We start from the raw sequence: 72089 nt of genomic DNA, 5'->3' as shown, positions 1-72089 counted from the left end.
TTTTTATAAGGGGATAGGCGGGTCACCTTTTATTTTACATGTTGATCTCATTTTAAAGATCTTTTACTTAGCTAACAGTGGAATTTACTGTTTTATAGAATTCCAATTAGTTATGAGGGTACAACGTCGTTAAGCTCAATAGGTTCAATATGGAAGGACAAAAGTAAAAAGGCAAAAAAAAAATACTATTTCATTAAAAATCTATGTACTCATACAACAGTTATTAAACAATCTTTCTGAAACTTCTTTTGTTTGATCTCAACTTAATAATAAACACTTCTATTGTAGGATTTTTTTCAATTTTTGAACATGATTACTTTTTTGTTTTTGTCATTAAACTCTTAAACTTTAATTTTTCAACAATTCTTACAATATTTTTTTTTAATACAAGAAAATTTTCCTGAAAATTTCAGGTTAATTAATTAAAAAATGAAGAAGATACATTTTTAGTGAATTTTTCAAAATTTAAAAAAAATTGGCAACAATAAATTTTTTCTCCATACCTTTGTATTGGAAACTTTTTACACAACTGAGATATCTCAAAAGTAAACAAACAATTTTTATATAGTAAAAAGTGTCTTATCCTATATAATTAGAGCTTTTATATAAGTTTCAATGTTAACTTTTGTAAAAAAAAATGTTGGGCCCCTGTATGCCCTAATTATCTATAGTGGACATATACATTTAAGAGTTGGAAAACCACTGACTTAAGCCACTGTTCATACTCATCTTTCATTTACTTTTAAAATAAGCTTATTTGTTGATGTTATTGTACCTTTTGTCCTATATTTTGTGTTAAAGATTTTTTTTTATTAAGTACTTAATTTAAGATTGAATAGCAATAATATTATGTTTAGTTGTTTTGAAATCTTTCATTATTGTTTTTTTCAAAACAACAAAACATATAATATATTTTAAGTTTACAGGGTTTTACACAATGAAATTTTCCTAACCCTTGTTGATAGGTGCCCAAGTAAATTGATAAATGAAGTATTTTTGTTGTAACAACATAGCCTAACATTAATAGAACTTTTTTTGACTATTTTAATTTAAAAATATTTTATAAGATATCACCTTTTGCAAATGGAAATTGAGATGTCAAAACTTAAAATTTCATGTAACCGCTACAGACTTATCTAACAGTAAACTTCTAGAATGGTAGCTCACAAAAATCATGAACTTTTGAAATACATTAAACAACAGAAACTCTCAAAGTTTAAAATAAACAGGGTTGCCATAGGATTTTTGAGAATTCTTTTTAGATTTCTTAATTTATTTCAGGTTTTTAAAAGCAAAGGTTTAAAACTTTTGTTTATTTTAGGCTAAAGTTAAATCTAAGGTAAAAATATTGAAAAGATAGTGTAATGCTAATTTAAATTTGTTTTAAAATAAAACAACAAACGATACAAGAAAATTGTAGTATGAAATTATTTTTTAAATCTAAATTTCAATAAATTACATGTTAAATTTTATGATCATTTACATTCATATTTTCCTTTGTTATTTCTAAAAGAGCTTATATAAAAACTCAAGTCAGAATTAAGTAGTAAATAAGTAGAAGAATCCTTATACCTGTATTAACAAGATATTTATTGTAAAGAGAAAACTGAAAAGGCAAAGACAATGTATTCTTGAATAAAGTCTATAATTTTTTTATCGATCATTGTTGTCTTTAACTTATAATTCATTTCAATAAATAATACCTTATACTATTAATTAGATGAAGGTATTAACAATGATAATGTTGCACCAATATCGAACTGAAATTTTAGTGATATTCATTTAATTTAGGCTCTAAAGTCTAAACCATAATTTGAGAATGTGCTTTTAACATATTAAGAAGAAACAAAGAAAAAATGTGAACGCTCACAACTATGGTCAATGGATTGGTGTGGAAAAAGACCTTTTGGTCATCTAGCCTCACACCGTATACGTGTAAATAATTTTGATGAGTTTTATTTAAAACTTTGATAAATTTTAATTTTAAGTTAAATGTATGATTTTTTTTTTTAATTTTCAACTAGTTTAGGAAATTAATTTATAAAGGAAAAAATAGTATGCACTCTTTTTTAAACCCATTACTGCCAATATTAACCATGAAAATCAAAGTTTACCATGGGCACCACACCATCTCCTCCCAAAGATTTCAATTTTTATGATCATGTACGTTCACATTTTTCTTGTTGCCCTCTCTACAAGAGCAACCCTGAAAAATGCAATAAAAAGGTTAATAATAAAACAAAAAGGGAGAAGTGGTGAAAATGCTATTACTAACATATTTTCCTTTTATAAAACTAAATGTTTAAAAAAAATAAAACAAATTAAGAAAAAAACTTGACAATTACTTAAGTAAATAAAAAATTAGTTAATAAATATCACTTAAAAATAAACAAAATAAGTTTCAACTATACTTTTTCAAAAACTTTGTTACTTTAAAACAAACTCAACAACTATTAAAAAAATAAAAATAATAATAATCATACTTATTTACAAACAAATTTGACAAAAAAAAGAAAAAAAAAAGTTAAGTTAGTAAATAAAAACTGCATGTTCAAAAACTATAACCAACACCAAATCAACTTTGCTCACACCCAGCCAACACAACTGCCATTGATTATTTTTTAAAAGAAAAAAATAGAGAGTAAAACCTAATAACTAAGAAATCATTTTATGTGATACTATTTAAAACAGAAAATTAAGATTGACTTTCGTCTGATTGATTTTTGATCCATAAATACATCGATAACGTATGCACTAAATTTATAATAACACATTATCTGTTATACTTTAATAAGGTTCTATTTAAGAAGTACACACCTGCGGAAGGTACTCAATAAAATTTTATTTATTACAAGGTTTAAATTAATGCACACACACTTTTTTTTAATATTCAGTGGTAATTTAATTTAAAATGGTAACTCATATTTTTATAATGAGGGATTTTATGTTCAATTAATGATAATTTTAGTTAAGGGTACATTGGTCATGTTTTACATAAAGACAGTTAAGATAAAACAAAAAGCATAAACCATTTAAAATAGTAATAACCAAGTGTATTAAAGTAAGTTTTAATTTTTTTTTATTGCTACAGTGACCTTTAGAAAATTGAAGGTTTTTGAAATTTTGGGCATATTTGTATACAATATTAAAATATTAGAAATTAGGAAAAAACAACAACCCTTGAGAACACAGCAAAATAAGAATGTTAAAATAAGATGAAAAAAAATTATATTTTTGGCTAAAAAATCCATTAGAGTAAAAATTACATTTTTTTTTTTTTTCTAAGGGGCCCACTCAAAAATTTAAACCCCAATCCAATAGATTTTTTTTAATTAAAGGCAAAGGACCGTTCTTTAGAATAAGAAAAAAAAATCTTAGTTAGCTTTAAAGATAAGGAAATAATTAGATCTAAAATTTGGACATTTTTTTTAAATTGCAAAAATGCTGATCTAGCTAAGTTAGTGTTGTTTAAAATTTCTACTGATTTAAGTTTAGCTAATCAAAACAATAATAAATAATTCCCTATGAATAACAGTAAAAAAAATCAAACTCGTAAACCAAGGCAAAAAACAGTATAATATTAAGCAAAACTATTTAATCAAATATTTTAAAATACAAGCGAAAATGCAAAATTTAAAAATATAAAAAATATTTAAAGTTTTACCAACATAAACAACATACCATAAATGCCATATTTAGATTTTGTTTTTTTTTTCTCAGTATTATTAACTTTTACATTAAATTTCTCTCAAGTTCTTCTTGCTATAACTTTTTTGTTTAAAAACAACGTACTTTCGTCTTATAAAAAATAAGATAGTATAAATAAGGATTTACTTTAGAAGCAGGGTTTCTTTTAAACCAACAAAACATTATTCTAAAGCTTTGATGTCAAACACTGTTGATTTTTTAAGTTGCAGAGAAATATTAATAACTTTTTTATTCTTTTAGGTAATTAGTTTTTACTTCTCTGAACTAATTTTTTTTCATTACTAATTGTTGTTTTAGAACATGGCTAAAAAATATTTCTTTGTTTTGCACAACATAACAGTTACTGGTGCCAATAAATTCAATGATTTAACAACTAAACATTTGTTTTATATTTGTCTCTAACATAAGTAAAATAAATTTTAACATAACTTTTTAAAACTATTAGATATTTGTATAAACCTAAGTCACTCATTTTCAAAAAAAAGTTTATTAATTAATTTCGTTTATCGCATCCTCATGACGTGGAAACGTTGGCGAGAGCAGCATGTCACGAAAAAGCTAAAAAGATTTATTTTTAATGACGACGTAAAGGCTAAAATGAACAGTCATCTATTAATCAGCACCTCTCAACAACCCTGTTTGTGCCGGGAACTACCTGGATAGTTTGTTCGAAATTCTATTCCGAGCTATAAACACCTACCATCTCTCAGTTCTAGAATCTTTGTTTATTAGAACTTGCGAGCCAAAAATTTAAAAACAAAAAGATTTTTACAATTTAAAACTTTATAAATAGCGTGTTTTTAGTAGTAATATTGTTGTCGTTTTTGTCGTATTTTGTAATGTGCTTTTTATTTAATTTAGTTTCATGTAAAAAAAATTCTACTATTTTAAATATTTTTGTTTTAGAATTTTTTTTGTATAATTTACTTCAAATTAGATTAGTACAAATCGATTCTAATTTAAACTTTTTAAACAGACTTTTAAACTTTATGACGTAACTATTTTCAGCTAGACTTTTCAAATTCATTGTATGTAACTAAGATTACACTATAATATTAATAGTTTTAAGCAATATTATTCTGAGGATTCGCTTAACGAAATTAATAAACTTTTTTTGAAAATGAGTGACTTACGTTTATATTTTTTAGTTAAAACTAGTACCAAAACCAAACAATTCAAAATATTTTTAAGTTAAAAAAATTAATTAAATAGTAGTTTAAAACTAATAAGGGAAGTTTTATTTAAAGTATTTAGTTTTTGGTCACAATAAACTTTTGTAATCAATTTAATTTTTTATAAGCTTCAATACAAATGTTTTACTTCGAAACATTTTCCTGAAAAACTGTACTGTTTTTGACTTAAACCTACAACTAAAAATTTTGATAACAGCAAACTGAGGAAAATAACTATAATTCATTGAAATCTACTCAAAAATTGTATCTTTAAAAAGGGATGAAAATTGCAAATTACGTAATTCAAATAAAAAGAACAGCAACAGTTTTAAATGATATCTTTTTCATCATTTGTTACACATACTTAGAAGAGAAATTGTTTTATCGATAGTGAATAAACTTAAAAACTTCTAAAAAAAGGTAATTAAAAAGCACATTTAAATTTAGAGTTTGTTGGAATTTTTAAGAATGTTAGTTAATTAACAAGTAAAAAGTAAAATTAAAACAAGAAACACAAAGACATTTAAAAAAACTGGAAAGTTATGTAAGCAACTAGTTTTTTTTAAATATAATATTCAACACACATGACTAAGTAAAAACCATATTGATTTAAGACTCGGTACGGTACGTTGTTTTTTTAAATTTTAATCGTCATTATCTCTATATATGTAAAAAGCAAGCTAGATAATTACAAATAAATAAAAAGTTCGACTCCGAGATCTTTTATTTTTCAGCGTTTACATAAAGTCCAAAACTACTGAATACTGTTATTTACCTATCAAAAAACTTATTTCTTAAGTACAAAAAAAATCTCGCTAGGCTTTAATTAAAAAATGTGTTTATGATAGTTATAAAAATAATATTTGTGCATTGTTTAAAACCTCATAAATACGTTAGTAATGCAATGTTTCAGAATTATTTAGTACGTTTGCAACTATCAAGTCTTCTTTTTATTTGTTACTAAAGATAATAACTTTTTTAAACTAATACTATTGTTTACTTGAAGGTCTAATTAATAAGTTGAGTATTGTGAAATAAAAAACTTTAGAAAGAAACTATTATTGAATGAGACAATTCACAACAACTTTAAAATACCAGAGTTTGAAACTTTAGAGTTTGAATCGTCGTAAACCCAATAATCTCAACTAAAGTAAGAATTTATTCCAAAAAAATTTTTTGTAGAAATTATGGAATATACGCTGCAACCTGTACAAATGTTAAAAGATACATTTCTAATAGATTATATCTTTAAAAGCTTTATAACTCTTATTAAAAATATTTGTAAAATAACTGAATTAAACAAACTATGAGCTAGAAGACTAATCCTATATGCGTTAATCAAAAAATATAAATAAGTAAGATTAAGTAGTTATCTTAAAAAATATAAAATGCAAACGAAGTTGGGTTTTAAACAACACTATTTTAAAATTCGTAGAATATATACATCAACAAAAGATTTATAAGCACAATATAAAAATGTATTCTGAATCTTTTAGAAGGTTAAAAAACAAAGTTTGAAGATAAATTAGGTAAAATCCTTTCAACAGAAGGTTTTAGATATTGAAATGCAAAATTTGTATCATCAAGCTGTTATTTAAAATTTTTTACGTAATAAAAAGTTGTTGTTTTAATTAATTTTTAGTTGTAGTATACAACGGTCAGTTTGGTTTTTTGAAACAAGATTTTTGGTTAAAATTTAAACTAATTTACTTTTTTGAACGGTCTGTTATTTTTTTTAAACATTATATAAAATTTCATAATAAACTAAAAATGTAAGTTTTAGTTATAAATAAGCCTTTGATTGCCATATTTAATCTGAGAAAATGTTATAAATGTAGTTTTAATTGTAAGCCTTTTATTAAGCATAAATGATAATGTTTATTTAAATAAACAAAAGATCTTAAAAAAAAAATATATATAGATCTGAGACTGTTTTTAAATGGCTATTGCCATTTGTACTATTAATAGGTTTAAACTCTACTCGATAGTTTCATGAAAAATTTAAACATATAGTCTTTTTATGTTAGAAAATCTTCATTTTCACATAAGTTAATAACAGCTTGATAAATTATCATTAACTAATTAATTAAAAAATGTAAACCTAATAAAGTAAAACTGTTGTTTATGTAAAAAAATATTTGCCTAACTCTAAAAATTTTATTTTCTAATATTTTTAGTGAATTATAGTCTTATTCAAAGTTAATTAACAGAATAAGAGTTTTTTACAATTAAATAGTTAAATAAAGTTTTTTAAATCAAATTGATAATAACTGGCAGTGATTTTTTGAACAATGATTGTTTAAAACGATTTTTGCAAAAAGTTTGTTAGATAATTTAGATAAGGAATTTCGTTTTGTTTGATGCTTTTAGTTTGTCTCTATCAAAAAAGATATTTTAATTATTGCAAAACTAAACGTAAAGTAGTAAAAATATTAATCGACTTATTTACGTAACAAGTCTTAAACAAATACTTTTTGAAGTTGTACTCCTTTTTAATAGTTAAGTTTGGGTGATAGTTTAATTTCTGAATACAGAAATTACACAAATGATAATCCGACAAGTAAAGTTTTATAAAATTATATTTAGATATATAAAACTACGACATTTTAAATTCCGACAACTCAAATTCTATCATTTTGAATTTGAATAAGAAAATTTTGAAGATTGATATGCGACAACTCTAGTTTCGACAATTTAGAATAAGATGTTTATAATTCTGACAAATCATACTCCGTCAATTGAGACAACAATATTTAAAGTTTTAACTTAAAAGTTTTTATGATGATTAGTTATATTTAGTATGTATGATAGCATTAGTATAAAGCTCTATTTTTAATAATTACAAATTATACTGTATCCTTTCTTTATTACACTAACACGTGTTTCTGTGTGTTAATGAATTAACACACTTCAACGGAGCTCGGTATAAAAATAGATACTGTAAGGAAAGAATAGAAGCTAAAGTAGGTGTATCCACATGCCCATCAAAAATAAAAAAATAGGCTGGCTATTAGGATGTTATTAAGCGAGCCTTCGAATTTAATAGGTTCTAGAATGTTGCTTCTACTCTTCTTTTGTTAACAAACGCTTAAATTTATATTTTTGAATAGTAAAGCTCTATTTTTTATCTATTAGTATATATATATATATTGTTTATTGGACGACAAAAAACGCTCAAAAAGTTTGGTCCAAGGACCCGGTGCACGAAAAACCTTTCGGTTATCGAGTCATACACAACATGCTTAAACAATTTATTACGAGCTAAAAAATAAAAAAAATTTAATCTAAAATTTTAAACCTAAAAGAAATAAAGCAATAAATAAAATAAACGAACATAAATAAAGATTAAAAGAAATTAACTAAGTATTGTGTTTACTTAATAACGTTTTATTCATAATGTACTAAAAAACTCGTCTAATAAGATAAAAATGAAAGTAAAGTCTAAGCCTAAAACTCAAAAGAATACATCAAAGAAGTAAATAAAGTGTCTAGACTTAAAAAAAATTAATTAAGACTTAATTCATAAAACGAGTTAAAAAATACTGATAGCAGACATGAAAATACTTGAAAAATAGGTCACAACTTTCTAATAAGGTAAAACTGTAAAAAGCTGAACTATTTTTAAGTTGAACTTTATCAGTGCTTTATGCTAAAATGTTTAAGTTTTTTTTAGTTGGTTGAAATTCTTAAAGAAGTTAATATTTGAATAAAAAAAAGATTAAGATATACATCACAACATTTTATAATTTCATAAAGAAGTTAGTTTGACCATAAACACAATCTAACTTTTGTAAATAATAATATAAACATAAGTACTGTAACAATTATACTTTATGCACTTAATAAAAAAAAATAAAATAACAACAAAAAAAAGCAATAACAATGAATAATTAAAACAACAAAATTTTTTATTTCATTAATTGTTTTATTTTTTTTTTCTTCTGAATACTTTTCTAAGCCCAAAAATGTAACTATAAAGAAGCAAATAATATTATTTAAGATAAAAAAAAAAGGTTAATTCAGAAAAATATATTATAAGTTAACTTGAGATAGTAATCTCAGCTTACCATTTATTTATATAGTTAGCTCTCTCTTAACAAGTACATCTATCACATAATTTTTATATGGGCATACTAGAAAAACAAATATATTTACCTTAAAAATAAAAAATTTTTAAAAATTCTGAAGATAGTTAAAAAAAGTAATTATAAAAAATAACCAAACAAATCAACTTTTGAACTAATTTTTTCGTAATAGATGAAAATTATTATTAGCTCCCTAAAGTTTAGGGCCTAAACAAAAGTGAATAAACACGTAGCAATGATCACTTACGACCTTAATAATCACTATTGAAAAGATAAACTTAAGTTAATCCTGAAACCTCAAAATTACTTTGATTTTTAAATCATAATGGTACCTCAGTCCCTAGTTTACTACCTTGGTAAGCTAGCAATTTGCGATCACTGTTGTTGTTAAATCTAAGTAGGAACTAACTTGTTTGTGAAGACTTCTTAAGATAATTATGGGTACCTTTAACACTCTTAAAGTAATCATTAAAGCTAGCTGGTAACAAATTTCTGTTAAATTTAAACATAAAGAGACCTAACTCGTATAAATACAGGCTATCAAAATTTAGTTTTTATTTTTCGGTTTTTAATTTTCTAACACTACCATCACATTTCTTACAATGTATGCATCTAAGCGCTCTGTTTATGAGAACATTGATATCATTTATACACTTTTTTATTTGCTCTTCCCCAGCAAAACAAATCATATCTAACATTGCTCGTAAACAATGAATTATAGTTTAAATATAATGTTATTTCATTTAAGAAATGTCTTGTTTTATATAACACACCCAATGTTTTTTTGTAATTTTGTTTTTATACATTCTATGTGTTCTGACCAACTAAATTTCTGTTTATAAATATTCCCAAACATTTATAACTATTTGTTTTTTTTATAGTTGTTTTACTTATTTTTACATTAAAACAGGGGTCGGAAAATCCAATTGCGGCCCGCGAAGGGTAAATCTGCGGCCCGCGAGCACGTTATTTTTTTAAATGGAATGCGGCCCGCGAGAGAATTTTTTTTGGCCCGCAAGCATGTAAATGTGGCCCGCTGAGCAAAAATATATTTCAAGTTAATTTTTTTTCGGTAATTCGATTTAATTTGATTAGTTTGGTTATAAGTCTCTGTATAACATTTAAAAATAATTAGAAGAAGATACTGCTTTAGTTAAGTAACTATCTGAAAAAAGAGTGTAAAGAGTGCTTGAATTTAATAAGTTAGTTATATAATACCTACTTATTTAATAAAATAAATGCAAATGTTTTCCATTTTGTACATAAGTAATGCACAGTAATTAACTAAAGTGTCATTTCTTTATAGCTTAGATATTCTTTTTCAACATTTTTCAAACCAAAGTTTCTTTTATAGATTTTTTATTTTTAAATGTTATATTTTAGTGTAAAAGCATTTAAAATAACAAAGTAATAAGAAATAAGGTTTGTTTAATTTTTGTTTTTACAAATTTTAATTATTTAGAAGTTTTCTTTGCACTTAAATTAATTTATATGCACACCAACTTAAAAAGATGCTTATACTTTAAACCACTTTTTATTTAATACTTTAGTTAATTTAAGTTTAGTTTATGCATAATTTTCTGACATTGTTGTTTCTACATGTAATATCTAAATTTGTACAGACACATTTAAAACAGTATATATGACATAAATAAATAAATTTTTTTTAGGTATACATTTTCATTTTTCAAACATTATTTATGTCAAACTAAGTTTACTTTTATGCCTTGCATATCAATATACACATTTGCTGTTTTTTGGAGCTACCTATTTAATATAAACTAGGTTTAGAGATGGTAAATTTATCAAGTTTGTACATTGTTAATCCAAATAGTTCAAATTCAAGCAAATAAACAACTAAAAATTGACACAAACTCAGACTATCACTATTTGAAGACTTCAAATCTCAGGCTAATTAAGTCTTTTTATAATTTTTGGCTAGAATTGTTTTTTGTATACAAAAATATCAGGAATGTTTTTGTTGACTCAGGCTGGCTTTTTTGCTTGAAAGAGTGGCAAATTAAACTTATGATGTAAGTTTTGCTCAATCAACAGTGTTAGTTTGAGTTATAATATATGTTAAATATTAAGTCTTGCAGCTGATATGATTCAAAATATTATTTATATTGTTGTGTACATTTAAGTGTGAACAATCAGTGTTGCCAAAAAAATTGAATCCCGGAAAAGCTTTGAACTTGAAAATTTATGCTTAAAAATTCAGGAAAAAAACTTGAATTTGAGAATTTTTGAAAAAACCTGGAATTTCAAACAACTTTTACATGTAAAGTAATGAAATTTCTATTTGACACAAAAAATTTAGCAAATAAACATTTCTTTATTAAAAATATATTAAAGTAGCTTAGCAGTGTTTTTTAATATTGATATATTTTTTAAGACACTTTTTAAATTTTAATTAAACTTTGTACTATAAATAAAAGAAGGAATTGTACTTCTAAAAACTTTGTATTTGTGCATTGCACCTTTACTTGTGAAATTTCACCGATTGGTGTGCTTCGTGTTGGAACTAAACCAAGAAATTCTACTAAAATGTAAAGTTAGTAAAAACATTTCTAATAAAAATTCTCAGATGAGCAATAGTTTTTCTATCAGTTCTCTCATGTTAACATATTGATTAAAGTCCTAATTTGATTTATGCGACTTTATAACCTTAATGAATTTCCTAAATATAACTTTTTGATGTCGTTGAAAAAATAGACAAAAGTTGTTCACTACTGCCAACTACTGCCAACATAAAATATTTAAAAAAGTTTTCAATTATAAACGGTATGTCATTTTAAATAATAAATTTTGCTACTTTATAACTTGCCTTAACAATTTTTTCTGATAATTCTGTAGTTACTAAAGATAATCATATGCTTTGTTGGAACTGACTTTGGTGATTTGTTTTTTTATCGTTTCTCGCAATAAGTCCTAACTAACATTTTTTTTATTTTTGTAGCTCGTCTTATATTTTACAACTAATATTTTTACATGCAATATTCATATTGCAGATAAAGAATTGCTATAATGCTAAATAAAAAACAAGTTTTTATATTTCGCTAATGACTCAATAAAGTTTTATACTTTTGTTAAAATTGTTTAACAAACTTAATTGTCCATTCAAGCTGACTTTTACTTTTTTTGGCATGTAATTTATTTACTGTTAATACTTTCGTTATTTCTTTATGTTGCGAACTTTGTTTTAACTGGGTTGCTACACAAACAGGCTATTTTAAAAGTTGGAAAACTCAGGTGTGTGTGAAAATTTTATTTCAAACACTTTAAAGAAATCTTTTAATTCCCAGAATAGTTTTTATGACTGTAGTGTAGTTTACTAATTGTAGTTTTTTCATGTTTTCTTACACTTAGTGTACTTTTTTTTGATGACGATATTTTTACTAGGTATTTAAGCTCGATTAAAACGATTTATTACCTTTTTTAAATTTTAATAAACTTAGACTGGTTTGATACAACTCAGACATTTTTGCTTTTTAAGTGGCAACCATGTAAAAGACTAGTTACTAATAAGATATTTTATTTAAGTATTCGAGAATTAATTATGTTAAAGAATTTGTTCTAGCTTTCTGGAATACAAGCAGGTATTAATCTTATTAAGTTAACTAAATTTTTAAAGGAATGTAAACTATTTAACATGCAAAAACTTTTTTTTGAAGTAAGTACTCTTAGAAATATGAAAAAAGGCATGATAATATAACAAATATATAAAATTAACCAATAAATTGTCTTTAAAGTTTGATTTTTATAGAGAGTTAGGTTGTAAGTAAAATTACAAAAGTATTAAGTTTAACTTATTAAGTGCTTATGAAAATACATAGTTTATTAACACTTAAGTATATTAGTCAAAGAAAATTTTATTCTAATAAATATTAATTTAAATAGGCATTCTATGTATAGCTAAAACTTTATTCTAATATATATTAATTTAAATAGGCATTCTATGTATAGCTAAAAGTCATTTAAAATGATAAGGTGAATAAAAGTAAAACTTTTTTCTAGTGTGACTAAAACTAAAAGTTTATTCAAATTTCACTAAAACTAAAACTGCGGCCCGCGAAGACTTTGTACACTTGAAATTTGGCCCGCGACCACCAACTGCCTGCCGACCCCTGCATTAAAATCTATATATTTCCAAAAACTGTTTTTGATTGATGTAGAAGCATACTTCTGGTTTTATCAAGGTTTAGATTAAGTTTGTTGACCATAAGCCAATCTGATACCTTACTAAGTTCTGTAAAAAAAATTATTGTCATTTAGGTATGTGTCTTTTGTGTATGTTTTGTATAAAATTGTATCATCTGCAAAGTTGAGGACGTTAAGACTAGTATTATTCTGTAAATAATTTATATATTTTAGGAATAACAACGGTCCTAATACTGAGCTTTTTGGTACCCCAACTTCAATTGTTTCACAGGTTGACTCATGTCCTCCAAATATAACTGTTTCCTTCCATCTAGATATGAACTAATTAGTAGATGCATATTGCATCTTACACTATAATTAAGATAAGATGAAAGTAGTCTTCCTCTTTTGATTTTAAAGACCGGACAGGATTGAATTTTAGATAAACAAAAATAAAAAATAGTTAGAACCATCAAAAAAAATTAGTCTCAGTCTTATACACCACTTTGAAGAGATCTTTCGTTTATTAAAAAACAAACATTTTTAAATCTGTAGAAAACGAAAAAAATATACTAGCAACTAGAGAAAATTAAATACCGTAAATTAAATATATTAAGTAAAGAAAAACAATTTCTATTCAAGAAGAAATCACCAAAAATTTCAATCTCATGATTTAAGTCTACAATTTAAAAAAGTTTCAACTACAGAAGGAGGAAAACAACTAGAACTTTTAGATATCTTACATATAACAAATAACTCTGAAATAAACGGATTTAAAACAGTAAACCACACTAAACCCACAGCAAAACTTTAAATGGCAATTTTTACCATCCAACACATGTTTTTAGAGGGATATTTTTATCAGAAGCTAATAGACTTAAAAAACTAAATGAAAAAACAGAAGATTATGAAAAGGCACTAAGAAGCTTAAAAATTAAATGAGTAGATCAAGTTTTAGTAAAAAATTAATAAATAATACCTTTAATGAATTAGAGGAAGTATGTAACAAAGATCCTAATACAAATAACATAAAAAAATCAGAACAAAGTGAAAAAGTGACTTGGGCAACCAGCTTTAAACAATTTATAAACTTTAGCAAAAATGAACAATGTAATAGTACAGAATTAAAAAATGGAACGTTAAAAGGCGTTAAATCCTGGAGATCCTGATAAGCTAAGCTTATCGGAATATATACCACAGATGTTTTTGTGTCAAAACTTTATCCCGACTAACGGCGTTTCACTGCTCTCAATTAAATTTAAGAACAGATCTATAGAGTCTATAAAATATTAACACATACTAGAAAAAAAACATGTATAATTATGTATAATGTTTATTTGAGTAGTAAATATAAACGAACTTTATGGTTTAAAAACGAAGATTGGAATAGAAAAATAACAATAAAAAAGACAATTTCATATCTTTATGTTTTTATTCAAAACTTAGTTTTGCATTTTCAATCTGTTCTGGTATATTTGTTTGTGAAATTTATTATGATGTAAAAATTTAATCACTATTGATAATTTTTTATTATTTTACCCAAAAGTATGTTTCTTTTAACTGTTTATTTTAAAATTTACGTAAATTTGGTTTTTTATAGGTAATTATTAAAAAATTTAAATAATACTTAGTGATTTATAAAAACACTAATTTAATTATTAAAAACTCACTGTTTAATGTTATATTACATAGATTAGTTATTTTCAAGTTAACTTAATACATCTAAGTTAAATTTAAAATATTAGAGTTTTTTTAGATTGTTTATTAATAATATGTTTGCTTTTCAATGTTATCGCATCATTTTGTTCCTGGTTTCGTAATAATTTTGAAAAACTTAATAATTATTTATGCTCTTTAGCGCCACAAATTTTAAACAAATCAGCGACGCATTGGTGGAATATTCAGCAGTCTTTATCAAGTACAATATTATGGGATTTTTTAATTGTTTGTTGTTAATAGAAATAGTTTTTCTTAGTTACAGTAAACAAAAATAATTTTCTAAAGTGTCGTTTTCTCAATTTCTCATATTGAAAAAAATTATATCAAACCTTACTGACTAATCTCAAATATAAGTATTCTATTAATTTTGAAGTAAAAGTATAAAATTCAGTATTTTAGTAAAATAGTAGTTTTTAGTTTTATTTTAAATTTTACTAAATATATCTAATTTACGGTATTTAATTTTCTCTAGTTGCTAGAATATATTTTTTAATTTCTACAGAATTGAAAATGTATATTTTTTAATAAACGAAAGATCTCTTCAAAGTGTTTGTATAAGGCTGATATTTTTGATGGTTTTAACCATTTTTTATTTTTGTCCTACACCATAACATTCCAATTTCCTTAGTAATACATTTATACCTACACTATCGAATGCTTTACTTAAATCCAAAAAGACTGTAAAAACTGTGTCTTCAATATCAAAATTAAGAATACCCATTCAACAAATTTACTGTTATTATTGTTTATTTCTACAGATATTTCTAGCCATAATGATTCATACTTACTGCAAGTAAATTTGAGGTCTTGTCTTAGTGAATATATAATTTGAGTTTTTTAACGTAGATGAATACCCCACCAGATCTGGTTTTAGAGTTTAAAAAAATTAAACTGTTATTTTTCAATGATATTAGATCTATATTGCTGTTTTGATCAAGTTTTGTATCACATATACCTGTAATGTCTGGGAAAATATTACATGAGGACATTAGCTTCTCAAGAAGTGATTTATTTTTACTGAGACTTCTTATATTTATATGGAGAAAAGTTAAGCTTTTATCATTATAGTTTCTATTCTCTGGAGATTCAAATTTCTCAGTAGAGAAATAATTGGAACTAAAAATAGTTGGTTCAATATTTAAATTGAATTCTTTATTCAGATTGTTATTGTTAGTTTAAAAATGTTCAGTGCTATTAATTTACTAAATGGAACAATATAATTATTTAAAAAATTAGGAAGGAAAAAAAGTGTTACTAAATCAAAATTATTTATAAAACTAAATTAAATTTCTTTAAAAAACTATAATTAACAGACATAAAAATATGAATGATTTTTATATGTTATTTTAGTTAAAATGTTATTAAATTTTTATATGTACAATATCTTCTTCCTTTCTATTGGAAATATTTTAGACTCTTCGTTTTTTCTGACGTAAATAATTCCATTTTTGGTTCAAACAAACTTCCAGCTTTCTTTCTTTTTTGAATTGGTTTGCTAGACTAATGATTTTCAGGTTTCTTTGTAAGATTTTCATTAGCATAAACCTATTTTGGTTTCCAATTTCTAGATTTAAATATACACTTGCCAACTGTTTTTTATTTTTATACATTTTGTTTCTTTTTTTATCGGATACGAACTTCACTACTATTGGGACATTAGTACTTTGCTTCTTGTCATTTTTTATTATTTTACAATCTATAAACAGACAAAATTTCATCTTTTTCAATATCTGGATCTACTTTTTTGAGTACTTCCAAAGCTAACGCAGTAGTTTTTTCACTATCTTTCTCTTCAACCCCACTTAAAATTATACTGTTGGCTTTCTGGTCTCTTTCAATAGAATCAAGGTGTAGGGTATTATTCATTTATTCCTCATCTTTTAAAACTTTGTTCAACTGTTGGTTTACTTTTACAAATAAATAAATTTTCTTTTTATTTTAGAATTTTCCATCAAATTTTTTTTTAAATTTATTTTCATGAAGCCAAGTGACTCATCCATTGAGCTCTTTAGATTCTTTATGGTGTCATGAAGCGTTTTTCCCATATTTCTGGTTTCTTCCCTTGACAAGGATAACATTATTTTATCTCCGTTATCTCATCCCTCATATCATTTTCTTTACCCTGCGTGTTGCATTCTAATTTAGATTGCTTTTTATATTTAAATAGCTCCTGTATTTACCAGTATTATTGAGTTATTTGAGAAATATATTGAGAAAATTTATTAAATTCTTTGTTTTTTACTTTGCAAGGGCTCTCAATTTTTGTGATGTACTAAACTCGCACATATCATTCCTTACCCCTTCTTCAATTTTTAAACTGTTTTGAAAACAATAGGAATTGAACAGTTGTATTTACTCTGAAGACCACCGCTTAAACTTTCAAGAGTGTTGCTATGTAGATGATCTTTAATCAGTTTTCTCAAATGCTTAATCCAAAAAGTTGTTTAAAACAGGGACTACAGGGGACTCCAAGCCAATAACTTTCAAAAAATAAACTATGAGACACAGCTTTTTCATCAACTTGAAAGGATTGTCCTATAAAAGGTATAGGTTGCATGTAGGCATAAAATTAAAGAGTTTGTATAATAAACACCGATTAAGGGGTCTCTTGCCAAACATGAACTTTTTTTCTTTAAATATGCACCAGTTGTTATATGATTTTTTTTTTTCTTAAAATATGCACCAGTTTTTATGGCTGGTTTAATGGTACAAATAATAATGCTTCGGAATTACACTAATAACGACCAAAACAAAATAAGTTCAAAGGCAACTTTGAATAAGAAAATATCCTAAACTATTGAATAGGTATTGTATAAGAAATTAATTTATATTTACGTTATAGTTGTTGGGAACTAAGTTTATGTCACTGAATTTATGAAATATTCAGCATGAGAAATCACAAAGCTAGATAATTTAGTTTGATAAATTTTTTCAACAACAATTTTTTCAACAACTTTTTTAATTAGTTTAAAAGCCAAAGTTTAAGAGCATTCAATATTAAATTAACTTTTGAGGTATAAACAACTTTGTAAAAAGTTTCTGTCAGTAAAAATGCATCACCTAAAAAACTCTGTAAAATTTGTTTACTGTTCTGTTTTTAGATAAACACATAAGTTTTCAGAAAAAAAATTTGAAATCAGGTTAAGTGACAAAAGCTTTATTATTTAAATTAATTACAGGTAGCTGGGTAAAACCTAAAAAGAATAGAATCAACTCGTAAAAACAGCCCCTTTAACCGTAAAGCATGTGTGTTAATAGTTTCCATTTAACAAAACACAGGGTAGTCACATAATCAGGGTATTTTTAAATTTTAGAAAATCTCAGGGAGTCTTTCTTTTTAGAAGTCTTTTTTAGTGTCCATCTGTGGTTGAAGCTAATTGATTTGTTGTAAAAAGTTTTTAACTAATTAAAAAAAAACTACTTTCAAGCAGTCATAAAGTTACAAACACACAATAAAAAATATTTTGTAGCTAAAAATAGAAATAAGTGGTTAGTTTCTTTTAAGAAAAATATGGTAAAAAATATTATAATGAATGGTATTGAACACAATAACCACTGCTTTTGAAGTTAATAATCTGACGCACTAGACTAGACCGCTCAGCCGTTGTGACATTTGTGATAAGAAATGTTTTGCGTTTATATATTTAAAAATTTTTGCTTTTAACAACAAACTATTTTTTGCGGTTACACTCAATGTGTAGTCCTCCAGGGCCTGTGATAGGAACTACCTTTAATTGGGGGAAGTCCCATTTTTTGTGTTAAACGCTTAGCGCGTTTAGCTCTTAAGGTTTTTACTGAATTTATCTTACTCATTAGGTTTAACTTAGTAATTAATAAGTATGTAATAAACTTAATATATATAATTTCTTTATAGAAGTGAGTTTATTGAAAACGTGATGTTAATGTGAAAATTAGGAAGTAGAAATAATAAAGTAGCCAATTTATTAGTAGTTTAAAACTGCGAATATAAACACAACAAGTAAACACCAAATTCTACAAATTAAAATGTCTTAATAATGTTCTTAAAGTGTCTGAATGACACAATTTTAAACACAAAATAGTTATAACTACAATATAATGCTTCATGCACAACAATGGCTAAACTAAGCACAATATAATACGATAATGCAAATAAGCATCAGGATCTTATAAAACGAAAATAATAAAAAAGTTCTAATAATGAGTTCGTGTGCCTCTCGCACGGTCTTATGGCTTAACTGAGTACATTACAATACAGTTATACAAATAAACATAAAGTTCTTATAAGATGACAATCATAACAAAGTTCTTAAATTCAACCAGTGTCTTAAGTTCTTAAAATTAGTGTGCTTTTTGCACGATCTTATGGCTAACTGAGCCAAAAACAAAAATAACGAACAACATATCGAACTGCGCAAGCTAAAGGCTAATGAGCATTATAACAAACATTGTTGTAGTTTTATAGTGTTTTTTGATAAAAAATCGTCTAACGCCCCCTGGCGGTCATTTAAAATACAACAAAAATGCATATTTTGTTACAAATGCACAACTATTATCTCAAGAAATATGTGATAAAGCAATTACTGTTGTTTGTAAATAAAAAGTAATAAACTGAAATAAGATATACTATTATTATATATTTTGATTTTTAGAAAATAAATAAAGAGATCTCAATTACTAGAGGAGAAATAATGAATATATTCTTTAAAGACTTTATTTTACAAACAAAGTTTTGGTCAAAGACCTCGTCAGTGCTTAAAAAAACCTTATTCAAGTAGAATTAGCTACACTGACCGAATCATCGGGTGTTCCCTAGGCCGAAAGGTCCGTTGAACCCCGGTCGTGCTAGGGATAAGGACTTGCAGTTGTTTTCTTTGAACGAGGAATTCCCAGTAAGCGCGAGTCATTAACTTGCGTTGATTACATCCCCGCCCTTTTTACACACAGCCCGTCGCTACTGCCGATTGAATGGTTTAGAGAGGTCCTCCGATTGAGCCTGGTACGTGCGGCAACGCACTCGCCGGTGTTCGAAAAAACGATCGAACTTGATCATTTAGAGTAAGTAAAAAAGATTCTATTTAATATAAGATTTATTTTAGCAGTGACTAGGTCTTTGACCGAAACTTAGTTTGTAAAATAAAGTCATGAAAAATAAATTCATAAGATATACTATTGAAACTAGTTTAAAATTTTCAAATAATATCTGTTTTTATCTTACTTTTTATTTTATACTATTATCTTTCACATTTAAGTCATAATCAAATTAATTATTTCACTAGAAGTTGCTCACCAATAAAAACTGGTTGCTGAGATTTGTATAATCAGTCAGGGAAGTTAATTGTAAGGGGTAGATACAGCAGAGCGGACGTTTTTGCTCGTGACTTACTGCTAATACTTAATTAAATACAAGTGTGAAGACATTGAGTGTCTTTTGTTTACGTCTTTATATTTTATTGTTACCAAATCTAAACATCCGCAAGTTAAGAAGCTGTTTAGTAAACCAAAAACTTAAAAAAAAAACAATGTTTGATAAACCAAAAAAAAATGTACAAGAAACAAACAAGATAACTACCAGTAATTGTTCCGACTTCCGAACCTATGTTATCTAGGTGTGCGCAATAACTTCTTTTTAAATAATAATAAAAGTATAACTATTCAAAATATAAATTTAAGCGTTTGTTGACATAAGATCCTAGTGAAACAAGTTCACTGGAATATATAATAATAACAAAATGTACAGTATCCTTTATTTATTACACTATTACATGTTTCTGTGTGTTAACGGATTAACCCACTTTAACGGAGCTCTGTAAAAAAATAAATACTGTAAGGAAAGAATGAAAGCTAAAGTAAGTGTATACATGTGTCCATTAAAAATAATTGCTAAAGGTTTTTATAGATTAATAATAGATAAAATACATAATGTTAAATCCGACTGTTATAAAGCAATATAACATTTGTAATTATTAAGTAAATTAAAGTAGAAGACAAAACTAAATAACAAATCATGATATAAACTACTTAATTATACGTATATTGTTATAATTTAGATGTAACCACTATAAATATTCAATAAAAATACATATTATACTAAGTTTCTGTAGCTTTTATTACCTTTACTACTATTTGATTTATTAATTCAATAATTAAGGTTTGTTTTACTGTTTAATTCACAATAGATTACATATTACCTTTTTAAATTAAAGCAGACTTTATAAAAACAAAATAGACAGTAATCTTACTTTATTGTACTAACATATATTTCTGTGTGTTAACGAATTAACACGCTTCAACTGGGTTCTGTAAAAAAATAAATACTGTAATGAAAGAATAGAAGCTAAAGTAGGTGTATATTTGTGTTCATTAAAATTAAATAATTTTTACAGATTTTATAGGTTATTAGTAAATAATAGGTAAAATACTTAATGCTAAATCCGACTGTTATAAAACTGTTAAATCCGACAGTTTTTTTATTTATATTCTAGTGAACTTGTTTCACTAGGATCTTTTGTTAACAAACACTTAAATTTATATTTTGAATAGTCATATATGCTTTATGTTTTTTTAAAAACGTAATTTGAAACTTTTTGTATTAATTTTTGAAGCCCCGTGAAAGAATTTTTTTGTTGATTTGTAACTTTTCGAGATAAAACAGACTTAGTCACTTTAATCTAGGCTGAGTTTATGAATATACTTAAAAAATAAAAACGCAGTATTGCCAAATACATAAAAACAAATGACAGTAAAAAAGAATTGAACTAAACGATAGAAAAAAAAAACATTTTAAAAAAATTAAGAATAATTTCCTTTACTATAATTTATTCTGAGTTGAACAAGTTTTTACATAGATTAAACTAACATGAGTTTAAAAAAGCTATCTTAAGTTTGTGTGGGCCACGTTGTTAAATTAAATAAATATGAGGGATTTAATGTTCAATTAATGATAATTGTAGTAAAACCTACATTGGTCATGTCTTACATAAAAACAGTTTAGAAAAAAAAAATCTGCTACAGTGACCGTTAGAAAATTGAAGGTTTTTGAAATTTACAATCGGCATATTAGTATATATTATTTAAATATAAGAAATTAAAAAAAAAACGACCCTTGAGAACACAGCAAAATAAGAATATTAAATAAAAACTTTTTTTTTTGGCTAAAGAGTAAAAATTCCAAAAAAAAATTTTTTCTGAGGCCTACTCAAAAATTTTAACCCCAATCCAATAGATTTTTTTTAAATTAAAGGCAAAGGACCGTTCTTAAGAATTAGTAAGAGAAATCTTAGTTAGCTTCAAAGATAAGGAAATAGTTGGATCTAAAGTTTTGAATTTTTTTAAAAATTGCAAAAAATGCTAATCGAGCTAAGTTAACGCTCGTGCTTTGCAGAACCATAAAATAACTAAACTTGCAATTAGTGCAGCTTCAAAAACATTAAAAAAAATCTCAAAACTTAGGAAAGACAACAACCCTTTCTAAATAAGCAAATTAAAAGAAAAACTACAACGTAGAATCTTGTACATTTGCACTTATAAAAATTGACTAGCTGAAATAGTTAATTTAATACGTCATGAGGTGTATACTTTTAATATTTTACTCAGTAAACTTTATTTTATTTCGTTTTGACAATTGGTACAAGTAGCATTAAAACAATTGTAGGCAACTGCTAAAAAAAAAATTATAAAATAATTATAGACCAACAACTTATTTTGATTTATCAAAATCTACAAATTTTAGTTATTAAAAAAGAACTGTTAGGCTATGTTAAAGACTAAGCTAGATACAAGTATGAGCTGTTATCATTAGTTAAATTCCATATTGATTTTAAAAGACATGGAGTATTGCATTGAATCAAAAAGTTTAAGTTAAAATCACTCTTAATTCAACATGCATAGTCCAATATTTAGAGCAAGATGTCAACAGAACAAAAAAAGATAAAAACTAGGTTTTTGAACGAAAACTTTTAGTTAACTTAACAAGCATACAAATGCTTATTTAGTTATTAGTTTCACCATCCAGTGGATTTTTAAACTTAAAGCTGTAAATATAGCAAAAAAAGATACATGTATAGAAAAACTAAATACAATAAATTCAAACACTTACAAAACTAAATAATCCCAATAACTATTTGGCTTAAAAGTTATTATGATGCTTCCCTGATTCTATATATTACATTTTTTTTTTTAAAGTAATATTAATAGTTACAATTCATAAATAATTCTTATTAATAAAAAGTAAAAAAATAAAACAAAAAGATCAAGTTTGCATAGTTGTTATTAAAAGATATATATTGCTGCATTCTTTTTTTATTTGGTAACATACTGCTTTAAAATATCGCAGAACAAAACAACTTGTATAATTTGAACTAGTAAAGATAGATAATGTATTCTAAAAAATAGTAGAAGGTGCACTAATTTTCACCATGTTAAACAAGTTGTACTCTCAATTTTAATCTAATACTTAAGTTAATATCAAAACACTAATCAAAATTGGTTTGAAAAAAAAAGAGCTTTAAATATATTCAAAGTATCTAATAAAGGTTACAAACTTACAACTTGAAAAATTTTATAAATTAGTAGTTTAGTTGTGGTAAAAGTCAAAGAAAAATGTTTAACTTTGATCTCTGTATAAACATTTAGAACAAAAAAGTTTTATCTTGGTAGATAATTTAAGTGCCAGTAAATTTGATGACTTATACATCACTGTTTACAATAAATGTTAACATGTCTTCATTATTATAAAAGTTATTAGTGTTGTCAGAAGTTAGCATTTCGGGACAAGTAGCGCGAATGGCATTGTACAATGAAACGTCCATTGAATTTACATTAACTTCTTCATATTGATTATGACTTATATTCGGCTGTTGTTGAGAATAAAGAATAATATCATCTTGTTGCTCGCTGTTTTGTTGATCGTACTGTAAACCTGTTTTTTAATTTTTCCATAAATTAAAAGTAATTAAATCACTTTTTTACTGTACATACAATTTACTTTTAGCACAATTCATACAGTAAACATTTCAAATACTTTGCTTTATCACAACTAAGCTCTAAAAAAGAGAAAAATATACGTAAGTAACACAAACGAAATATGTAAATCAGCAGATAACTTAATTTATTTTTCACATTGATGAAGATGCTACATTATATAAAAAAATGTTTTGTTAAACAAATCTATCTAATGATTATAAACTTAACTAAGGCTATAAAGGCTTAAATATAATGTATATATTGCAATAAATTTATTCTTTCAAGATTTTATTTTACAAACTAAGTTTTGGTCAAAGACCTCGTCAGTGCTTAAATAAATCTAAAAAGTAATGTGACAGTCATGGAAGATAGCATTTAAACAATTAATTTTAATTAAAACCAAATTTTTACTCAAAATTTTTTACTTAAAAAACTAAACAAATCATAAGTACTATTATAGGAAAGTTTTTAAACGTATTTATATACCATTTGCAACTTAATATCAATAGGTTCATTTTGTTTTTTATATTTTATTACACAAAGCTTTTCAAAATCATACAAGATTTCTTTGTCAAGTGATAAATTTTAAATGAAATTTTAAAAAATTTTCGTTGAGTGAATAGCTTAAAAAATAACTTTAAATTATGACGTATGAATAAATTAAAATAAATACAAAAATTAGAGATTCAGTAATTAAAACTTAAGGCATGTTTATTAATAGATTGTTAATAATTTTGTTTTACCATTTAATGCTACTTGAGTATTTAAGTTAGGTCGCTCTTCTTCAATCAATATTGATTCCAGGCTGTAAAGTTCGCTTTTCTTACATCGTTTCAAAACTTTAAAAATTTGAACAATGTCAGAGTTTTGACAGGATGTGCAATTAAAAAGATGTTCAAATATTGCGCTGTTTTTATCTGTTTATTAACATCACGGCAAATATTCCGACGAATTACAGACCACTGCGGAACAGATAAAAACAGCGCAATATTTGAACATCTTTTTAATTGCACATCCTGTCAAAACTCTGACATTGTTCAAATTTTTAAAGTTTTGAAACGATGTAAGAAAAGCGAACTTTACAGCCTGGAATCAATATTGATTGAAGAAGAGCGACCTAACTTAAATACGCAAGTAGCATTAAATGGTAAAACAAAATTATTAACAATCTATTAATAAACATGCCTTTAGTTTTAATTACTGAATCTCTAATTTTTGTACTTATTTTAATTTATTCATACGTCATAATTTAAAGTTATTTTAAAGCTATTCACTCAACGAAAATTTTTTTAAATTTCATTTAAAATTTATCACTTGACAAAGCTATCTTGTATGATTTTGAAAAGCTTTGTGTAATAAAATATAAAAAACAAAATGAACCTATTGATATTAAGTTGCAAATGGTATATAAATAAACAAATCATGATTTTAAAACATAACTAAAATTTAAACTTTACCTTAAACTTAACCTTAATATTGATATTTGATTTGTTTATTTTTTATCGTTTATTATAACGATATGTTAAGTGTGACAGAAAATAGCAAATAAGTAAAAAAAAATTGAGTAACAATTTGGTTTTAATTTAATTCTTTAAATGCTATTTTCCATGACTGCCACATATCTTTTTAGATTTATTAAGCCTGGACGAGGTCTTTGACCGAAACTTAGTTTGTAAAGTAAATTCTTGAAAGAATAAATTCATTAATTCTCCTCTAGTAGTTGAGATCTCTCTATTTGTTTTCTTAAAACCAAAACATATAGTATATATTGCAATAATTACCGTAAATTTCATTTGTAGAAATAGGTACTTCTGACTTATTAGTACCTCCGGATGCAAGTTGGTTTTCATTGAACGGGTTTATTTTAGAGGGAATATTTCTGTTGGTGATTCCAATATCGCACTGTTAGGTAACAGTAATTAAACAACTTATAAAAATTAAATTTAAGAAAGTACTTTTATTGAAATAAAATAAGTTTAAAATTTTATTCTTAAACATTATTACTAGTAACTAAATTATTATTGTACTGTACTAAACATATCACTAACACTAGACTAAATTTTATTTTTGAACATATAGAATCAACTTAATATAATTTACCTTTAATGAATAATTTTTTCATAAACTAAAGTGAAAATTAAAACATATACGACCATAAAATCAAATAGATAAATATTAGAAATTTCTTTTTGAGATGTTGAACATATCAATGACTAATGAAAGTATTGACAGTGTATAAGGCATAAATACTTTATAGACAAAATATTTATACACTCAGCAAATATTATAAAAATTGTAAAAGTCTATAACAAGTAAAAACATATCTATGAACTAAACATTTGCAAAGCATTTGTATTTTAAAACTTTTTTTTCCTTTAATAAATTTTTGTTTTATTTTCATTTTATACTTTTGTTTACCATGTTTAGGCTGTTTTAAACAACTATTTTTTTTAAACTTTTATACTTAAATCTTTTTAAGTCCATAATAATTTTGATAACAATATTTTTAATAATTAATGTTAATTGTAATCATCACATGAATCTTTTAATAACTTACTTGAGTTAAAAAAACAAAATTATGTTCGCTATGGTCAGTTGAAAACTTGCAGTGTTTTTATGTTTTAAATTTTCAATGTTAGATATGCTTTTTACTTAAAACAGTTTACTAATTTTTAATAAAATATCTTCAAAGCTTTTTAAAGTATAAATGTTTCATTTCTTTATAGAAAAAAATAAATTAACGATGGTTTAAAAATCTACCAGTTTAGTGCAACATTTTGTTCAAATTTATTTCGGACAACCGTCCTTCATCAGTGAACTTTAAAACTAGTAGAACTAAACACATTCATGCAACAAAAAAATAAATAAAAGGTAAAAAATATATTATGACGTAGTATAAATTTTAAAAGCTAGACGATTTTTACATTTAAAATTAGTCTAGCTTTTAAAATTTTAGTTTTATACACAGTTTTGAACTACTACGTCATAATATATATTTTAACTTTTATTTATTTTTTTGTTGCATGAATGTGTTCAGTTCTACTAGTTTTAAAGTTCACTGATGAAGGACGGTTGTCCGAAATTAATTTGAACAAAATGTTGCAATAAACTGGTAGATTTTTAAACCATCGTTAATTTATTTTTTGTATCTACTGATGCAGGGGAAAAAATCACTAGTAAAAACAATTGACTTGTGTCCTGGACCGATTTGCGAATTATTTATAAATCTTTATAGAAAACAAAACTTAAGATATAAAAAGTGTATTAAATTTAGTTCATCAGTCACCAGTCCTGAAAAAAAAACAGGCTGAGTGACTATAAACTAGCCTGAGTTTATTAAAAATCGAGAAAAAACTTTTGCGTTTTTGACACAGTTATTTTTACATTTTTTGCAGTAGAATGTATATAGTTTATTTTGGTGTGAATTTTATTGAGGTAAAATGAGTATTAAAACATGCGAAATATTAATTTTGTCTATTTTTACCTATTTTTCATAGTTATTACAGGGTTTGTACGTGTTAAGCTAAATCAGATAAAAGGCGGCTAAATTAAAGCTATACCTGTATAAATAATTTGAAAAACATATCTATCACAATTTACGGTAAAACATAGTGCATTACAGGGTTGCCACTCTTTGAGCCAAAAAATCTTCCCTGAGTGACCAAAAATTTCCCTGAGTAACCTTAAATTTCCCTGAGTTTCCCTGAGTATTTTTCAAATCTTAAAAAAAAAAAATTCTCTTCTAACACAAATTATTAATACCTCATTATCATTTTTCTTCTTTAATAATAAAAGGAAGGTTGTATGTGTATGCTTCTGCATTAAATTTATGAAAAAAACTGTTTTCAAAAACTCAATCTTAAAAAGTTTAAACCAATTAAAAATTAAAAACTAAATTTTTGCACAACTTTGTGTAAACTTGTTAGTTAACTTTCTACATAAAAGAATAAAGTTTAATTTGTTTGACATTTTAATTGACAAAATTTAATTATACTATAATAATAATTTCACATGAAGAACTCACTTAAATGCATACATAATAATTTCATTATGACTTATATGTCTTTCCTAGCAACTGTTTTGAGTGCAGTAAATAAAACTTAAAAGCTTAACATTATTGTAAAAAATCCAGCAAAAAGAAAGTTTAAAGAAATAGCTAAAGAAATATCTCATATCAAAGTACAACTTAATACCTAACAACTGATAAAAAATAATCTAAAATTAAATTTTTTTTTATGTCTTTTAGATGTTCATACACAATCTATTTTAAATAACTGAAAACATAATTTTGATTTTAAAACAATTTCACATTACCTAATAAAAAAATCTTAATACTGTTTTTTTTAAGTATGCAATTTCTAAATCAATAGTTTTAATTTAATTTTCAAGTTTATTTGCGTTGTCCTTAGCAGCTATTTATCTTGCTAATAATTCTTTCATTGCTTCTAAATCAGACTGTTTGTTGGCATCTGCAGTATATTTGTCATAGTTTTCATTCAAACATTTGAGTTGCTTTGTAAGTTTACTTTTTTGTTCTCCTAACTTGCTCAAAGCATCACCTTTATTTGGAACATTTTTAGCAAAGCGCTGTTGCTCAAGATATGCCAAACATTGGGCATATCTTGTACAACATAGTGTTTTTTAAACTACATAAGTAACTAAAAATAAAAAGTTTATTAGAACTTTTCAATGAATAGTTAACAACAACTCTCATTTCTCTAAACTGTTTGATTTTACTTAAGTAAATATAAATTTAAAACTTAAAAAAACTACAATGTTAATACTAAGAGTATTGAAGAACTAGCCGCAAGGATAAAAAAATTCTAAATAACCTTTTAAATAATAAAAATTACTACTTTTGAACAAAATATTGAAACTGGATTAACTAAACCTCATTCTAGATCTAGAAAAAAATTTCCCTGAGATTTTCAAAAACTTCCCTGAAATTTAGAGAAAAAATCAAAACTTCCCTGAGTTTCCCTGAGTTAAAAGAAAAATGCCAAAATTCCCTGAGTTTCCCTGAGATTTTCTACAGTTTGAAAATTCCCTGAGATTCCCTGAGTGTGTGGCAACCCTGGCATTAGCTTTGTTTTCTTATAAAAAAAACTGGTAATGTCGATTTTCCAGCTATGTTTCACTAGATCTGAATCGTAATATAACTTATTCTTTTGGAATTTTGACTGTTTAACTTCAAATATTTTACTTGGTTAAACAAATTTAAAAAACTTCTCATTGTAAATAATAGCTGTTTCTTTCTTATTTAAGCTTCATGATTTTGTTTATAAAAACTCTTCAAAAACCTAGGTCTTTCAGGTTTTAAGGTAGAACGGTTATCCCAATTGTAAGCTGTGCTAGGCATATTAAAACTGTATAGGTGTCAAATATGCAGGAAGGGACACTTTTGCACGGGTTGAAAACTGTTTTATTTAATTTTTGTTATAATTTTTTTTCATACTATCACTGTTACCCCTAACACTTACCATTATTCGGTAAATTTTCTTCATCTTAGTATTTTTTAAAATTATTTTATATTACTTTTATTGATTTATCTACTTTTTTTACTATCTCTGTTACCCCGAACTCGTAGTCGGTACTTTTTTCTATTGATATTTTTTTATGTTTTTATTAATTTCATTATCTATTTTCATTATATTTTTTATCAATACTGTTACCCTAACTCATACCCTTTTTAGGTAATTTTATTACTATCATTTTTTCTTTTTATTTCACCTTTGTTTTTACTCTCGTGCAGAAGTGACCGTCTTTGCAAAGTGTCTTCGTGCATATTTAACCTTCTCCATTGAAACTACCTGTTTGAACACACCCAGAAAAACTGAACTTATTTACTAAAAAGGATAATCCAAGACTAAATTTTTAAACTTAAACAATATTAAGTAGTTGTACTTTATAAACAAACTTGTTTTGAGTGATCAACAAATTCAAAAGGGTTATCAGTAGAGAACTGACACGATTTGCACATAAACATATTCAAACCATGGTGCTTTTTAGTTTTTTTGATATGTTTTTTCAAGTTGGACATGTCACTCGCTCTGTAAGTTTATTTAAAATTAGTACCGGATAACAAAAGAACAACCAAACCTGTAGATTTTGCTGTAGATTTATTTCAAACTGTATCAAAACTGATTCTTAAAATTAATACATGCTCTAATTTTAAAATAACCTATTATATCTAAAATGAATGTTGGTTTAGTTTTTGTTAGTTAAAAAGTTTTTTTTATTACTTTGTTTTTTTTTTTCAAATAACAAACTTAATAACTCAAAACTATTTTATCTACAAGAGAGCAGGTAAGCATGCAATTAAACATTATAATTCATTTTAAGAAGATTAAACTCTGACTTTTTAATGATTGAAAATTTTACAAATTAAAAAAAAAAAAGTATTTTTAACAGTAATAACTACAGGTCTCTGTATGTGTATTGTGTAAAATTGTTTATCTATCTCCTTTTACATAGAATCACATTTGTTTAGTAAAACTATTATGCGTAATTTTCGAATGGAAATTTCCAAAAGCTTACTTCAACTTTATAAGAAAAAAAAATATTTTGAAGCTGTGCAGTACCCTTATAGTACTGCTACTGAAAACCCACTTTTTTTTTGAGTCGTAACATAAAAGGAAAAAATAATTTATACATAATTTCTTTTTTATTAAGTCCTAACGTGATCAAGAAACAAATATTTATATTTAAAATATAAATATTCAAAATATAAATTTAATCGTTTGTTAACGAAAGATCCTAGCAAACAAGTTCACTGGAATATATAAGAATAACAAATTATACAGTATCATTTTTTTATTACACTAACACATGTTTCTGAGTCTTAACGGATTAACACACTTCAACAGAGCTCTGTAAAAAATAAATATTGTAAGGAAATAATAAAAGCTAAAGTAGGTATATACATGTGTCCATTAAAAAGAAAATGCTATTTTTTTATTTTGTACTTTTACTTAAAGTTATACTTGTTAATTAAAAATATTATATATTTTTATAACAGTTGGATTTAACATTAAGTATTTTATCTCTTATTAACCATTAACCTATAAAAATCTATAGCAATTATTCTTATTTTTAATGGACACATGTATACACCCACTTTAGCTTCTGTTCTTTTCTTACAGTATTTATTTTTACAGAGTTCTTTTGAAGTGTGTTAATCCGTTAACACACAGAAACATGTGTTAGAAATGATACTATATAATTTGTTATTATTATATTTAAAGTAATCATAAGTCCTAAGTTAAAAACCTATTCTATAAAAAGAGTGTTTCTATCTATAAAAAGAGTTATTCAGATATAATTAAATATAAGTTAAAAAGTTAAGTTATTAAAAGCTTTAGATTTAGATTGCTTATTTTTTCAATAATGCAATTAGTAACTTCTTAAGTTAAATGTACAAATTTTAGAGTAAAAAGCTAAATGGTTATACAGTTTTTTTTAAGCTACACTTAAAACTTTCAGAGCTTTCAAATGTTGTTACTCAAAATATTTTAGTTTTTTTACTGTCTTCAATTTTAGCGTTAAAAATGATTCAAATTGAGGCTACAAACTTACGCGTAAGGACAGTAGGGGCATTTAAATGGTTTTCCTTCATTGTGTTTCACCATATGACGCTTTAAGTTAAATTTACTAGCAGTCGAAAAGTCACAACCTTCAATTTTGCACATGTACGGTTTTTCACCCGTATGTTTCCTCATATGACAGTTTAGAGCGTGTTTAGTGGTAGCACAATAATCACATACGGTGCATTTGAACGGTTTTTCACCTAATGATTTTATATGAAGTAAGTTTAAACAGTCTGTACAGTTTACCGTATATTTTAATAAAATAGCCTCTTAAAAAACATTATAAAAACATTGATTTAAAAGAATGTATTAATAACTATAACTTAAAATCATAAAACAATTAATATTACTTCGTACAAATACTAATGAAAAAAAAATTATATAATTGTAATTAATATTTTTTAAATTTTGAATAGTGATAAATACATAAACTAGATAAAAAGCTGCAACTTAAGGGTACAAGATGTTTAAAAAAAATTAACCAGTATGAGACTTCCGATGCTTTTTGAGTCCATTGGAGCTTGAAAAGACGGCTTGGCAAATATTACAGGTATATTCAGTTGTATGTTTCTTCATATGGTTTTCAACATCTGATTTGCTTAGAAATAGATAGTCACAAGCCTGTAAAGTAAAACTATAGTATAATTTTTACATATTATGCTTCATGATTTTTTTCTTAATCTACGTGTGGTGTACAAAACTGATAATTTTCTTTCGTTATTAAAAATTTAAGAAAAAAAAGAAAACTACTTAAATTTTTATCAATCATTCAACAATTAATCAAAAATTATTACATGACTATGACTATCTTTTTAAATTAAAAAAATTACTCTGGAATTGCAATTTTGATTTTATAAAATCTTCATAATCAAACCTAAAAAAGTATATAAAAAATTAAAACAAATTTTATTTTTTTGCTTATATTTTACTAAATTTTTTCATAAAAAAACTTTAGAGCTAAAGTTTAAAGGTATTGGATATGTTATGTTTATCCAAAATGTCTAAAAAACAATAGTAAACAGATAAATAAAATAAACAGTTTTTAAAAGCTATTAAAAAGTAAAGATGCTGGCTTATTTGTACTTTTATTTTTAAAATTTTAACAGCACTGCTTAGAAACTTTCTTTAATTTTGTATAATAAATTCACGTATTCAGAAGGTTTATAAAAGATGGTTTTAAGTTAACTTAGCTTACAGTGCATTTATATCTTCTGTCTCGATCATCTGGTTTGTTATGTTTACTGATCATATGTCCTTCAAGTTTTGAAGCTTGGTTAAAAGACATTTTACATTCAGTACATTTATAAGCTTTCAATCCTAAATGGAATTTTAATAGAAAATAATACCTACCTGATACCCAACAGTTCATAAATAATATAAAATAAATTTTATTTAGAATCATGAGAAAATAAACTGAGACTAAAAAACTTAAAACAAAAGTCAACAATAATCTAACTTTAATTGAGTACAAAATATACTTTATGGTAAATATATTAAAAAAAAAGGTTAAATTACTAACTAATTGTAAGTTATCAAATAACAAAGTAGTTTAAAAAATTGAATGGTTTACGACTCGATAACCGAAAGGTTCTTTTGTACACCAGGTCCTTAGACCAAATTTTTTAAGTTTTTTTTTATTGTGCAATAATCACTAATGTAGTAAAATTGTATAATAAAATTCAGTCAAGGATTTATGTTTTAGAACAATAAAAACAAAATGTGTTAACTACCACGATAAATTTCATGTGACTTTAGATGCTGCTGTAAATCACACCTTCGAAAGAACTTCATCTTACAGTGTACACAATTATAAGGTTTTCGTAAAGAATGAGTTTTTCTGTAATGGGTAAGGTAAGTGCGCATTTTGTCATAAACTTTTTCACAGCAGTTTATTGTACCAAACATTTTAACTCTTTTGTCTATTCCAAGTTCGTTTAGCTCTTCAACAAGCATCAATCTATCAGTACCTTTTTCTACCTGTAAAAAATACTTCATAAAATACATATTACTATACCACTTTCACAATATAAAACATAAGGTTTGCTCATACCAATTCGATCATCAGACCACAAGCCTTCCGTTGTCTATGACCGGTTTCGTCCTTATTAGGACTCATCAGTGAGTCACAACCAAAAAACCTGCTGTCATCAATATACAAATGATTTATCGTTCCTTCACATGAAGCAAGCGTTTGTGAAAGCATGATAAACCGTTTGTATATTGCAGGTTTTTCGGTTGTGACTGACTGAGGAGTCCTAATAAGGACGAAACCGGTCTTACTCTACAGAAGGGTTGTGGTCTGATTATTAAATTAGTATGATTAAACATTAAGTTAAAGCTTGTCTCACACCACACGAAAGTCCAGGTTAAGGCTCCGTAGACTTTCGCCGATGTTTTCGTGGAATTTAACAAAACTATGTAAGTTTATTTATTAAGTTGTACATTTGTAAACTTTGACCCACTAACATAAACATGGTTGCTGATTAGTTAAAAAAATTTCCTGACAATTTAGCAAAAAAAAAAACAGCTTAAAAAAACAGCAAAAAAAATTCTGACTAAGTGGCAACCGTGATTAATTGTAAAAAATAGCACCTTTTGAAGTTTACAGATTATCTAATCAATATAATAAAATATAAAATAAGTATTTAAGTAATGGTACATACTATTTGGAAATTAAATTACATTAAAGTGTTCAAAATATTTTAAGAACGAATGACCTAAATATTTTGCTATTTAAACATTTTAGTGTACCACAAATAAGAAACCGGTCGGATCAAGATCCTTACTTAAACTACCGGAAGGGATTTAATTAGTTCAAAAAAAAAATGCTTAGTAACAATTTAAAACAATTTTTTCAATCGCTTACTACCTACGTTGGGGTTTGGAAACTTATCTAGTAGATATATCTGATTTACCAGAAAAGCCTTTAATATAGGCTAGCATATAAGAAAAAGAATATCTTGACGGTCCGCGTAATTTTGAAAAGTTGTACAGAATTTTTTTCAATTATCTTTAAAAAAATGTTAAAAAAATAATTTATCGGTAGTACTATGAACAGAAAATAATATTAATAGCACATTTTACGAGCAGTAGGTTAAAAAGTAGGGTTGGACCACATACAGCCTGCAGCTAGAATCTAGCCTACAATTTAATAACTGATGTTGAAAATTAGTACTAAATGAAGAATTTTAAAAGAAATTCGAATAAAAAATTAGAATTGTGATTTAATTTAAATTGACAGTAAACTTTGGTATCAATTCAACGGGTATTTTGTTATAAATTAGTGTAAAGAAAACCTTAAAGCTCTGCTTTAGAATAGTTTTCTAAAAGATAACAACGTACAATTTTATAGTTTCAGTTTATAAAACTACACTGTGCTTCAAGCAATAAACAATTTTCAAAAATAATAAACTCTACAAAAAGAAACAGACAAAGCTGTTTATACTAAAAAACTTTAATTGGGAATATTTATTTTATTATACATTTACAAAGTTTGTCTTTTTCTCTTAATTTTTCATGGTTTAGCTTGGAAATTCCAGAATTTAAAGTTTTCATAAATAGCTTTTCTATTAAACTTTTCTGAAGCTATAAGTTTTGGGAAAATGTTTATATACTAGTTAAACAGTTCTTTGCAAATTCTCATTTTAGTCTATATACCAAAAAGAAACCATATACTAAAGTTTAAACTGATTGCTAAGTTGTCTATTGTGGTTCAAGTATATCTAAGAACAATTTTAATTATGTTATTGGGTGTATCGTAGGGTGCTTCTATTTTTTTATTTGAAAAATCTCACAAAAACACATCGTGCAGAACTAAAAAATATTTAAAAAAAAATCCACGAAGACACTTCTTTAACTTTAAATTTTTATTTGAAATACTTTAAAAAAAGGTAAAATTTTGCACAAGGTGTTTTTGTGACATTTGCCAAAAAATAAAAGCTTAAAACTCAAAGGGCACACGTTTTATAAGCACCCTAGTGTATAGTTTTTTTTACAATATAATGATTATCAGTCATCTGCTGTGTCAAGTTTTTATAAAGTAGTAAATTTAAATTTAACTATGAGTTGATTAGTACAAGTTCTTTAAGTTTCAACAACTAATAGTTTATCTGCTGCAGACCTTATACAGTTTACCCCTTAAAAATCACAGCAGAAAAATCTAGAGGGTTGCCACTCGTTTTTTCAAATTTTTTTCCAGGTTTTCCAAATTTTTTCCAGGTTTTTAAAAGTACACATTTTTGGGTTTATTTTTAGTGTTAGTTTAATTTCTTTATAAGAAACTGTATTAAATAGTATAAAAACATTGAAAAAATACTGTGAAGTTACTTTAGTTGTGTTTTTTGTTAAAAAAGGTTTTTATGATAAAAAAAAAAATCTATTTATATGATAGATTTTTTGTGTCAATTTTTTGTGTCAAATCGAAATTTTACTACTGATGTTATAATTATTAAAAATTCCAGGTTTTTCCAGGTTTTATAATCAAATTTCCAGGTTTTTCCACGTTTTTTCAAAATTTCTCAAATTCCATGTTTTTTCAGGTTATTTTTGCCTAAATTGTCGAATTCCAGGTTTTTCAAGGTTTTTCCAGGTAAAGTGACAACCATGAACCTACTAAAAGGTTGGAGTCTTTGATAGTCAATTACACCAAACTTAACCTGTGGATGCAGCCTTAAAAAAACCCACCTGTGTAAGCCTAGTGCATGAAACACAGTATACTTAAACAAATTCAAGTGTAAAACTATAATTTATTATCTTCCGATTCCAATAAGTAGAGCTCTCTCTGAAAACTAACTTGAAAAAATTTCATAGTTTTACAAAGTTGAGCGTCTCACAAAAAGTCTATGTCAAACTATTCCAGTCCGTTTGTACTTTATCAGCAACGAACAGAGAAAATGCCTAACCCTATTACAGAACATTGAGATAAGTATACAAAGAATAAATTAATTAGGAATGTCAAGTCTAATGAAGTTTAAAACACTATATAAAAAAATAGTGTTTCATAAAGGAAGGAAGCAAAATGTATACAAATCAATCAATTATAATGCTTTTAATAATCCAATTAAGGTAAACATATGCTAATAAAGTGCAAGTAAAAAATTAACCGTTGCGTCTTTCATTAACCACTTTTTAAATTTTATAGGAACGAGAAACTATATATAAATACTTGTAGTCCTACATACCATATAAACCCAATAAAATTTGTTAAAGTACTGTGGGTATGTTTATGCTTAGTGGTTTACTTGTCTCTAACCAGGTAACTTTTTGTTATAAACTTGGTTTTTTAAATATAGACGTTTTGTTTTAATTTACAAATGATTACTGCTTTTTAAATGTAGGCGGAAGCATACAAATTTTAACAAAAAAAGGCTAAATTCGGAGCCTGTATATTGCTATCTACCACAAAAATGCAGCTTAAAAATAAAACAATAAAATACTATTTTAGTTATAATTATGCTACTTTCAATATAAGCTTTTAATTCTTTGTGACCAAAACTAGTTAACTAATATTGAAAAAATTTTAAAAGTAAGTTTATTATGTTTTCCTGTTTAATACTAAATTAAAGTAAAAATTAAACATTTGGCCAACTTTATCTTCAAAGTACATTCCGAAGTTAAAAAATTATAAAGTGTGTAAAGCAAATCGACATCTACTGTTATTCAAGTAACGAAAATTCGAATAAGTAATATAAAACAAACACAAAATTTGTCTAACACATTCAGAAGGATAAAATATCACATATTAGTGTTGTCCTGTCAGCATCAATTTTATGTACAATCCTATAAATTAAGGAGGGATCAAAAACCAAGCAAAGAATAAAAGAGCAAAACAGAAATACACCAAACTCTTAATATAGAAACTTTTGGCCTCAATAAAAAAGAAATTAACGTTTTATTAAAGGTCAATGTTATTGTTTGTTTTATAAACTGTGTAACAAAATTATACTATCCTTTCCTTTGTCATATATCTAGGATATACCCCTATATACTATTAAATATTAAAAAACAACTCACATCTATATTCAACTTATGCTTGTCGCTCTCTTTGTGCTCATCCCATTGGTCTTTTGTCAAATTTGATAATTTGCAAAGGTTGCAACTCCCTATAATTAAGGAATAAGAAAAATATACAAGTTTAATCATAAATAATTTTCTTCTTCATAAACTTAAAATAATAAAAACTAGACTTCTTTTTCATAATATTGTTTTCAAACCAAATATATTAAACACAGTCAACAAAAAATTGTGTTTAAGGTTAAAAATAAATAAACTTTATTTAATTCTTCTTACATAGTGCCTCTGTAAATCTCATAAAAAGCTCTCTGAAAATGAAAAAAGTTTCCTGAGTTAAATAAAAACTTATTGTTACAATTTTTCGCTAGAATACACTCTGTTGCTTATAGCTATTAGTATAAAGGTTTGGATTGGAAAAATCTTTTTACACTTTAATCGTGTGAAATATTGTTAAACGTTTTATTTTCACTTACTTTTAATAGCAGATTATAAGTTGTAATAAATTAAACAGTATTCTTTTTTTACTACACTAACACATGTTTCAGTGTCTTAACGGGTTAACAAACTTCAAAGGAGCTCTGTAAAAAATAAATACTGTCAGAAAAGAATAGAAGCTAAAGCAGGTATATATATATATATATATATATGTGTTTATTAAAAATAAATATAACTACTGTAGTTTGCATTAAATAAAACAATATAAAGTTCTTAAGTATATTTTATTAAGTAGTCTTAAAGAGATTAGTTTATAACATTCGTAAAAAGATTAAAAAGATAATTAAAAGTTGTAGCTAAATTTATTTTTTTAAACACAAGTTAACTTTAATTTGTTTATATAAATTTATTTATTATATACCGCAGATGTTTTTGTGTCAAAAATTTATTCCGACTAACGGCGTTTCACTGCTCTCAAATGAATTTACGAACAGATCTACGGAGTTTATAAAATATTAACACACATTAGAAAAAAAGCATGTATAATTATGTATAGTGTTTATGTGAGTAGTGACTATAAACGAACTTTATGGTTTAAAAACAAAGTTTGGAGTAAAAACATAAAATTGTCTACAAAAACTGCAAACTTAATAAAAGTATATACTAACCTCAAAAAGCTCTAAGAGCGCAAATAACGAATTTTTTATATGTTACTTTAAATTCATTTAATAATACTTACCGTCCGTACCGTAAACCAAATTCTTTATTAAACTTTATTAATATTAATTCTGACCACCCTTATCACGTAAAAAAATGCCTCCCAGTAATGACACAAAAACGTTTTAGTACCCTCTCTTCGAATGAAAGGATATTTAACAAAATAAAAGCACCGTACGAAACTGAATTTAAAAATTGAGGTTTTAAATGTAATTTAAAATATAAAAAATAGATGTAGATAAAAAACGCAAAAAAAACGCATAACCGACATATAGTGTTGATATAAACTTAGGTAAAGAATTTTTAAAGCTAGTTGATAAACACTTTCCCAATAGCCACTTTTATGATAAAATTTTTAATAGAAAGACAGTTGAAATTTCTTATAGTTGCATTAATGTCAAAACTTTAATACAATCGCACAACAAAACAGTAATTTCAGACTTTAGAAATAGACATATCAAAGCTAATAAAAATAATAACTCTAGTAATAAAGTTAGTAATAACGTGGATATATATAATACTTATAATTATAACAATCATAATAACAGTAATAACAAAAATAATAATTTTAATAGTAGCGATAATAATAGTAGTAATGATGATAATCGTAATAGTGGTAATTTTAATTATGGTAACAATAATGAAAAACATATTAAAACTTTAAACATAAAAGATATAAGCTGTAATGATTATTTTAGTAGTAATGATAATGAAAATATTCATACCAATAAAACTAATAATAGTGTAGATTATAATAATCAACGTACAACTAGCAGGGTTCGTGCGCGAAATTCCTTTTCATTTAGCCTGACAGAGACCTATTTAGCCTGACATTTTTTCAAAGTAGAAAAAATCATCTTCAGAAGGCATTTTGGGTATCGGAGGGTCTTAATTAGCAAATTAACGCAATAAAAGTATTCACAAACACTATTTTTGAAGAAAATTAAAATTTAAATAAATTATTTTCAACATCTATCAATCGCTTACCCAGCAACTTGAATATTTTTAAACTGGTCATTATAATTTCTGCTTCAATGAATTCATACCTTTAATAAATTTTGGGGCTTAGTTACATCCACCGCTTATCACCCATATACAGGGTTAGTGTCAATTAGTACTTGAATTCGTCAATTATAAGTTACATGACTGGACTAGAAGCTTTTATTAAAACAGAAATGTGAATAAGTCTGTAAAATAAAAACAAAATGTAATTAAACACATCTCTCAAAAACTTTATGTTATCATTAAAGCATCTTAATTTTTAAAATAACTAATTAAATTAATTATTATATTACATAAGTTATTTCAAAGAATCCTTTAAAACGAATACATAAAGATAAGTATTAAACACATGATCTGGACTCTAAAACTTATCTTTTCATTAACAACATATTTTTTAAAATAATTACTCAAACTAAAAAAACAGTTTAAGCTTTTTATGTTACTACATAAACTATTCAAAAAAATCTTTATAAACGAATGAATAAAAAAACATTTATATTAAAAATAATTTTATATTTAAAACTGTTATAATAAATAAATGTCTTTGAACGAAAAATAAACGTAAAATTATCTAAGCGTTATAATAAACTGAAACATTTAAAAAGAGTAAAATAAAAATTACTATCAACTTATCAACTTGCAAAATATGATTCTACTAATTATGAAACTTATATCTTTAAGCTAAGTTTTAGTCTTGTGAATATATCTCTAATAACTTTGAATTAACAGAAAATAAAATATATTAACAAACTGCTAAGAGTATTAATCTAAAAAGTATTTGGTATAAAGCCTTTATATTAGAAATTAAAACAGTTTAACCAACTAAGCTCTGAAAAACAAAGCTCATGTAAACAAATTCAGACAAACAGCTAAGCTGTTGAACTAAACTGTAATGTTTAAACTGTACTTTTTTATGAATTTTTATAATTATGACGTATATAATCTACTAAAAACAAAATAATGAAGAATCTTAAAATAATTTTAGAGATTCAACAAAAGGTTTAAAGCACTTATTTTTACAAATACTGACTGATTTTGTCTTTAATAACTAAATCTTTATTTAGAAATAAATTCACATCTCAATTTGATCTTAATTTAAAAAATTTCATGCATTTGAACTGACAAAAACTGAGATTCTCAAAATTTTAACATAAAAACTGATTTAGCCTGACGTTTTTCAACTATTTTCAAAAAAACTGATTTAGCCTGATTTAGCCTGACTTAGCCTGACGCGCACGAACCCTGAACTAGAAGTATTGCTAAAATGATAAAGTAACCTTAGAACAAGTAAGTGATAATTGTGCCAAAAGTATAAGTAAAATGCATAACAATAATACTATAAATAAATATTCAAAACCAACTAAGAATAATAGTGAAAAGTTATGTAATATGCCTAAAACTTGTAATTGCCGTAAAATAAATAAAGATAATTGCCCATTAAAAGGTTATTGTTTAATTAAAAATGTAATTTATAAAGTTAAAGTTGAAAGTAAGGACCATGATAAAATTTATATCGGAAGTACAGCAGGTAGTTTTAAAGATAGATTTGCTAACCATAATCATACTTTTAAAAATATAAATAAAAAACAAAGCACACGTTTATCGGATTATGTCTGGAGCTTTTTTCACAGGTACGGTAAAAGGCTAAACATGGAGTGGAGTATTGTTTCAAAGATCAAACATACATCTAACAGAGTAAGTAGAATTTGCCCAACTTGCAATACAGAAAGAGCAGTAATTGCAGCAGAAGATAAAGACCTACTTCTGAACAAGTGGAAAGATTTATCGAATATTTGTCCCCACAACCGACGATTTTACTTTAAACAACTCTGTCTACTTATGCACTTATTTATTTCACAACATTTCCATATACAATCACAAACATTTACAAGCTAAATACTACATGTTCTTAAGTTGCAAAAATTATTGATTAATTTGTTTAATTTATTATGACGTAACATTTCTGCACAACTTAATTTAATTTTCATTTTAAAAAACTTGCCTATTCTTAGAGATTTTTCAAGGTTAGTATATACTTTTATTAAATTTGCAGTTTTTGTAGACAGTTTTATATTTTTATGTTTTTGAAACCAATGGGTGTCGGTTACCCAACATCCAAAGGTTCATTTACCCTAGAACGTTTACGCTTAGGGCTTAACTTGAGTGTGACTTTACTATTGGGATTTGACTTAATTATTACTTTACCCTAGACTTAATATTACTAGATATCAATACTACTATAAATAACCAGGCACAACAATTGAGTGGGTTTCTCTATTAAACGAACTTCAATAAATACAAAATCAATTGTTAAAATTACAAGAACTATTAAATATGTAAATTGTGTAATAAAATACTCTATATTAACCACTATAAAAAACTCAAGAGTACTTTAAGAAATACTTAAAATTAAATGCAAAACCAAGTGGTAAAAGCTTCAAGAACTATAAAAGTATGTCACTTATGTGAAAAATGCTTTATATTATAAACTGTAAAAAATGCTTTTAATAAATCACTTGTTGAAAATCAAAAGAGCTATAAAATGTAAAATAAGAGAATTACTAAACTTACTTTAAAAAACAATCTTTAAACCTAACAAATACAATTATAGTTATATATACTAAAACTTTATAAAACAACTTAATACCAATATTCAAGTGTCTTTCTTGAAAACAGTCTCTGCAGCTCCTGGCGGTTCTGACCACACAGCTCAGTCTGGACTGTCAGCTTGTGACCCAAAACATTAAATGAATCGTTGCATCATGCAGTTTCATAAAAGTGAAATGCGCTCTCATTCTCTTTCTCATTTTTTGTTACATCAGACTTTGCCCGGGCAAGAATTGAAAGTGCAATAACTCTTAGTTTTCTCTTAAAAAAAACGGTTTTCAAGTGAAACTTGGAATATCGTTACATTTTTACTCCAAACTTTGTTTTTAAACCATAAAGTTCGTTTATAGTTACTACTCACATAAATACTATACATAATTATACATGCTTTTTTTCTAATGTGTGTTAATATTTTATAGACTCCCTATATCTGTTCTTAAATTTATTTGAGAGCAGTGAAACGCCGTTAGTCTGAATAAAGTTTTGACACAAAAACATCTGTGGTATATATTCCGATAAGCCTAGCTTATCAGGATCTCCAGGATTTAATGCCTTTTACCGTTTCATCTTATTTATTATATACATTTTTTTATACCTTCAATTTATTTGTTTAAATTTTTTTTCCAGATATATTCATTCCAGATTCCAGTGAAACATTGTTTTGTTGATAATAAACTGAAAATAAAATATGTAAATACTATGGTCAGTAATATAACAATCATTAGTTATTTCTATTATCAACCATTTATCTATAGTATTTATTTTTATTCTTAATAAACACATATATATATACCTACTTTAGCTTCTATTCTTTCCTTACAGTTTTATTTTTTTTACAGAGCTCCGTTGAAGTGTGTTAACCCGTTAACACACAGAAACATGTTTTAGTGTAATAGAAAAAGAATACTGTTTAACTTGTTTTTATTATATATTCCAGTGAACTTTTTCGCTTGGATCTTCGTTAGCAAACGCTTTAACTTATATTTTTAAATAGTTAGATTTATAAGTTATATATTTTTTAGATTTTGTTATTATCTCATTACAATCAAAAAGAACTATTAATCTGCATACATGTGGATAAAAGAACTATTTATATACTAATAAACAAACTTTCAATGTTTTATACTTAACTACAAAAAAGTATTAAAATTTAATAACTTTTTGTAGTTTCAAAATACTTAACACTATAAGAATACTTTATCAACATTTTGAAAAACTTTGTGAGAAACCCTACTAAGTTATAAGAAAACTCTATATTAATATTATAATTCTTTCATCTCTAAACCCATTTAACAAAGTATAATATCGAAAATTATTATCTTCAAAATCAATTTTAAATTTTTCTAAAAGTATAAAAAGCTCATTAAAAACAATCAACAAAATATTTTAAACTACAATTTAATTTGCTGCTATGAATAAAAAATTGTTTTTTACTTCTAAAACAAAAAAGTAATAAAAAAGTTGTGCAAAAAACTATACAAAATACCTTAAATGTTTATTTATAACTATTTCATTATAATTTCTATTAATGTGGTATAGTGTGTAATTAAGATAAATTTTTTGAAAAAATCTAAATTAATTTAATACAGTTAAGGTATATAAATAATTTAGTTATTAACTAGGTATAAATATAAGTCATAAAACATACTAAAGAAAACAAAATTATGCACTGTTTTTAAATGTTTTGAAATATTAAAGACTATCAAATTAATTAATTAAAAACTTTAAAAACTTCAATACTCACATGAAAAATCTTCATCTTTAGGGTTTTCATTATCAGCAACATCATTTCTGAAAATAATAAGTTTTACATTATCAATCATTGTAATCACCTCTTACTTATAAACTAGTTTTTAGTTTAGAATAACTGACTAGTACTTATTTTACTATCTTCAACAAAGCTGAGATGTATTTAACGTCATCATACAACAAGGACTTGACTGCACCGCATGTTGATGGTCGTTAATAACAATAAACTTAGTTATGAATGTATATTAATATTCAGTTTATGCAGTTTAAAACACAATTATTACTGTTATTCTTAAAAAACTAAATTTTAAAGTAATCATTTGCATCCAACATAAGAAACCTAGACAATACTATAAACATGTTATAGAAAACACTCCATCATGTTATAGAAGCTCTTCATTCTAAAATTTAGGTTAATATTTTAAAAGCAAACTGTTTAACGTTCAAATAGTAAAGTTTTGCTTTTTGACGAATAGTTTGGTAAAGTTAAAAATTAATTGAGTTCTTTTATGCTTGATCTTTTTTGGTTTCAAACTGAGCACGATAGAGTCGTCTTTTTTTTCTGAACTTTCATTTGTTGCCTTGATCCTGCTGTAATGTTGATCAAAATTTCTTATTTCTAAACAGACAAAGCAAACTATTTTTGGGTAAGTTCTGAATTTTGATTGATACATTGTAATTATTAGTGATCTACCAAATCCAAAATTTTTGGATCCCACTGGATCCGAATATTTTTTCAAACTAAGGTCCGGCTGGATCCGGAACAGAATTTCATTTTGAAATTAAGATCCGGCGGGATACGAAGCCGAAAAAATCTTAAAGGTATTAACCAACCGGATCTGAATACTAGCACCCCGTAGATCACTATATTATTATTACTTTTATTTTTATTATTTTTTAACGTATTCCAGTTTGATTAACAGTAACTTTTTTTTTTTGTTTTAGGCTGTTAATATTTTATTTTTCAGTTTTATAATTAAGTCATTTCTTGTTGTTAGATTATTTTTAGGGTCACTTAGATGGCTTTTTGAGTATCTTTAAAATTTTGCAACTGTTTTGCATATATCGAAACAAAGCTAATACGACAAGATGTAAATCTACAATGATCAGGTTTTAATTATCAAAACTTTTTTTTTCAATTTGTTTATTACATGTTTGGGTAAAGTGGGTTACGGTTAGGGGTAAAGATTTAAAAATAAATTGTTTGAACTAAAAAAATTCATATTTTAATATATGCAAATTAGTTGAGGATTTATGATGCTCTTGGATTTTTTTGCGGTAAATTGTACGTAACATTATTTTACTTGTAAGAAGACTTTTGATACAAGAAAAAAATCTTACAGCTAAAAAACCAAAACAAAAAGTGACACTCACTCAGTAATAAACTAGCATGAAAAAATAGCAATACACACATGTAAATCTGTTGGATTGTTACATAGATTGAGCATTATACTTTTGAACAAGATTTTTCAATTTCAAAGAAGAACTTTTGAAAGTTACAAAATACTTTGAAAAGTCAATAATACTAAAGAAAGAACTTTTTGAAAGCCATAAAATTGACAATTTAGATTCAAAACAATAACAAAAAACACATGCTGGTGAAGACTGTGAAATTAATCAATGTTCGTTTTAATTCAAAATAATGTTTTACTCGCTTGAACCTAGTCAATCGAGATCATCAGTTGAATAAAATCTTATTCAAATAGAAGTACATAATGTTCGTTTTATACAACTATTTACTCAGGAAACAGTTCTTAATAACTTTTAAAAAGACTTACATCTGTTTTTGAAAAACACAATGCAAATGTAGTACCAGCATTGTTACAAAAAGTATTTGAATACTAATATTCAGAAAAATTAGACTCAAGTGTCATAAAGAATATACTTGCTCTTTAGTCCAGAGAATCTCCTACATAGAAAAGATATTGGGCCAAATGTTTCATGAGTTACTGTTTTTTAAAGCTATTTTCGATAACTTGCATGAATGTATACCGTGTCAAAACTCAAACGTTGAGAATAACTTGAAATTTCTAGAGGTGTGCTCGAGGTGAGTTTTTTTTAATTTAGAATCAGTGCTTATCGAAAGAGAAAAACCTAAGTTAAACACAAGTAGCTGCACATGGAAAGACTGCTTTATTGAAAATATATAAATTTATACTCGTTTCAAACTTTAAACTGCCTGCTTTTTTATAACCTTCTATGTTTTACTACCTCATCAATTTTAATTTTAATATTGTACCAAGCAGTTTTACATTTCACTATTGTTTTTGACAAACAACTGAGTATAATTCAAAAAGCTTAAAGTGATCTACCGGGTCCATGAAACTAGTATCCGGCCGGACCCAAAGTTTACTTTGAAATTAAGATTCTGCTGGATCCGAATCAGATTACTAGGATTCGGTAGATCACTATTAATCGTTATATTATTCACCTTTACAAATGTATAAGAAACCTGCAGAAGAGGTGAATCACTATACAGTTAATTTAATAGTACAAATTTGGAATATACTTTGACAGATGTCTGGAAAAATATGCAAACTAGCATGTCTTAAACATTTTTAATTCTTCAGGATGAAGAATAAATTCTAAGAGCATTTTTATAATATTTTAAAAGATCTTAGTTTATACAAAAAAAGGCTAGTTATGTTATAAATAAATTTCTAGAACACCTTTTAAAGAATAATATAGCATTAAATATTTATTTTTTTACATTTGCAGAAAGCTTTAAAATATCTCTTTTATTACTAAAAAAAACTTTATGAAATTCAAAACAAGGATATTCTAATTTAGTCCATGTATTTAAAATTATAGTGAGTCTATTGATAAGTTTTCTATATCTCCTAAGAGAAGGGAAATTATAAAAAGGAAAAGCGAAATATAATTCTTTCTGAGATGGTTAAGCAATTGAAAATAGTAGTCAGAACCTAAAATAGAATAGCATTCAACAGGGTTGCCACTGATTTTGGGAAAATTTTCTCCTGGTTTTTAAAAGTACACACTTTTGAGTCTATTTTTAGTTTAAAATTATATTTAAGGTTATTAACTGTGGTAAGTAGTATAAAATCATTAAAAAGATACTGTAAAGCTACTTTAAATGTGTCATTTAATAAAAAAAATATTGATGATGACAAATTTTTTATCTATATGATAGCTTTTTTGTGTCACAAATCTAAATTTTACTACTTAACATGTCGAAATTGCTTAAAATTCCAGGTTTTTTAGCCTAAATTGTCAAATTTCAGGTTTTTCCAAGATTCAAAGTTTTTTAGAAACCCTGATTCAAAGAGCTTTAGAAAGGTGGTTAAGAGGTTTGACCTAGAAAAAACAAAATATTGCAATCGAGTAAAGACTATTTTTAGGTATACTAACATGTATAAAAACAATCGAGTAAACTGACATATAGGTTTCTTTTTATGGATTTTTGATTTTAAAAATAATCTTTTAATCAAAATAAAAATATATCTTTTCCTACGATTTGAAATACTTACCTCGAATCTCCAAAAAATGCTTGTTTTAGCACCAAGAAAATGTTGTAAAACGGAGATAAAAAAAAACTTTTTGATGAATAAAAAATCGAGTTTATTTTTTAAATCCAAGAGGTTTTTAGGTCGAAAATGAAAAAAATTGTATTTTACATGTATTTTGAAATTTGTTAGAGGTTATTTCATTAAGGTTTAAAAATGATAGCCCAATATGAGGTGATATTTTTTTAGTGAAGTAGTCTAAATTTTTCTTTTAGTTTACGCCTTCAATAAAGAACCTATTGAACTTTCTAACTTAGGTCACTTATAAGTTATAACTCAAAAGTTTCTTTGAATTTAAAAAAACAGTAAAAAACTATTCTTAACTTAGTTATTTGGGAACGGGTCTAAATTGCATGAAGACAAAATTGCACGAAGTTACTAAACTGCACGAGTGCACAATGCCAAATTTGCACGAAGACGATTTTGCACCAAGGGTCAATTTTGTACGAGAGTAAAACAGTACAGAAAAAAAAAAGTTACTGACCAAGGGTAAGGGTTCGGGGTAACAGTGATAGTAAAAATAAAAAATAACTAATTAAAAAAATAACAATAACAATAAATAACTTACCGACTAAGGGTAAGGTAACAGTGATAGTAAAAAAAACTAAATTAAAAAAAAAATTGAAATTGATAAAAAAATAAATTAACCATGCAAAAATGTCTCTGTGCAAAATTGTCTGCTCATGCAAAAGTGTTTTCGTGCATTTTCATCTTCGTGCAATTTTGTACACTCTTGCAAATTTGACAGCTACCCTAGTTATTTATGTGAAAATAAGACTAATTTTAACCCTATATGCCCATAACAACTTTTTGTTTAGAAATTTTAATAAACTCAGGCCTATACACAAAGTGGGCAAGAATTGCGCTGAGCTAGACATAGGGAGTACACTTTAAACATAACCAATGATTGTAAATAGTTTCAAAAATTTTTTTGACGTAGTCAAACATTATACCATTTGAATTCTTAAAACTAAGATTCCTACAAACTCCTAAAATAACAAAAGTCACCAGATTTTAGATAGTAGCTTTATAATTATTTTTTGCAGTATGAATTAAAAAAAAATATGTTCATTTATACCTGTAAAATAAAATAAACAAAAGCTATAGATTAATATTTTTTGTGTTTAAATAGCTTGTAAATATTTAGTAGATGCTAAAAACAAGTTAAGATAGTAGAAAAGAACTTTACATAGTGAAATTATACTATGAAACTTTTAAAAAGATATATAGGTTGTTTTCGTAGAATACGTCAGGTAACACTGCCTTAAAAAATATTTTGAGGATTAGCTATTAATTAAATTTTATAAAGTCTAACCTTTTAAAAAACATATATAGTTGTATGATTATTAATAAAAGACCCCTTAAAACGCATACACAACGATTAAAGTACATAAAAAAAAAATTTAACACATTCCAAGCGTAGACACTCTTATCTCAATCAACACTTCTATGTTCAATGTTGGTCGTATATGTAAGGTTAAGATTGACTGCATCAACAAAGCTGAGCTGTGCGTTTAAAATCCAAACCTATGCTATGCACTGATACAGATTAAGGCTTAAATTGGTTAAATGGTTTCAAAAACAGACGTACAGTGTTTTGTTGTAGTTTAAATTTAAATCTAGAAGCAGTAGTAACAAATAACATTTTGTACAACACAGATTGAAAATGTAACACATAAATTGTTCAAGCTTCAAGTTTTTTGGCTTTGTATTAACTTCACTAACCAGGAACTCTATGCCAAGTGGCACCCTTGGGGGCAGTGACAGATATTCAGGGGGCCATGAGATCATAATTTGAAACCTATACTAGATATTCTAGAGTTGCAGATGAAAAGCAAAATAAATAAATGTTTTAGGTGTTTTTAATAGTAATTTTTTGAGTAATCTTGTTGGAGGGGCCATAGCTTATTTAATTTCTTTTCTTTAAAGGGGGCCTTTTGAAAAAAAGTTTAGGAAACCCTCGCCTAAACCTAAGGCATAATAGAGGGGAGTTTTGAAACTTAAACTAAGTATCTAGGTATTCCAGCTACTTTTTGATTTAGTCACTACTTTTTTGGAAAGTTTTGAGCTTAGAGTGCACAGAACTTTCATTCAAGTTTAGTGTGCATATATTTCAATTACCGTAAAGACCACTGCATTGCACAACTATGTACAACACTTAGTTTGATTTTACTAGTCACTAAAAAAATCACTTGTTGCTTGCGAGCCACTTGTGATGCGTATATTTGTTTTATAAATAAATGTTACTAAAGATATGGCCAAATTTTAAACACCAGTAAAAAATTGTTTCACATAAAATTTATTACATTGATTAAAGTATACAAATTTATATAAAATACTAATAGTAAAAACATTTTTTGTTTCTTTGACTTGTATCAACCTAAAGTTTGTCTTTTTATACTACCAAGTTTTGGCCAACAGTTGGAGTTTTTCAATATATATCCATGAACGTTAATTATATGTTTTTTTAGATTAATGTGAGCTGATGAGAAAACTATGTGAAGCTATATTTGAAAAATATACTTTTAAAAATGTTAAAAATATTATACAAAACAAATTAATCAAAATTTTTATTTGCAAAACTCAGTTTCACCCTTTAAGGGATCTTCAGTTACAATTTAAATCTGAAAAATAAAAGTAAAACAAAGCATGTTTTGTTTTACTTTTATCTTTCTCGCTGTGGGGGTACTTGGCCTGTAGTACCCGGTTGGAGCGAAGAAGAATATTTCGGGTCAATAGGACGTTTGGGTACGCCTGCTTCTTTTGACCTCTTGCTCTCACAAGCCTTGATTTCTGTGGTCTCGCTAAAATCGGCTTGCATGTTCTCTTTGGAGAACATGCCGTCATTATTACTAACCTTAGGCTTACTGCGATTACCTGTGCTCATAGTGCTATTTCTGAGGGAGTTACTAATATATCTATTGTATTTTATTAACTAGCCAGAGGAACGTGTCTAACTATGGCCAACAACAAGTTTAGTAAGTTACGTTAGTTTATGATTACGTTAAGGATGTTAAGAGATAATGAAGCTGCTAGCGATCTTTATTTAGTCTAAACAACTATACAAAAGTTATTAAATCTTATGTGAAACTAAGTGTAAAACTGAGTTTAATAAAGTATTAGCAATCTTTAAAGCAACTTATTTTATTCAAAATTATGTAAACAAAAACAATAATTCACACTATACAAATTCAAATGTACAATTTATATTAGAGAAACAGAAAAAACATGCAAAAGAATAAACAATACTCACGATTACAAACGATGTGTGTCTAAAGGCTGCTGCAACTGACTGAACGTCATGCTAAAGCAGTTCGAGAAGTAAACAAAGCGATAAAAAAGTCCCTAATTTGAGAAAACTCTCTAGCGCCCTTTTTTATTTAAACGCAATGTCGTTACACTTTTATTTTTCAGATTTAAATTGTAACTGAAGATCCCTTAAAGCAGTGCTTCTGAAATGGGGTTCCGCGAAGCCTTTCGAAATTTAAAAAAGAAATTTGAATGAAAAAAAACATAAATCATAAAACTTCAAAAAAATGGAACACATAAAATGGAAAGCATATATAATTATAGCATTCATTGATCTGCTTAGTGTGTATCTAGCGGTAGGACTTTTAATGGGTATTCATTATTTAATAGATGTCCTGGTTGCGCAAATTTTTGCAAATTTTTTGAATTTCTATTTTTAGTGAAGTCATGAAAATACTGGTATTATCACTAAAGCAAACAATGTAAGAGCAATCAAAACAAATTCTAAATGTTTACACAATAAAACTAAATAAAAAATCTTTTTCATAAACTTATTTCTGGAACTAGAAAAATGACACAAAGGCCAGATGAATTAAAGACCTATGTGAAAGTTTAGATGCTGACCATCTGCGACTTCTTTATCACAACGAAGTTTGCTGGCTGTCGAAGGGGCGGACACTGGTTCATCTCGTTGAATTAAAGAAGCAGGTGTTCACCTTTCTTAAAGATGAAGGCTCAGAATTAGTGAAGTTCTTTGAAGATGGTGTTTTTTTGGCTAGGCTAGCTTATCTCACCGATATTTTCGAAGAATTGAACGCTTTGAACTTAAGCATGCAAGGGAAGCAAAATTCCATTTTTGTAATGACAGACAATATTGAGGCGTTTAAAAATAGAATTAACTTTTGGAAGAAAAAGGTTAGCAATGGTAATTTTGCGATGTTTCACCGGTTTGATGAGGCCCATGAAAAATGCATAGACTTCAACTTCTCTGACGAAATATACGACCACCTTGATCTTTTGTCTATAAAGTTTCATCATTATTTTCCTGAAGATGTTCGCATCGGAAATTTATGGATTTTGATTCCTTTCATGTGTGATATTGTTTCAGAAGAAGTGAATTTTCCTACAGATACAGAAAACGAATTGCTGCAACTATCTGAAGATAGCAATTTAAAATTGAGTTTCAGAGGGAAGGAGCTTTTAGATTTTTGGATATGTGCAATTTCAGAGTACCCCGTCTTAGCAAAGCGTGCAGTAAAATTTCTTTTACCATTCACCACCACTTATCTTTGCGAGTCCGGCTTTTCGCATGTAACAAACATTGAAACGAAGCAAAGGAACTGTATGCTGAGTCCAACCTTATCCGCCTGTCTCCGTCTCAGTCTATCCAAAATCCAGCCGCGCATTGACATGCTTAAGGCTAAGAGACAAGTTCAAGTTTCGCACTAAATGTTTTTTAGTTATTTTTCGTTAGGCATCAGTGATCACAGTAATCTGTGAATTCGATTAGGTTCATGTTCATTTCGTTATTGTTTGTAGCTCTCATTTTGTTTTTATTATGCAAGGAAAGATTTTTATGACGTTGCGATTAATCATGTTTGTTTTCGTTTATTTATTATAGAATCATAAAATACCTATTGCCTCTGGCGCACTTTGAGTTTGACTCGACTTAATACTATTACAATTGGTATGATTTCTAACAATGATATAGTTTTGCTAAAAAATTCGATTTTTACTGAAATTTTTTTGTTTTTTGCAGGAAATATTATGTTAAACATTTTATGTAAAATTAAATTAGGGGTTCCGCGGAAAAGTTGAACTTTGGAAAAGGGTTCCGCCACTAGAAAAAGGTTCAGAAGCACTGCCTTAAAGGATGAAACTGAGTTAGTTTTGCAAATAAAAATTTTGATTAATTAATGTTGTATATTTGTCTCCTTATTTCCAAATAAGTTGAGAACTATTTTTTTCAATTTAGAACCTCAAATTTAAATTTAAAATTATTTTAAATGCATTTTTTGTTAATGTTTTTATTATAGGTTACATAAAAAAATAAAATTAAAATGTATGTAATTCAACAATTAAACTTACAGCTTTTTCCGTTTAAGTTGTTTCTTAAGTGACTTTTCAGAGTTTTCACGTTTAAAACTTTCTCTTTTCAGTTTTTTTACCTCCGCTTTAAGTTTTTTGTTTTGTTTTGAAAGGATTTTTATTTTTTCAGTTAAGGTTTTCTTTGGTCTACCACTTTTAGATAATCCAAAAGAGTCTGTAAACAAATGTAAGGTTTAAAATTTTTACATTACACAGCTCAAAATAAAACGTACAAAACTCTATTTAATTTATTTAATTAATTTTACTTTTTAGTTTCAAATACAATTTTTTGAACAACGTTTATCAACCAGGTTGGCCATAAGGGGGTAAGGCACTATTTTTACCTCTGATCTTAAAGATATTTAACTTAAGCTAATAGCTGCTTTTAAAGTTTTGTAAAATTATTATTAATTTTTGAGATTTCAATAGATTCCTTATGAAAAAACCAAGGTGAAAAAATTTTAAAAATAAATAAAAAACATTTTTTTACAAATTTTTAAGCAAAAGTTTTCTTTTTGAAAAATAAAGATTATTTTAAGTTTTGATCCTAAAATTTTTTATATTTTATCTAACTCAAAATCGATTCATAGGATTTTCTCAATTAATACAATGAACATTTCCTTAAAATGTGTGGCCAATTCATTTAAAAATTTAAAAGAAGATACACTTTTAGTACATTTAAAAAATCTTAGTAAAAATTAGCAATGAAAAATTTCTTTTTTATATGTTTTTATCCGAGACTGTTTACCCAACTGTAAAAAGTTAATTAATTCTTTTACCTATAAAAGTAAAACATAGCATATAATTTTAGCATTCACATCAGGGCCTATGTTAATTTTTGAAAAAAAGTAAAATATAGGCCTTAAATAGGAGTTTTTGCAGATAATTAGTAACTCATTTAGACTTAACTAAGCTATAAAAGTTTATCTTAAACATTGATAACAAAAATAAAAACTAGTATTGAAGCTCATTCATCAAGTCAAGTCTAAATAAGTAAAATAAACAAAAAAAAAATAAAAACTTGAAATCCAAAAAAAATAATTGATTAAAATTATAATTAGTATAGAATTTTTTTTCAGTAATTAAGTATAATAGAACAGATACTTAATCATTAAAAAATTAAAACTTAAATTTTAAAAACGATTAACCAAAGTATTGAAAAAACAATGTAATTAAAAAATATAAAGAAGAAAAAAGTTAAATATTGCTGTAACAAATACATAAAAAATCCTGTCGCATAGTTCGAATACCAAAAAATTATCCAAAAGGATTTCAACTCTGCAAAAACTTTTAAATTAAACTGTCCATTGTGTCCAAAATTATTCACAATAATTACTCCAAGATATGGCCTAGCAAAATGGTAAAAAAAAAAACCCAAACTACAATTGTAAGATAAATGTTCAACATCATCATAAATATTTAAAAGTACTCGTTTTTCATTAACATAAATAAATATGATATAATAACAAGTTTTGACATAAAACATTTATGCACCTTAAGTAAAAAACACACTCAACTGTCACAAGAAACAAAGCACAACTTCTACTGCGAAAATCGAAAGTAAAACATTGTTTATAGGTATACAGAATAATAATAATTTTTGATAATAAAAGGTTTATTTAATTTTACAATAAAAAGTGTTTAGAAAAATCAAGGCTTCGTTCATAATTTGTACTACTTATAGCTAAACATAGTATTTTTTAATCTATAAAATAAAAAACGGTATAGCGAGATACTTGTATCCTTAAATTATAAAACAAAAATTAATTAAAAATAACAAACAATGAAAACTAAATCAACAAAACTTCACTTAAGTTTTAACAAGTCTTAAGTTAAAAAAATTAACTAGTTGGAGTTGGCCAGAGTCTTTCTTTTTTTTTTAACTAGCTTGAATGATTGAGTTAAAGGCAATCCTGTTTTATGTTTAAATAAAAAAAATAACTTTTGACAAAACAAAGTTAAGAGTTGCCACTCTTTGAGTAAAAATAACTGTTCTGAGTGACCTTAAACTGTCTTAAATCATCCTGATTTTTTTTCAAATCTTTAAAAAAGATTTCTTTCAACTTTCCAAAACTAACAAAATTAAAGTTTTTCACTAAAATTGGTAAAAAATTAACAAAATATTGAAGTTAAGGGCATAAGGAGGTAAATCACCTTTTTAACAATTTAGTCTTATTTTATTGAGTTTTAACTAAGTTACAAGTTGATTTTTACAGACTTTTAAAACTGAAAATAATTTTTGAGATATAGCTGGTCAAAGTTGGAGACTACAGTAGGTTCCTTATAGGAGGCTAAAACTAAAATGGTGAATAACTAGAAAACACTAACAATCTACTTTTCATGTTTTTTGAGATAACTACCTCAAACTTTTAGGAAATGTTCCTTGCAATATTTAGAAATTTCTGTGGGATAAAAATTAAAAAATTGAATATAGAAACAGTTTTTTTTAATTATAATTTTTTAATTAAAAAAAATGTTTTCATGAAAAAAGAATAAATTGTGAAAAAAAAAGTGATTTACCCCCTTATGCCCTTAATCAGTTAAATCTCATTTTCTGAGATTTAAAAAAAAACCTAAAAGTACTTTGAGTTTTTCATAAAAATAAAAACTATGCTACGTCAGCTTGAGTGTCCTTAATGTGTGGCAACTCTGAAAGTTTGAAATAATTCTAGTGTTCGTTGTCCATTATCATAAAATTCTCTTTAGATAGCTATTTGAAAAGCTACTAGGGAGGAAATTAATTATTTTTATCTACTTTAAGATGTTTTTAACTTTATCTTGTGGTATGTAAACCATTATCTAAAACATAACTTTATTATAGTTTAATTACTTTTATTTTTGTTAAACCCAAAACCAAATGCAGCGTAATTCAAAAAACTTAAAAATAAAGTTTTAGCACAGCTATTTTTTATTTGCTATTTTTCTTCTTATACTTAAAAAAGTTATAAGAAAGTACTTACTTTTTAATGAGAGTTGGGGAATCATTAAATTAGAATTTCTTGTAGAACTGCAATTACTTCTATTGTCATTATTAAGATACTTTTCAGCTGTAAGTTAATTTTTGTATGGTTTAAAAGTTGTAAAAGTACTTACTGAAAGTAAAAAACCAGATAAATACTTTAATACATTTTCATAATAAAAAGTTTAAGACATTTTTTTAAACTGAGTTATTATTTTTAGTACTTTTTCGATAATTATTTAGACATTACTTGTAATTTATTATAGTTAAGATTAAAAATGAAAATAAAACCACCTAAACAAAAATAATTATTTTTTAAATGTTTACTACTAAAATATTTCATAAAAAATTCTTAACTTGTAAAGCTTTCTAATACAATCGACATCATCTGTGTCTGTAAGTTAATATTTATAACTTATTATTGTTATGTATATTGTATATACACTGATGATGTTGTTGTATTGGAAAATTATTAAAATTAAAAAGTTATTGGAATTTCAATTGTACAAGTATTTATAAAATGTAATTAAACTCTTTCCAGTCTTATATTACCACAAACATTTTAGACTTTAATAAGTTGTGCAACAGTTAATTTAAAATAGCACAAATAAAATATGAACAATAAAGAGAGTATTAGTCAGCTAACTACGGCTGTTTTAATACCAAAATTATTTAACCAAAAATTTATATTTTAGACAAGATGACTTGTTTAAAACAACAAGAACTGAAAAAAATTGACAAATTGAATAAAACTTTACAAAACATATTGCAAATCTAATCGGGAATGTACCTTGGTTCTAATATAATAATTCCATAAAAATATTGATGGTGAATTTATAACATGAAATTTTTAAAACACCTTCCAGCCCCTCAAGAGACCTTAAAAGTATCGCAGGTTAAAGTTGCAAGTAAAATTTTTGCCAAATTAAGCTAATGGTCAGAACTACTAAATACAAATAAAAATTATTAGCAGTTTTAAAATGCTTTATGTTATCACAGAATTTTTGTTTCACAGTATTCGCAAATATAGTATTTATAATTGGTATTAAAAAAACTGATTTTCTATTAGAGTGATAACCTATAAATCAAGTTTGATAATGCTTTGTAAATTTCAAAAACATATTGTTTTTTTTGATAGCTTTCTAGTATAAGCTAATAAAAATTGATGAAAGCTTGTTATAAATTTGATAAAAAACTTGATAGAAAGTTTATATAAATTTTAACAAAGACTGTTTTATTCTATGGCTTGGGTTAGTATTTAGTTTTAGGAACAGATGTTTAAAATTTTGCTAAAAAGAATTTTCAGTAATGGATGCATATGTTCTGTCTTCTGATATTTTGTAAAGTTTTTATTTCATTTTCAATTGAACACATTTTGCTCATGATTTGCTAATGATGCGTAATTTTATGCTATAAACAGGGTTGCCAAATGTTTTTGGAAATTTTTTTCCAGGTTTTAAAATTTTCTTCCAGGTTTTTAAAATAACTTTTTTTAGGGTTTATTTTTAATTTAAATTTTAGTTTAAGGTAAAAAACTGTGTTAAGTAGTATAACAACATTGAAAGGATACTGTAAAGCTACTTTTAATAAAATGCAAAAATAAATTTTTGATGATGAAATTTTTTATATCTATTTGATAGATTTTTGTCAAATCAATATTTTACTATTTAACATGTAAAAAATTTAAAAGATTCCAGGTTTTTTAGTCTATATTGTCAAATTTCAGGTTTTGTGGCAACCCTGTTTGAGGCAAAATCATTGAAAAAATATATAACTGCTAATCAAGCTCAAATACCTATCAATGCCAAAATGGAAACAAAAAACTTAACAAAAACACAAATTAAAAAAAAATTAAAATCAAAAAACTAGTTTGGGGTTTAGAAAAGTATCTAAACTAGCTTGAGTCAGTTCTGTAATATTGTTGTTTTTGCTAAACTTTATTGTCATGTGCTGTTATTCTGTCTTGATATACTAGAACATCTTTGAGGTAGTTTTATTGTGTTGCAGTTGATGTTTTTAAATAATACTTTTACTCAAATTCAAAAACCTAAAAATATAAAAAAAATTCATTAAAAACAGAGTCAAAAAACTAGCCAAGGTTTAGAAAAAATATTCAAACTAGTCTGAGTCAACTCTGTAGTATTGTGGTTTTTGTTAAACTTTAATGTCATGTGCTGTTATTCTGGTTTGAAACTACTATACTAGCTATAGGATAGTTTTATTGTGTTGCAATTGATATTTTTCTATATTTATAGTTTTCATCACAAAACCTATTAACCAGTTTTAAGAAATACTTGACTCTTTTTGTTGAGACAGTTAGGTTAAAAAAGGGCTTTAAGTAAATTTGAGTTATTTTCTATTTTTTGTTGTAATTTTTTAATGTAGACGGGGTTGCCAAATTTTTGTGGCAAATTTTCTCCAGGTTTTTAAAACTACACATTTTAGGTCTATTTTTTAGTTTAAAAATAAGTTTAAGGTAAAAAACTGTATTAAATAGTATAAAATCATTGAAAAGATGCTGTTAAGCTACTTGAAATGTGTTTTTGATAAATTTTTTTTTTGATTATGAAAAAAAAAATATCTATTTGGTAGATTTTTTGTGTCAAATAAAAATTTTTCTACCTAAAATGTTAAAATTGTTTAAAATTCCAGGTTTTTTATTGATTTTTGTTCAAATTTCTAGGTTTTTTACAGGTTTCTTTAAATTTTTCAAATTCCAAGTTTTTTAGCCTAGTTTATCAAATTCCAGGTTTTTAAGTTTTTTGGCAACCCTGTGTAGACCAAATTAATGAATTTAAAGCATTTTTGTACATTTGTTTGACATTCTTAAACAAGTTTTTGTTAAATTAAAATTTTTGAGATATCATTTAGTAGATTTTTATCAATCTTCTATAAACTTATAACCAAAAATTATTAACTTTTACTAAATAACTAGCTTTTAAACTATATGTTATTTTATATGGCATTAAAACAGCAACATAGTTTTAAAAGTTAAATAAAAATTAAATATAATTAAGAAAAAAGAATATCTCACTATTTAACTTTATCATTAAATATAATCAAGTATCTAATTTCTGGAAACTACCTTCATTAATCATGTGCTGAGACATAAACAATTCACTTTCATGGGATACTATAGATTCATTATCTGGTAGATCTTCAGTGGTTACCACACAAACTCTGTGCAAAGAACTTTCATCTAATAAAGTCATGTTTATATCTTCTTGAAATATTATATCTTGCAGATCTGAGAATTGTGAAATGTCAGCATGAAGCTTTGTTGAACTACTTGCATTTGTTGACATGATTTTCAGAATACTTCTGAATATAAATTACTTATTATTATTTTTCTAGAAAATACACATTAATTAAACAGAGAAAAAATTTGACATTTTTAAATTTTGTAAATAAATTTGACTAAAAATAATTTAACGTATACTTTTCTTGAAACTATAATCAGATTACATCATATACTTTTATTAAAATACCTATTTATACTTTAACTTGCTCTATTCAAGAGAATTTAGACATATGAAACATTCTTTAGCACTTTTAGTGTCTAAAAAATTGAACAAATTAAACATACTTTTAGCTCAGCTTCTCTTTGTTAAAATTTATAATATTAATGTATTTAAACAAATGCTGTAAAAGTTTTTGACTAAAGATTCCCCTTGTACGAAAAACATTTCTGTTGCACATCACCAAAACACCTAATGATTAATTACTTGCAGCATTTAGTGTAGTACAAGCACGTAGCTATGTACTTGTGTGCGAAAAATTTGCTTTTATTTTAGCTTTAAAAGAATTTGCTTTCTTAGCTTTAAGTATTTATTTATACTTAGTTATGCACTCCTGAGAGATAATTTTGACATGCACTTTTTCTTAAGCACTATTAGTGTTGTAAAAATTAAACGAATTAAATATATTAAAATTGTATACATTTAGTGCGTTAAAGATTTAATTTTTCAAAAATCTGCATTGCAAAATTGATTCAAATGGTAGCTGTAGCTTTTACTTTAAAAATCAAAATCATAGAATTTTATTTTACATAATTTTGCATAAATTAATGTTTTCTGTTGAGTACGTTAAATGTTTAAATTTTGAAAATAGTATAAATGTTTTTGAGTTAAATTGAGATTTTCCTATACTTATTTTCGATGAAAGTTTTATGGGTTTACACAACTGGCAACACATAAAGAGTCATAGGAGGTGTTGAGCAAAACAAATTGCCTTGTATACAGTTATCACTCATACTTAACGTTCTATTTTTGAAGTAGCATCATAACTGCATATTTTCATGTTAAATTCTATAACATTAGAAGTAGCTTAAATTGCTGTGTTCCCGCTAGGACGGTATAACGCGTAATTTCAGATGTTTTAATTTATGCAGATTTGTAATTTATTTGAGCTATCTACGTCCCTGCCCCCTGGTGTAATATATTCACCAAGTTTTTAATGTAATCTTGTATCGATTTCAATTTCTTCTACATAGAGTCAAACATGGTATGATGAACTTTTTTCTAAGGTCTTTAGTTTTGCAATTCAGTCTTTAATTTTAAACTTTTGATTAATTTTCTTTAAAAATAACGTTACAACAATAATCATTTTTTGCCTTACAAACCTTTTACCGGTTAATTTTTTTACAAGTAGTCAAAAAAAAGTCATTAAAAATAGTATGGGCGTCTATCCCAAGATCTACTTTTTGTAATTCATTCTTTAGTTTTTATTTTTTTGACGTATTTTGTTCAAAAATAACAACACAAAAAAAAAGTCATTTTTTGTCCTAAAAATATTGTATCGGCTAGTAATTTTATAAAGAGTCAAAAATGGTGAAGCTTCTTTTCTAAGGTTGTAGTTTTGCAATTCAGTCTTAGATTTTTTAATTTTGACTATTTTTTTACTCATATATGATGTCACAAAAAAATCTTTTATAGTTTTAACTTAGACTCCTAGTGCTAACAAACCTATTCTGTTAATTGACCATTTTAGTATTCTCAAGGCTGAAAATAATTTAAGAGGACAATTATTCACTAGAATAAGCAAACAAGTTGTAAAGAAAATAAAACATTAGTGAATTTTTCTAAAAATGTTCAAACAATGGTGAGATGAGGACCTTCCATTAATCAGCCATAAACAAGAGGGGAACCATAAAACCTATAGAATATCTAAAATGTTAGTTAGTAATCTTAACTAATTATTCTTGTTCAACTTTTTTATAAATTTTAAATATCTTTATTAATTGACTCTACAAAACTAATTTTAAACTCATTAGGATAAATATAAACATAAAGTAAAAAATATTTAGTGTCTAGTAACACAGGGTTGCAACACATTCATGATACTTAATTTACTTAGAAAAACTCTGTACAGCAGGCATAGTAAAATTTTAAATCCACTAATTACAGCTGTTTTATCGCTATAGTAACTAGAAAGCTAAAGTAACAAAACATACCTAATTTTTTTTCTCATATTTTACAATGGATAAATTTATTACTTTTGTTGTTATAAACTTTCTATAATGTTAAATTAAATAAGTTTTAATTTACAGTGTACTAAAAGAACTTTAACACCTTGATTGTAAAACTAAAACAGTTTATAATAGTATTTTTCAATATTACTTTAATTTTTTTTTACAGTAACAAAAATTGAAGTTCTTCTTAAATTGTTTTTAGCTTAAATATTTAAATATAAAATAATATTTTTTTTTGTAACATAATCTTTAATCCACGAGGCTGAAGTTTGATAGACATTTAAATATAAGATTTTTAAAACATTCCAATTTTTTACTTACAGTCATTATCGCACTTTAAAACCGCTCGTAGTTAATTTAAATCAATAAAACTCTAGAACAGGGTTTCCCAAACTCATTTACTTAATCGCCCCCTTTTCAGAAATTTGAAAAAAAATCGCCCCCCACGATTTTACAAAGAAGTTTTTCTCTTGAGTATAAACTTTTTAGCCAAAAAAGTTGTGTTCGAAATGTAATTTAGTGTGGTAATTCTTAAGAGCGCACTTTTGGGCTGTGTTCAAAGTAGTTTACAGGGCTTGAGAAATTAATTTACAGTTATTCTCAATAAAGCCAAGTAAAGTGTATTAAAATACTTAATTATTAAAAAGCCTCGTGCAATCTGTAAACAATCTTGTTTAAATATGAATTGTTTTGAAACTAATGAAACTTTTAGGTCTGTGGTGGACAACTTTTGTAGTCAGCAGTTCATATTTACTAAAAAATCTTTTTCAGTTTCAACTCGTTAAAAAAATGTAATTGCGGGCTGCCTAATTTAAAAAAATAACATATAAGAATATTAAAAAACTCGAACAAATTAGCTATAAAATGATTCAGTATTACATATTGTGATCTAGGAAAAATTATTGTGATCTGAAAATCAAATTGAAAGCGTATTTCAAAATATTAATTATCAAAAAGTTAAATTTATCTATTTTGCCCAAGTAGTTTTCAAGTTACTTAGCAGTTCGAAATTTGACTGGATCTGAACCGTAAGTTACCCATCTGAAAACTTAACTGAAACCAGGCATTATAATAATCTCTCATATAACGAAATTCGGACATTTAGAAGTTAATACTAAGTAACTTATTTAAGCCGTAAAAAATACTTAAATTATTTTATAAAAAGGAATATTCTAAAATTACTATTCCAGAGATTAAAAAACTATAAAAGAATGAACAATGAATTTTACACATAATAAAATAAATATTAAAACATAATTTCTGATCTAGTTTGAGGAAGTTTGAACGACTGGTTGATTATCTCACTTGAAAAATGGTTTCATCAACAGCTTCAGTTAATGCAGTAAAATTACTAATTTCTATGCTAAGATATATTATAAGCAAGTTAGTTGTAAAGTTAAAAATTTAATTTTAAACATTTTAAGCTATACGTTTCGTAGTAGAACACCATGAAATAGTATTTGACTTGGAATAACATTTAGGAATCTAAACCTTAATTTTAACAATTATATTTTTCTTAACTTAAATTCAAAAAAAAATCAAATGTTTTACAATTAATTCTGTGAACAGAAAGTAATCAAAAAAAAAAAAAAAACTTTTTATTAGGTTAAGATTTTGTTTTGTAACTGGAGCAGTCTTTTTGATGGCTTATTTAATTCTACTTAAAAAAAAAATTATAGCTGTTAGCCTATAATAATTTAACAAAGGAAAATAGTGAAAAATTAAAAGTGAACTATTAAAATAAACAACATATTCTAATTGCTAATATATTTTGAATTAAGATAAAACAAAAAAAAAAGCAGTTGAATTAATAGTTTAAAATTCCTTAAAATATAGATTTTTTAACAATAATAAATCAAGTTAGAAAATAAAATTGAGTTTAAGAACCTTTTACATGAAAAACTTGAAGTCATTTCAAATAGAGACCTCAATCTATACTCTTTTAGAACCAAAAAAATCTTTTTTGAGATAAAAACTTAAATGGTTATCAAGTTTTTTTTTGATTTATACAGATTAAACAAGTAATAACAGAAATCTGTCAAATAAATGTCTTTCAAACAAATGTTTTAATCACTATGATATAAAAAACTTTAAGTATAATGTAAAACGACAAATATAAACTACAAAATTAACCAGGTCAAAATAAAACTACTAACAACTACTAACAACTACTAAAAACTACTAACAACTTTAAAACATAAACCATTTAATAAATACAGTAGACTTCCGCTTGATTTCGCACTTTGAACAAAATTAAATAGTACAAACTTAAGAATTAATACCATTTTTTTTTACAAAATGACAAACTTCAACATATTATATGCAATAATGTTATGAATAAGCATGAAATCCACTAAAACATAAAACAAACATTCATTAGAAAAATAGATCTATATAAGCTATCTAAAATTATATTTTACTTTTTTTATTCATACTTATTTAATAACAGACTTTATTTAGGTTAAATTTAAGAAGATATAAATTTGCTTTTTTTTTTGGGTAAAAAGTGCGAACTCAAGAGTGAGTCTACCGTAATTAATCTTATTAGGCATTGTGCAAACTTGTTGTAGAATAAATAACTTGATAAGTATTATCATGAAAAGATTACTCAAATACGATACAAACCAGGTTAAGTAAAAAATATTTTAAAAGATCAGATAAAATAGAAAAAACTTTCATAAAACAGTGTCTGCTACTGAAGTCTAATATAATGTGAAGGATGAGGTTCATAAGTGCTTGCATGTTTTTCTAATCTGATTCTAAATCAGTAAAATAAAGCTTCAAGTCACCACCTTTACAAATATCTAGATTAGATCTTTTGCTCAAGATGTTGATAACTGAACTGAAGCTTTCTCAACAACATAGCTAGACGGAAAAGCTATAAACAATAATCTAAATTCCTCTCAAATAATTTGATACTTTTGCCTTAGTTTTTGTTAAGTCCAAATGCTTTTATATCATTCTTTGGAAAAATTTACTTTAAGTTCAAGGTCTGTTTATAAGTCTAAGAAGGTTTTCTGTAAGTCGTTTACTTCAAAAAGATCTGCCTCGAAGGGATCTATGTTTTTATCTAAATAATAGTATTTTAGTGTCAAATCGAAATTTTACTACTTAATATGTCAAAATTGTTAATAATTCCAGATTTTTTGTTGCCTAAATTGTCAAATTCCAGGTTTTTTTAGGTTTCTAGGTAAATTGGCAACCCTGTTTAGTTTTATTTCTTAGTCTAACTTAGTGACTTATCCAAAACAAATTGAATATATCATGATGTGATAGTTAATAACAAATATCATAGATTTTTACAAACCATTTATGATCCCAAATAACATATATGTCAGGTTTTAAAATGATGAGAGGGATTTCGATCGTCGATGATCTATGTAATTGTTATATAAGAAAATATATGAATGAAAATATGAAATTTACTTAAAAGTAGGAGTCATAAGCACTTCATTTTTTTCTATATTTTACATAAACAAAATTAACTTTTTTGTTTAAGTTTTACCTCAGGGTCAAATATTTCAATAGCAAGCTAAAATTAGTAAAATATCAAGATATAAAGTAAAAGTTTTATGACAGCCCAAAATTTTAAAATCGCCCCCTTTTCGCCCCCTTACTAGTTATCGCCCACCCTTTCGCCCCCTTACAAATTATCGCCCCCCGACTTACTAAAATCGCCCCCAAGGGGCGATATCGCCTACTTTGGGAAACCCTGCTCTAGAACCTTGTTCCATGTGCGTAGAACTACGTGATCAACTACGTAATTTAACTTTTTACTATAAAAAATGAAACAGTTACGGTACCCCGAAAAATACCAGAAACAATAATGAAAAACCTAGTAAACACACTTTAAAACCGCTCGTAGTTACATTAGAGCAATGAAACTCTAGAACCTTGTTCCATGTGCGTAGAACTACGTGATCAAAAAAAAATTAACTTTCTACTATAAAAAAAAAATAGTTATGGTACGCCGAAAAAATATCAAAATTATTATTAAATAAATAGACGAAGCCTAGTAAACACACTTTAAAACTGCTCGTATTTACATTAGAACAATGAAACTCTAGAACTTTGTTCCATGTGCGTAGAACTACGTGATCAAATAAGTAATTTAACTTTTTACCATAATAAACAAAATAGTTACGGTGGCTCGAAAAATATCAAAATTATTATTAAATAAATAGACGAAGCCTAGTAAACACACTTTAAAACTGCTCGTATTTACATTAGAACAATGAAACTCTAGAACTTTGTTCCATGTGCGTAGAACTACGTGATCAAAAAAAATTAACTTTCTACTATAAAAAATAAAATAGTTATGGTACGCCGAAAAATATCAAATTTATTATTAAAAAAATAGACGAAGTCTAGTAAACACACTTTAAAACCGCTCGTACTTACATTAGAACAATGAAACTCTAGAACCTTGTTCCATGTGCGTAGAACTACGTGATCAACTAATTAATTTAACTTTTTACTATAATAAACAAAATAGTTACGGTGGCCCGAAAAATATCAAAATTATTATTAAATAAATAGACGAAGCCTAGTAAACACACTTTAAAACTGCTCGTATTTACATTAGAACAATGAAACTCTAGAACTTTGTTCCATGTGCGTAGAACTACGTGATCAAAAAAAAATTAACTTTCTACTATAAAAAAATAAAATAGTTATGGTACGCCGAAAAATATCGAATTTATTATTAAAAAAATAGACGAAGCTTAGTAAACACACTTTAAAACCGCTCGTACTTACATTAGAACAATAAAACTCTAGTACCTTGTTCCATGTGCGTAGAACTACGTGATCAAAAAAAAAAATTAACTTTCTACTATAAAAAATTAAATAGTTATGGTACGCCGAAAAATATCAAAATTATTATTAAAAAAATAGACAAAGCCTAGTAAACACACTTTAAAACCGCTCGTAGTTGAATGAAAATATTAAGATTTATATCATGAAACAGTATTTTTAAGCAGTAGTTGTCTTTATTATTAATATTAATTGTATTGTCGTTTTGTATATTGATTTATACAACAGTTGTTATACATATTTAATATTTAACTGATGTCAAGTATAGTAAATTTAAATATATTTGCAATTTATTTAACTCATTAATAGGTTTGAGTAACTTTGACCTGTTATCTAAACAAATCTAATTAATTTTTTTAGTTTTTGTGAACGATATAGAAAACAAAATATGAATATTTTAATTACATTATAGGATTTACGTTATAAAAAAAAGTACGAAAGATATTTTTTGATTATAACATAATAACTTTAGTGTTTAGGTTAACAGTTTATAATACAACGAAACATATATGTGTTCGACCCTCAGAAAGACAAAGCTGGAGAGATGCTTGATGAAGAAACATTTAAAGAACACATTTATTTAAGTATTTCATCGTGACAATTAATTTTTATTTTGAACTTATAAAGATTAATTTTATTTAATTTTTTCAGACAAGAGAGAGCTAGATTAAACATGTCAACCAAAAATGTTATGAATTTTAAGGTTGTAAGCATTAGGCATAATCCACAAATTAATGGTGTAAACCGTGGGGTACATGTCATTGAGGTATAAATAAACTGTTTTATTTTCATTAAATTCGCTTAGTTTAAGTTATACCCAAAAAATAAGTAAGAGTTTAAACATGTAGGCTGGAGAACAAATCATACAGCATTACCCAAATTTACCAGATACGATTACTCTAACAACTAAAAGTAAGAAAAATATAGTACAAAAGCGTACAGAAATAGGTGTGCGATTTCTCCATGAAGGATATAAGTTAAAAAAATGACAAAACAGACAAAATTGTATTTGTATAAAGTTTGTTTTCTAAATAATACTAAATATTATTTCAGTTGTTGATGTCAATTTTTGTAACGTTTGCTTTCGCCATTATGTGAGTTCAAGACAATTAATTGGTTATCCTGGTCCAGTGCGATGGGTAAGAAAAGATAACATTTTTTTTAAAGGAAATAAACTGAATTTATACTTCTATATCAATCTCAGTGACAACACTTGTACTTATAATATTTATTTTTTAAAGATTCGATGTGACATTTGCAGCATTTGGTTTCATGAATGTTGCCTACAAAATACAAGAGCAGAATTTGATATTTTAAAAAATAAAACCTACTACTGCGATTTGTGCGAATAAATTCAAAGTCTTCAAGACGATTCTTCATGTTGTTAACAGATAAATTAATTGTTTTTTTTTTACAAGTTTAATTTTATGCACCGTTGCACATGGTTATTTCAAATCTTGTTGCAAAACCTATTGTTTTTGTTTTGGTTTATTTTGCATTAAAACATAATGCAAATATATATTTTCTTATTTCATTTTAAAGTTAATTTTATACAAAATGTTGTTAAAAACATTATTTAAAACATATATTTTTATGCTAATGCTTCTTCAGCGTAATCATACAGTTCTTTGTTCATGTGCATTAATTTTAGTGTTTTTTAAGTTCATTATGCGTTAATATTTATTGCATGCATATATGTTCTAACTTTTTTTCAAAGTTAATTTTATACTAAAAGTTGTTAAAAAACTTATTAAACAAATCTTCAAACATATACTTTTGTACTAATGCTGCTTCAGCGTAAACATACAGTTCTTTGTTCGTGTGCATTAATATTAGTGATTTTTAAGTTCATTATGCGTCAATATTTATCGCATATATATATGTTTTTTTTTTCAAAGTTAATTTAAAACTAAAAGTTCTTAAAAACGTTATTGACCAAATCTTCAAATTTGTTTTTGTACCAATGCTTCTTTAGCGTAATCATACAGTTCTTTATTCGTGTACATTAATAAAATAATATTTAATTACTTTGTTGTATGTGTATTAAAATAAATAGATTGTGACTTTAATTCGAATATTTAAGTTCTTTTGAAGGTACCGTAACTATTTTATATTTTATAGTAGTAAGTTAAATCTTTTTTATTACGTAGTTCTACGCACATGGAACAAGGTTCTAGAGTTTCATTCTTCTAATTAAAAAACCAGCGGTTTTAAAGTGTTTACTATGCTTCTTATATTTTTTCATTATTATTTTAGGTATTTACGGGATATCGTAGCTATTTTATTTTTTATAGTAGAAAGTTAACTATTTTTTGATCACGTAGTTCTACGCAAATTGAACAAGGTTCTAGAGTTTCATTGTTCTAATGTAAGTACGAGCAGTTTTAAAGTGTGTTTACTAAGCTTCGTCTATTTATTTAATAATAATTTTGATATTTTTTCGGCGTACCATAACTATTTCATTTTTTATAGTAGAAAGCCAGTATTTATTTCGGCCATCATCAACGAAGTTGAGATGTTTTATGCAATCGATAAAAAACAGTGAACTTTACCGCAAGATCAACAACAACAGCATCCGAGACAATCCTACGACCGGTTTCGTCCTTATTAGGACTCATCAGGCAGGATTAGTCGCGAGAAACCGCTATTGTGATCTTAAACAAGCGGGGTTAAGTACGAAGTACTGAAGCGATCGTTTGTGGGTAAAGTTGAAAAAATGACACAGCTAAATCATTCACAGCCCAACGTCTCAGACATTGTCAGCTTGTTGTGAGATTGTAATCTGCGCTCGTTTGATCAGTTTTAGCCAGTATTTATTTCGGCCATCATCAACGAAGTTGAGATATTTTATGCAATCGATAATAAACAATGAACTTTACCGCAAGATCAACAACAACAGCATCCGAGACAATCCTACGACCGTTAAACTGCATAAAACATCTCAACTTCGCTGATGATGGCCGAAATAAATACTGGCTAAAACTGATCAAACGAGCGCAGATTACAATCTCACAACAAGCTGACAATGTCTGAGACGTTGGGCTGTGAATGATTTAGCTGTGTCATTTTTTCAACTTTACCCACAAACGATCGCTTCAGTACTTCGTACTTAAGCCCGCTTGTTTAAGATCACAATAGCGGTTTCTCGCGACTATTCCTGCCTGATGAGTCCTAATAAGGACGAAACCGGTCGTAGGATTGTCTCGGATGCTGTTGTTGTTGATCTTGCGGTAAAGTTCATTGTTTATTATCGATTGCATAAAACATCTCAACTTCGTTGATGATGGCCGAAATAAATACTGGCTAAAACTGATCAAACGAGCGCAGATTACAATCTCACAACAAGCTGACAATGTCTGAGACGTTGGGCTGTGAATGATTTAGCTGTGTCATTTTTTCAACTTTACCCACAAACGATCGCTTCAGTACTTCGTACTCAAGCCCGCTTGTTTAAGATCACAATAGCGGTTTCTCGCGACTATTCCTGCCTGATGAGTCCTAATAAGGACGAAACCGGTCGTAGGATTGTCTCGGATGCTGTTGTTGTTGATCTTGCGGTAAAGTTCATGTTTAATATAGTAGAAAGTTAATTTATTTTTGATCACGTAGTTCTACGCACTTGGAACAATGTTCTAGAGTTTCATTGTTCTAATGTAAGTACCAGCGGTTTTAAAGTGTGTTTACTAGGCTTCGTCTGTTTATTTAATAATAATTTTAATATTTTTCGGGGTACCGTAACTATTTTGTTTATTATAGTAAAAAGTTAAATTACCTCGTTGATCACGTAGTTCTACGCACATGGAACAAGGTTCTAGAGTTTCATTGTTCTAATGTAAGTACGAGCAGTTTTAAAGTGTGTTTACTAAGCTTCGTCTATTTTTTTAATAATAAATTTGATATTTTTCGGCGTACCATAACTATTTTTTTCTATAGTAGAAAGTTAATTTTTTTTTGATCACGTAGTTCTACGCACATGGAACAAGGTTCTAGAGTTTCATTGTTCTAATGCAAGTACGAGCAGTTTTAAAGTGTGTTTACTAAGCTTCGTCTATTTTTTTAATAATAAATTCGATATTTTTGGCACACCATAACTATTTTATTTTTTATAGTAGAAAGTTAATTTTTTTTTGATCACGTAGTTCTACGCACATGGAACAAGGTTCTAGAGTTTTATTGATTTAAATTAAGTACGAGTGGTTTTAAAGTGCGGTATAACTGTAAGTAAAAAATTGGAATGGGTTAAAAATCTTATATTTAAATGTCTATCAAACTTCAGCCTCGTCTTTAATTCAACATTATTATTTACTAACTTTTTTGTTTTGTATAATTTTTTTTATAAAGTTTAATACATAATTTCTTCAAGGTATATTAAACTTCTATGTTTTAATATATTTATTAATCAGTAAAAGTTAGAAACAAAATTTTTAGAGAAACACTTTAATGTTTTATTTACAGTTTACAAAAGTAAGTTTTGTTTTGTGCATGCTTTGTCCACAAATGACAATTGTAAATTATAGGCTGAATTGTTCTAAAGAGATAACTATATAGTATTAATTTGTGGCTACAAAATATTTCTAAGGTTAAAATGTTGTAACTAAAAAGATTTTAGCTTAAATTAATTTTGATATCTTCAGAATGATAAAACCTATCTTAAGATTTTAGATTAACTATTTTTTAAAGTTTATTTACATTTGAGATTAAAAAATCCTACTGTCGGGGATTTTTTGATAGTGGTATATTTAATTTGTGACGCTTGTTACCATGTCTGCTTTACAGTATAATAATAGATCTCTTATCAAAGGATAGTTTACCTTAAATCTCGTTTGACGAAGTTACTGCATGTACGGAAATGAAAGTTTGTATACTCGCTAATGATGATCTTAGTAGGTGCACAATTTAGTTTCAAGGCGATCCGTCGAGTAACTATGACGTCACAGCGAAATCACGTTTTTAGCAGAATTAATCTCGTATGACGAAATTACTGCATATACGGAACAACTCAAGCTGGTTTAAAATTTTGTACTAACACAGGTCAGCTTGGTTATTTTACTAAAAACTGAGTTTATTTTTAAAATTTTTTGAAAATATCAAGCTAGTTTTTTTTTAATCTTGAATGAGATTTAGTTGTTCAAGTTTTAATATTTTGGTATTTTATAACCAATTTAGTTAAAAAACTTTATTTTTGTTGTTTTAAAAACTTAGTTGAAATTTTTTATCTTTTCATTATATAACTTTTTAATGACTTAAAATAAACTCTTGATGACTTTAGACATTTTAAGGTCATTCAATACAGGTTTTAGTTACTTAAAATAGTTTATTTTTCTATTAAAAAGTGGCAACCCTGTAACAATTGTTTAAAAACAGTATAAAATTCGAATAAAACTAAACAAAAATTTTTTAAAATAAACAATTTTGTTTAGTTTTATTCAAATTTTGTCGCTTGTTTTATTGTTTGTTTTCTTATTGTTGCTTATCTTAGTTAAATTACTGGTCAACTATTTTCAAATATGTATTTATGAATTGTGAATGTCTAATTAATTTTTGCTTAATTATGCTAATTAGTGTTAGTTGACTGTTTTTTCTGATGTAACCTCTTACTATTTATTTACTCAAAATTTAATCTTAAAATTAGTTCCTAACAAAAGTAGTTGATAAATTTTAGCCGAAATCGATTTTATTTGTTGTTTGTTTTAATAAAAGATGTTTTTGAATGAGTCCTGTCTTAGATTTTTGTCTAATAAATTTAAATAATAATATCTAGTTTTTAAGTCTTTTTATTTAAACAAATAACAGATATTTTCAATAACTTGATTGTTTTTACTTTGAAAATTAAATTAATTTTTTTGTTAGTTTTAGAATTTCCAAAAAAATGGAATCCTAGAACTTGTCAATTTAGGTTAAAAAACCTGGAATTTGAAATTTTTTCAAAAGACCTTAAGTTTTGAACAGAATCACTAAAACAACCTGGAATTTATAAAGAATTTTTTCATGTGAAGTAACAAAATACCAAATTGACTCAAAAAAAAAAATATATACATCTTTTGTTATCGGATTTATTTATTTATTTAAAGATACCTTTAAATTAACTTTACAGTATTCTTTCAATGCT

The 72089-nt window shown here is 26.0% G+C and overlaps 1 protein-coding gene across 1 annotated transcript; it reads right to left on the bottom strand.

Annotated features, from left to right (window-relative positions):
- Positions 1-23116: 23116 nt before the first annotated feature.
- Positions 23117-59027, bottom strand: LOC145834598 (uncharacterized). The gene is made up of 12 exons (XM_082942069.1): positions 58781-59027; positions 55697-55783; positions 52737-52911; positions 43871-43917; positions 37366-37454; positions 33084-33330; positions 32549-32670; positions 31836-31974; positions 31343-31553; positions 29685-29817; positions 25549-25669; positions 23117-23723 (listed from the first exon to the last, which is right to left on the bottom strand). The coding sequence occupies exons 1-12, from the start codon at positions 58998-59000 to the stop codon at positions 23491-23493; spliced, it is 1824 nt and encodes a 607-aa protein (XP_082798195.1). The 5' UTR covers positions 59001-59027; the 3' UTR covers positions 23117-23490.
- Between the last annotated feature and the right edge of the window lie 13062 nt (positions 59028-72089).

The sequence above is a fragment of the Thalia democratica genome, chromosome 4, assembly GCF_965202585.1.
Source record: "Thalia democratica chromosome 4, ktThaDemo2.hap1.1, whole genome shotgun sequence".
Classification (NCBI taxonomy): Eukaryota; Metazoa; Chordata; class Thaliacea; order Salpida; family Salpidae; genus Thalia; species Thalia democratica.
This window is presented reverse-complemented; position numbering and strand designations above follow the sequence as displayed.

What these genes read in the sequence shown, in the direction of transcription:
- LOC145834598 (XM_082942069.1), bottom strand. Translation starts at nt 59,000, where the DNA reads ATGTCAACAAATGCAAGTAGTTCAACAAAGCTTCATGCTGACATTTCA. An exon ending in ACAGAAGATATAAATGCACT is followed by an intron (nt 31,975 to 32,548) that starts GTAAGCTAAGTT and finishes TTTACTTTACAG; the next exon opens with GCTTGTGACTATCTATTTCT. An exon ending in TTCTACAAATGAAATTTACG is followed by an intron (nt 23,724 to 25,548) that starts GTAATTATTGCA and finishes ATTAAAAAACAG; the next exon opens with GTTTACAGTACGATCAACAA.